Source organism: Argopecten irradians, chromosome 9, assembly GCF_041381155.1.
Source record: "Argopecten irradians isolate NY chromosome 9, Ai_NY, whole genome shotgun sequence".
Lineage (NCBI taxonomy): Eukaryota > Metazoa > Mollusca > Bivalvia > Pectinida > Pectinidae > Argopecten > Argopecten irradians.
The window spans coordinates 14,418,311-14,490,399 of NC_091142.1; the positions used below are offsets into that span (position 1 = coordinate 14,418,311).

Here is a 72,089-nt window from a genome sequence, read left to right on the forward strand (position 1 = left end):
TGGTGAGGGTTAAGAAAGACAAAAGTGACAAGCCTCAAGCGAGCCCCCTTTTCTCTGTCCCGAACCAAAATACAGCTTGTTTTTTAAGACACCCATCATGTATTCTTTTTATCCTATCATTACAAACAATGAATATTTTTTTTTAATTAGAAGTGTTACATTTATTAACATATTTGTAATATGATTTTCAACAGACAGGTCCGACTTTTAAACAATGGATCAGCTAATAGGAGGTCGAAGGAATAGACACACGTGCTAAAATACAGCTATTTTCCGTTACTGGCGAATACAGCAAAATATATGTCAGTAGGTGTATTCCGACAATGCTAATGCTGGTTACAGGACAATAAATCTTATTCATTTGCATGCTTTTAATAAAACTCCGTGGAGTCAGCACCGAAATATGCTAAAATTTTACAATGGTTTTTCACTTGCGGTAAATTTAATTATGTTCGCGGTGACCTACCCATGCCTAATTATTGTTTGCGTCGATTTACTTATTTCACAATTCAGAGTAATAAAGTTTGATTTTATCTGAACTCAAAGCATGTTCGCAGGGATGTAGTTTCTAAGTTAGCCATCGCTCGCAAAGCTTGCAAACTTCTATTGCATCCCCAAAAAATTGGTATATACACTATATATAGTAAACTCTTAAATTTCGTTTAATAATGCGAATAGCAACGTATGTTTAAAATTCCTCGAAATGCATTTAATGTTTGTTAATGTTAACAAGTGAATTGTTGATTTACGTTTCATAAAAATGTTATGTTTACTTAATATCTTGCTTTTACACTTGAAAAATGTTCCATCCTTTAGAATAGACATGCTATTCCGTGATGAGATATACAATGTATTGGATATTAATTGATATGCAAATTATTTGCGTTTTTTCTATTTCAAACAGAAGTTATCCATAGGGTTAATACTTGTCACTGTTTTCAATCTTATTTTCATTCTGAGAAGCTGGCAACAGACATTTTTTTTTTTTTTCTGTTTTTTTTTTCATTTGTAACTATCTTTTTGTCGACTTGTGTGTTACTTTTGTATGTCTTGTAATATATTTTGAAAATGAATAAAAAATAAAATAAATAGAAAAGAACTTCTTGTCGTCTTTTTCAAATTTATTCTCGAGTCCTTATCTTTTCGGAAACCAAATTGAGCGCGATTATTGAAAGTAAGTATACCATTACATTATTTATCTACATTGTTTGTATCTGATAGCATGTCTGGTTTATCATTAGATCACTACTTGTTTCTATTATATTATTGAATGCAGAAGAGAAATTGCGGTTTTATCTCTGACAAACGACGATAGAACATACACAAGAAGCGCCACACCGCAAAGTCTACATCTGTCAAGATTGATATCGTTGCTGATAGGAGACGGTAAAAAAAATGAAAAAAAATCAAACGAACAAAATGACGTTGATTTCATCTGCGTTTATCATTCTTCGAATAAATATCATTTAAATGAGAAGTATATTTGCAATTGGCTATAAGTCAATCATTTTGATCCAATCGTTCCTTAGCGCTGACGAAACAGTATATGACCTTCTGAGGAAGCCAAGAGTGAAACCTGTTCAATTAATTGATTTCGCTTCACTATTGTAGTTTTATGTTTTATAGCTAATAAAAAAACTACCTTTTGTATTATTATGTATTTGACATACCTATAAACCTAGATTGATACGCACAAAACTCCTATACGGTTAAGTTAATGAAAAAAACCGGTATTAATGCATGATGAAACAAAGTAACAAAATATTGTACTTTCAGTATTTTTTTCATTATCGCTTTTGACATTGTTGAGTTCGCGTCAGTGCATAGTGTTCGCCTGATCTGCTAGAATAATGAAACGCTGAAAATGAGAAATAAATAGAGAATCGCAAATTATTATCAATTTCATACACGATTTTATAATATTAATTTTTGTTTTGAAGGTTTAAGTTATGAGGCGTGTTTAATAAAATCATATGAAATTAACACAAATTTAAGATTTAAGATTTATCCGTCAATACGATTACGTGCATTTGTTCCATATCTGACGGATATTTTTCTAGCTTGACCCAGAACTGTATCCTTCCAGATGAAGGAAAAACTTCATTCAATCCCGCTAAAAAGTGACGTCACATTCCTCAGAATGGCTTCATTTTTACGATATCGAAAATCTCATATGGCGACGTTGTCTTTTTCTTAGCTCACTGCAAAGGTTTATTGTATAGTAAAGCTTGGTGTTATTTTTTATTTTGTTTCAGAGATATTATACACTGAATAGAACTACTGTTACATTGCAAAGGTATGCGTGAATGGGCTTATGTTTTTGAACATTTTTTTTGTTTCTGACTGGACTACTGGTACTGTATGCGAAAGGGAGTATTTTTCCGACACCCTCATTCGGTTTATTCGGTTTAGTGAATGATTTTGTTCCTCCGCATCAAAAAAGCGTCTCTGTTCGAAAATAAACTGGTAATTTGCTTTCGTTTTGAATATCATAGTAGTTGCAGGTTAAACATGATAATACACGTCGCATCGGCTTTCCTTATTGTTGCACCAATATAAATTTTGTATTGTAAGAAACTAACCATGTATCCACTATTTGATTATATTATATGATAATTGATTTCATCCACTATTTAAAAACCTCACAACCGTTTCTATGGCTTTGTATAATGGAACTTAGTTATAATGTAATATAAATATATAAGTCTTATCTTATTTGAGGTTTTGGAATAAAAACACTTAACCTAAGAACTAAATTTATATCATATGGTTATATATTAAAGATGCCCCACGCCGATAGAGCTTAAACGATACTCATCATTTGAACGATTGGTGTTTACGGATGGCGATGATGCTTCATTTCACTTATGTACAAATGGTTACCTTTCCTATTGACACTTCTTTATGTGCTTAGTACGGCAAATGTCCATCTTGATCTTAATGTTACATAGTCCTGATCGCTTTACCTCTACAACTATTCCATAATACGTGTGTAAGTAAATAATCAAGCAGAGTCTTGCATGGCATTCACCACCAAATGTTACGACATTTCGAGAATTGCAATACTTACTGTATTTGTTTATCTAAAATCATAACCTTTGCATCATAGGTTATAATTGTAGACAGACAAATACAACTCAATATCAATTATGATAGTAATCTTAAAATACATGTACTAAGTGTAAAGTGATTTCTGCAGATATTTCTTCATTTAAACATATAAAAAGCCTATAATTCAAACGTTTGGAGTACGTAACTAATATGCATGAAGCATTATACATTTTTGTCCGTGCTTTTAAATGATTTTCACAGCAAAAGTTATCAAACCTTAAGTTTTTAAATAGATTTCCGAGGACCAAATATCATGTCAAAATGTTCGCCAAATTATTGCAAATATAACTTTAAAGTAAAATGTGCCAAAATTGATCGGAAAAAATATTTAATGTGTTTTCGTCAAGATTTAATTGAAAACACAAAATTTGGTGATTTAAGTCATTAAGTTATGGAAACAGTTGAAAATACTTTAGAATTACATGTTATGCTGTCAATATTTGATATCTTAGCCATCCGCTGGGCTTCTTCGTCTTGGTTATAAGATTTGTGTTTCCTTTTCTACACCATAGACATCAACGGGATTATTTTTGCCAATATTTTCAAAATTCATCCTTGTTTGTCTCTATTTTAAATATTATAACCAGTGCATTTTTATTTCTATTCCTTCCCCTCAAAAAGTCGGTGTGGGCTGTTACTGATCTTAGGTAGCATAGTAATGTATGTTTATGTTTTCAGCATGATATTCCTGAACCTTTTGATAATGCCATACGATAGGCTTTTATCAGGATGACAGGCTATTGATACCATGTGGAGTTACAATCGGTTTTCCTCAGGATGGACATTAAACAAATATCTTCGTAAAAATTTCGGCCATTTATGGCAAAACCTTGTGATGCTCATCACCATCAGTTCCTCGTATAATTAAAAAAAATCTTTTGTGTTATTAATTCATCATACATGTAACTCGCGATTTTAGTTTGATAGATATAGAGATAACTGAATTCGCACACAAATCGACGAAAGAAAACGATTATGATTTTCCAAAACAAAATACAGGGTTTTAGACTAGACAACCGTATGTATATATAACGCACTTTGGTGGTTGAAATGTAACAAATCGCACACGCATACACATAAGCACAGCCCCTGAAAAGTTCACGCTGCCAGATATGCTATCTTAGGTAAATTCGGTCAAAATGTATTGCCATGAATACAGCTAGCACACGCGTACATAGAATGCACGGCAACATACTGTAGCAACACACAACACGTGTGGCTAGTCTGCACCGCGTCTGGTGCACTAGATAACTGGTGTTTTGTAGAATCGATCGCAGCTAGACGATCCGAGATACTCTTATTGCGTTTTATGTTAATTTACAGACAGCAAAGATGGCGACCAAACAAACAACTATAGCGTTTATCATTGCACTCTTCATCGTTGTGATGACAGTTGTGATACTTTCTGTGCCTAATTTAATTAGTTACACTGTTTCCCTGTCAAGGGCCGATATCATGAAGATGGCTAAGGCGATGGATAGTGGTGGTAACGTCCGTAATTATGGTGGAAGTGAAGGTGGTGGTGGCGATTTAAGTAATAGTGGCTACGGAATGGCTGGTATGACTGGTTCCGATAGTTACCAAACAGGATTCAAGACTCAACCGACAACCTTAGTGCCGACGGATATCGGGGATTACCATTTCAGCATGTCCTTCGGGATATATCGTTGTGAATTTGAAGCTCGTCTACCAACTTTCTCCGTACCGATATCATGGGATGGTTCATATGTATCGCTTGGAGATAAATTAGAGACAACCGCTCTTCGGATGATGCCAGCAGTGAGTAGAATGCGAATGGCGAGAGTATTCCTTAAGGACGACGCTGTCGCTACGTTTGCAGGTAAACATTACGGAACATGACATTGATGTTTACTCGAGGTTTCGTATACGCAAATTAAAAAAAAACCCATGTTTACAAGATGCCGGCTCAAGTGACCATTAAGTCGCTTAAGTATATGGTAATAGTTGTGCTAAAGCTTCATAAAAATGTGTCAATTACGCATAACACTTTCAGCTAATGCGATTTGGAATACCGTTTACTCAGAATACATGTATGTGATCCTGCTAAGTATAGCTAGTTGATAAGTGCTACAGAATATATACCGTTCGCGAAATATTTAATCGATACAAATCAAATTCATCGTGCGAATGCTTCCCGTTAAAAATACCGGCTATGCGGTGACTTAAATAGATTGGAAAATACAATTAAACTAAACATAATTAGTTTAGGTTAAAGTTATGGATTGTTATGACAGTTAATTGAACCATCAGGAAGTGGAGATGCAAAAATCATATGCGGAATTTTTAAACGCTCTATTCATTTAGGTTAAATTCCCAAACCTAACTCAGCTCTGCATACTAAAGCATACATAGAAAACATAACGTTTACCTGCAGTTGATAATAATCGGTAAGCCAATCGAATGCGGTTCGGAGGTAGTTGCCGAGGCGTCGTCTTCGTTGACGGATACAAGCGACGTCTGCTACCAAAGTATTTATCTAATAGCCTGAAAATGTAGGTGGAGTACATAAGCCGAAACCCGTAACGTCAAGAGACACAAAAATATACAAAACAAAAAACAAAAATAAATATCCGAAACGTAGATGCAACAAATTGCAGTTTGTTCTATTAGGTTCAATGTCCTTTTTATATCCATGTAGAGTCATTTATGGTCCGCCCAATGCAACGTGTTCCGTTGTGAATGTCTGTATGTCTTGGGATAATGTAGTATATTCGTGTGGTGTCTCCTTGTGAAAGTGGAACTCTTGTGATTTCATAGTGCTATCTCACTGAAGTGTGTCGACCTAGACATGGAGTAAACACACCCCACCCAGTCACATTATACAGACAGCGGGCATACCAGTTGCTTTGACTTACCCTCTTTATGCTGAGCAGAAGATCGATTAATATCTAAATAGACATTTTCTTTCTGAAGTTAGATATTTTCATAAATATTTGAACAACAACTTGTGTCTGGTTTCATACAAATCGTGTGGCGCAACAAATGACAGGTCTTTTTCATTAAGTTTAATATAAAATATAAACTTTATTTATTTTACATCGATTGAGAAACAAGTTATACAACTTATATAAATCACTCTCGATGGCCCGGATGTAAGCGCGCGAGGGGTTTTAGTGTGGGAGGAAACCGGAGTACCCGGAGAAAACCCACGTGATCGGGCAGGTGACCCCTGCCCTTTTCAAGTCCGTGTCGGGGATCGAACGCCGGCCGGCTAGGTGAAAGGCGAGCGGCTTCACCACTACACCACCCGATCACCCGTTTAAGTTTGATAAGAGCTTGGAAAATGGCAGAACTACATAACATTTGCGTGTACAAAATTCTTTATATGTTGCTAACAACTTTACATGGTTGTTTTAACAGTGCAATTCGATGATTTAAAAAAGAAAGCTCAACAGATAAGAGTAGGTTTATATATACAGTCAATCTGCCTTAGCGATCATCTGCTGAATCCACTCTCTCTCTCTCTCTCTCTCTCTCTCTCTCTCTCTCTCTCTCTCTCTCTCGGGGTCCCAAATGTTTCAACACAGTTTGACCCGTGCATGAAAATCACCTGGATATAGAGACCATTTCTCCTGGTTCCTTGGGTGGTCTTTACAGACAGGTGTGACTGGCGTCAGAATAAGTGCTAAAATAACTAAATGAATTTACTAAGTAAACAAAGCACATCAGAATCAAATTTGAACAATGAAACACAGTTTGAATTGAAGAACAAAATGTACAGTAGATCAACCCTTTAAATATGACATATCAAAACTGAAGGTTCTGTATTTGACAGCAGATGAGACAGCTGGTTTGATCTTTTGATGTACATCGATAAAAACGAATGGTGGTACAGTCTGGTTGGCTGTGTGACTTTGAAGTTGCGAGTCACTTTCTACAAAATGTTCAGACTTTTATTGGTCAGGGTTTTTCTCCTGATATGCATTCAGTTTTGTTATGACATATTTCAGGGGTGGATATAACGATAGTTATTGTAACCCTTGGAATGTCGAGCGCAATTTAGACTGTATTATCAAACAAATAAATGTATTAATTAAGAATAACATTATATTATATTAATTATCAAAGTTAATATTTTCTTTTTATCTTTCTAGGACTCATAAGAACATACTTTGTTCGAGCAGAGATTGAAGTGACCTTGGCCTTTCTGTTTTCATTGATTGCTCTGGCCTTGACCTTTCTGAACACGCGTGTGACGGATGGACAGACGAATCCGCTGATCGTCATAAGTGCCTCGATCTGTTTCATCGTTCACTGTATGTTTAATGCTTATCATAAGTATACCGATACACAATGCGTTAAGCAAACGAGAAATCATCTTTTGAAATTCTTTTTATTAAGGGTAACCTTAAATATGTTTTTCATGTTATAGATGTATAACTCGGAAATCAGAGTGTATTAAAAAACATCGATGACTTTGGACTCTGATTTTGTTTCTCATAGCTCCATAACATAACAACCTATCCGTGTTAATCCTAATATTTCCATCTCAATGCGTGAAATTCCATATTTTGTCAACTTTTCCTTGTGATGATATGATATGCTTAAGTCATTGACACGTTACAAGAAAGATTGAATTATCACTCAATGTTATGAAAATTGAAACTAAACAAGTGGAAAGTACTAATGCAACAACTAATATACCAGTACTGTATTGATGGTAGCATAATCTGTTTGTATTATTAGAGTATGTATACTAGTAAAGGAAAACCAGTTGCATTGTTTTTTCACCAATTCGAATGAATTGTGTTGCTATGGAAATAGTAAGGATACATTATGAATCCTTTTAATTTGAAATGTTGAAAATATTACTACATATGTAAACTTATAGAAAAATAATACAGATGCAAATCAAAGCTCTTAAAGAACTTTCCCTAACTTTTGTAATGCTTTCCTGCATAGAAATTTAATTTAAATGACTCCTGTGCAGGTGTCTTTGTTAATCCTAATATATTGAACATTGTGTGAATTTTGGTTTAGTACATCAGTATACTTCCACACTTAACATCGAAATAATGTTCTTAACTTGCTCGTATTCCTGTATCTAATCTTATTCAATAACAGTTATGTATGCAAGAAAAAAATAATGATACATTTTTATTTCAGCGATTCTTCTCGGGGTGACGTTAGGGGAGTTTTCACACCAACTTCACCAAATATCAAGTATGGTCGATATGTATACCATCGTGAAGATGTCGGAGATCGGTTATGGCTTTTTAGCTGTTGGATTTATTACAGTCCTTGCATCCGTCATACTTGCATTAATGCACCTACGGCTATTGGTTTATCCGAATGAGTCATACAAAAGATTCGGTCAAACTGAGGAACAAAGTGCTATTTCTGCCAACGAGAACTTTAAGCTCAGCGGAGAGTACCATGTTTAATTGCAGTTGTTTGAAGATGGCTCTTCATTTTGTCTGTGTATAAGGTAGTATGAATGCAGTTGGCTACGGGCAGATTCAATGGAGTGTGTTTGCATTCCGTTAATTAACATGTTTCTTGGAAACTGATTTCATGCTACCGAATAAACAGTAAAAATAAGAATCAATGCTAAAACGTATGTTAACATCTCTGTTATGGTTTTAGACATAATAAAACAAACTGGTAACTGCGGTCGCCCTGATTGCTTGGCTTATGAGATTGTTTGCATACTAATGTATATACGTACATGTACTCTTACAAAGCTAAAGCCGAAGAAAAGAAAGATGCAAATATATACAGCACAGTGTTGATTAAGAGATTCAGAGATGTGAAGCCGTTTTTCGGAATGTCGTTCAGATCAAATTGACCGTTAAGTGGTGCTTATTTTTTTAATTATTGGATGCGCAGGAGAGACATGTGGTATCCGAAATAGTAATGTGATGTATATGTAGATTTCATGAACAAATTTAACTAATATTGGATAGACATTTCAGTGGCTCAATCTACCTTGTTTGTGTATTACCGCAGATCCGTGGTAATCCGGACGTCAATAGTCTGGAAAGCCCACAATTAAGACCCCAGAAAACGGATTTAATTATTGGGTATATCATCATACTCCTGCAGTCCCGAAAATTTGCGATCCGCATGGTTTAAGTTTGTGACGCAATTTTTTGGATCAACAAGGGTCGGCTATGCTTCATTGACAAATATTTTTTTTTGTATTATTATGTAATATAAGTTTTCATTGATGTGTTTTGACTTATAATGCAATTATGTTAACTACTATTTTGACGATGAAGAGGCGGATTTCTTATTGTATATTCATGTATTTGTTAATAAAGAAATTAATATTATCACATCATTCTTTGATAGGTCGTATGACTAAAGCATGATTGAACATTTTTTGCTCCCAAAGTTCTCGATTTCTAATTTAATTATAATATTTGATTTTTTTTTAAATAATGAATTCAATTGTTATTGATGTTTTGTAATTTGGTTGTTTATTAGCAATGGCAACCATCTAGATAGGAATAAGTTAAGCGAATTTGAAAATTTTGTCATATTTGCCTTTTAACATAGTTTTCCAAGGAAACAATAGCACACAATCTTGAACAACCGTTAGACCTGTATTAATTGAGAACATTAAGATATATCTTTAGGAAAAATATTATATTTTTATAATTCATATATGTTAGGATGGTTACCATAGCAATTGCAAATACAATTATACAAAACCACCATACCTATTGTAGTATCAAAGGAAGTAATTGAAATGGAGCAGTATATAGATGGCCAGCTATTTATAATTAGTTATTCATACTTTTTACTTTTGGTCAGGTAAAGTTAAGTTAGACAGTAATTATGAATAACGAAAACAGGATAACTGTCTAACTTTACTTTTTGCCGGGTAAAGTAAAGTTAGACAGTTTTTTAATAACTAATAGCTAATAACTTTCTAACTTTACCTTGCTTAAAAGAAATTCAACAATTTAATCACTAAATGATAGGTTGACGGTTTTCCTTTACCAACGACTAATGCCATGTGTCTTGACCTTTGAACTATGAATCCCTAATATGTTTATGTATTGTAAACCAAGTTATTTTCGCGGTAGCTCAATTTCCCACTTTCATGCCTTATGACATTTTCAAGGCTATTTATTGTTATTGATCATACCGTTCGGCCGGTAATTTTCGCGGACCAAAATGTTCGCGATTTGATCTAAATACGATAAAATCATTTGATAGTGATTTTAAATTTTCGCGATATGGATTTTAAAGGTAGATATCATTCAACTATTTCTCATGATTTCGCAGATCAAATTCTCCTAGCAATGTGCCGCGAAATCGCAAAAATATAATCTCCGCGAAAATAATCGGTTAAACGGTAGATGTTCAAGACGAATTTTACAAAGAATGGTTTTGTTTGGATGTACCTAAGGATTGCCCAAAGTCGAAAAATTTGTTAAAGATGTGAATTTGTACTGTTTAAATACAATATTGTTTTTTTCTGTACTTATCGTTATTATATATTTCAATGTTATTAATTATCGCGTATTATTCCGTCTTTGCATATTTCAGAGTAAGCTCCCGTGGGGGAAGGTATTAATTGTTACGTCATAATTTGTTGAGCGCAGTTCGTGTCGTTTTCACCGAAAAAGTATGAAGTCACGCTCGCAAACACATGATGTTTTAAACAATACCTACCCACAGGGGCAGATAACTGTGTAATATCCAAATACAAAATAATCGTTTGCGACATCCACGAAAATGAATCGATCGTGTTTACTGTATGTTAAAGTATCACTGTCAAATCGCCTAATGTTTAAATCATGTCTTAAACGCTATTGTTTATCAAACAAAGTGACCCTTAACATCATTTGTTTTATTCTCTTTGTTTTTTCAGACGATGGTGATATTTTTTTCCAGATCAAAATAATTAGCATCTTCAGACATTGTGTATCATCATGCCATGTGACAATGAAATACTATCGTTATTGTGATGAATTGAATACTCCGGGGAGAAATCTTACATTTCAAACGGATAGTAAATTAATTTGTGGTTAATATCAGCATGAAAATTAAACGGTGATGCTTCTTTATTGCCCTTATAAACATCATCACATATGGCATGGCAATAAATTGGCATCATTACTTTGATAAAATTATATACTCAATGCATTTATGTTACATTTCAAACGGATGATGAATTTATCTAACATTACCATTGCATGACAAATACCAAAAATGATGATGTTTCTACCAAAAACAGAAAAACTCAAACATCGTGATCTGTTTATTTTTTTAAAATAATCTATTAGTTTCTGTGATTGACGCGATGAAATTAATTCCACATATAATATGGACATATAAATATTTTCTTAGATCAGACTAAATTAAATAGCATATTTGTTTAAATGGTTATGCACATTAAGTCAGCAATGACTTGTATATATCCCGACATCTTACCCCCCCCCCCCCTACAACCACCACCTCTTTTTCGTGAGTTTGAATCCCATGTAGGCAATTACCTGGTGCTTACCTAGGGTCAGTAGTTTTTCTTCGGATACTCTGGTTTACCTCCACAATCATGACCTTGGCTCTTCCCAGGATGTAAAACTAAAGAAACCAAATCAAATGTTAATTAACAATTTGTTTATAACACACCTGATATAACATAAACACTATGCTTTATGATTGGCTAACAAATTTTCTATCAGAGGAGGTGTCATATCTTGTCAAACAAGGGTTGTATTAATCCATTAAGCTTTTCTGTGGGGAAATTTAAGTTAAGGAAGTCCTTAAATTTAAGGAATGTTCATGAAACTTGGCCCAGAAGACATATTTAAACTCTTCTAAATTGAAGACTAGACCAGTCCATTATGAAATAGCAGGGGTGAATAAGTTTACGGGCCTTGGCCTTAATAGAACGGAATGTTTTGATGATTGATGAGATTAATAACTAAACTATATACAATTATTATAATTTCAAAATCAATTTCAAAAATATATTTACTACGTATTATATTTCTATGGGTATTCCGTATTAAAATTATTTTCATGTAACTGTTGCTATCAAAGTATTCCTTTGTTTCCAAAGTATTTCAAAGAATTACATTTTTTGCCGATGGATATAACACTTTATCTTATTTGTCATGTAGAATCAGATACAGGCAGGTCGCATTGCAGTTGTTGAATATGATGTATATAAAGTTGATGCTAAATCTTTTCTGCGACCGAAGATATCCGAACCTGACTCAATTTTATTAGTATGTAATTACGCTTTATTGATATTTAAATGATAAAAAATGAATATTAGCAGCAGGTTATTTTACTTTTCAATGCCGCATATAGCCGGTTATTTCGTAGGAATAAATGCAAAACTAGGACAAAATATTATATTTAAGTGTTCTGAAAGTTTGACTATAAGTATATATGTATATAATTAATTCATTTCTCATTTTTTTGCTAATCACATTTTCGCGACCAACTTATTATCCCGCGAAACCGCAAAAATAGATGTCTTCGCGGTGTATCCTTATCATTAATCGAGATTTCAGAACTGATCGTTTTTAATTATATTTTGAATGGTTATTTATGACGTCAACGATGTGATGACCGAATCGATATTATCACGCGGCACTGTAAATAACAACACCTTTACAGCAAAACATATTTGATAATTTAAAATCTCTGTCATAGAGTGGGCATACATTGTATAATGGTCAAATACATATTTGCTCATTTATTCGCTAATGCCGCCAAGGGGATATTTAGTTGATGGTTTTCTGTTAAGATCTTTCAAACAATTAAAAAGAAGATTACGAAGGTTACACCCTTACTGTGCGCAACAAACACGGAAGTTTGATACTTCATGGAAGATAGTTAGAGATGTCTTGCTTGATAAAGCTCAACAGTTGTCGACTCTATTGTACTCTTACATTATCATGGAGAGGATACAGAAGGCAATCAAGGCCTTAGAAAATTTAAACAGCTTTCTTATCTATAGGCTGTTTTTATTAGTGCCAAATCATGCATGGACAAGGAACCCATTTACGCCAAATCAGAAATATTGGCTTTCTATTATCTGACACAATAAAATTGAACGTGTTTCAATTGAAAAAGTACTATGATTGCATATAATCATACTCTTTTCGCTGTCGTACTAGGGTTTTTGCGAAAATGCATAATTGAAATGTGCGTTCACCTTTTATGAAGCAGCCATTACATTTACATGTTGTACTAGGTTGATTAGCAATCATACCATTGAGGTCAATAGAACATTTTTTGTATTCTTATATATACTGAATAGCTAAATATTTGTGAGAGTTAAAGACAGCAAATACATTAAAACATTAGTGTTCTTTTCATATGAGATTTTTTGAAACGACAGACTTAAAATTCATAAAAAATTACTTTTAATCATTCCTTTTATATTTACTGAGCCAAGCGGTCTAGTACATGGTTCATGACGTAGTCAAGACGGTGTCTGGTAGTCCCCGGATCCATCAGGCTGTAATTAGCATGACAAAAATCTGGATATGACGTGTACAGTTGAAGTTGTCATGGTACATTTTCCGGTTGCAGATTTGAAGAATAGAGAACTTGAAAACCACGTGAATATTTTATTTTGGTCGATTGTTATCTTTTCTAAAGTCACAAATCTAGATATACAGAGATACGGGATAGCCATCTCCGGAACTACATCTCTTAATGCAGCAAGTCCATGCGTGGAATATACAAGCGTTATGAAACGATTTGGTAGGTCTAGTTGCTAGCTCCTTATATTCTCCCTGAGATTGTATTTATGTTACATGTTCTAAAAGTTTATAATTATTGTGAAATGAAAGAAAATCCATATCTAACGAACAAATCGTAAGTAAGGATAGCTCCTGAGCTGTCGTAAGTTACGACATGATTTTATTCGTAATTTAAGACAAGAAGTTTAGTAAGACGGAAATTTCACGTATCTTAACTTAAGATAAGGTTAGAATAAAATCGTAAATTACGACGCTTAGTAAAACAAGCAACTGTTTATATAATGCAATCTCAAAACGAAAATTGTCAACAGCTTTAAATGATATCGCTTCCCAAGCATATATTATGTTTGCTTTGGTTTTCGTTTTATTAGTTTAACGTCCTATTAATAGACAAGGTCATTTAAGGACGTGCCAGGTATGTTGGTGGAGGGAAATCGGATTACCCGGAAAAAAACCATCGACCAGTGGGCAGTACCTGGCAAACAATATACTTCAAAGATACACTCAAAACATTACTGTCTAACATTAGTTTTTCTCATCAATATTTATGGACTCCCGTCGGTAAAATCAACTGACAATATAAGTGGAATGTTTTATGACTAAACTAAAGTCTGTCTTAAGACAACCCAAGAGTCAGAAGAAAATGATCTTTCTAACCAGATGGTATGTATACACAGGTTGACTTGTGCTGATATTGATCATCTTGGACTCTGGGAAAGTTGTTGTATTAATTTAAGCAGGTGATCAGTATACTGTCATCCTTGATACTCCAGGGGTTCCATTCACTTACGATCTCTACACCCCTGGACTATATCATAATGAAAATGGAGACAGCTCAGCGGAAAACATCTGAACCAACCACAGGCCTACAAAGATTTCCTTTGAAGACTACAGAGAGCGACGCAACCACAGTGCACCGTTCTACAGCTTTATTGATGTACATCAAATGATTAAATTAGCTGTTCTGTTATGTTGCCTCCAGATTTACTATGAGATAGGCCAGGGTTGTAGAGATTGTAAGTGATCGGAACCCCTGGAGTATCGAGGATGGTTTACTGTATATCGGGATAATTCAATTTGCTGGAATCTTCAATAATGTGCCAAAAGAAAGGTAAGAATTACATTTCTATACCAAATCATTTTAAAATATTTAAAATATTTAAAATCCACACGAATTCCAACGTAAGACGCATAGCAATTGACATATTCTTTGTTGGCACATATTTTAAATATATCGATTTTATAATTAATACATTTAAAAAGCATATCACGAAATGATGTATATTAAGGTTAATTTATTATATGATGCGGAAGTTTGAAATAATATTTGTGTGATTTAAGAAATTCTCGTTTACTCTTGTCGATTGAAATATGAAAAATAGATTTAGTACCTATAATATTTTTAAGTCTCATTTCATCAAGAATAAATGGGCATTTCATAACAGATATCATGAAGGCAAAAATTAACTAACAAGGGACGATAGCAGCGGTCGTCTGAGGTCATTCGGTCATTCGTTCAATATAAACTATACAAAAAACAAATGTCAGTTGCACCTCAGTATAACTTGCTACAAACGTCATCAGGAAACTACGTTAATTACATGTACAAAAAAAAATTATAGATATGCATATACATGATGATTGACGCAAATGAAATCACACCTGTCAACCAAAGTCAAAACAGGATTTTTCTCAAAATAGAGGCATGTTGTAATGTATCAACCATTTTTGCAGAAGATTTAAATAATATTGAATATATTTCATTTTTGAAAAGCATATATTACATCAGTATCCACTAATGCTCTGGTAATGTGGATTATTGAATTTCTGAAAAAGGAAACCAGTGTCATTGATAATGAAAGGCTATTTGATTGAGCAATAAAGGTAATGAAATTTGGATTTTTTTTTCATTTTTTCTTTTTCTTCGTTTGTTTGTTATGTTTTTTTTCTGTTTTGTTGTTGTTTAACGTAAAGGTCTTAAGTTTAAAATTATATAGGCGATAATTGTCACATTCACCAATCAAGAAGAGCTTTTAACACATTTTGATCATTTCAATACTAAGAATTACATCTACAGTACAGTGACATGAGTACACAGGGTCAGATCACCAACCAAGTGTGGTCTACAATTTTTACGACATAGAAACATCCGCGTTGCATTTTCGTCTTTTTCTTGGTGCATGACAATTTGTTGTATTGTAATTCTTTGTTTGATACTGATTGCTCTCAATGTATTCCCATGTCTATTTCCGTTACATTTCACTCGGAATGTTCAATACCGGATTACTTTAACTATGCAAAAAAGGCCCTTACATGTTTTCCATGGCAGCAAAATTGAGTGAACACACATCCTGTGAATTTAGTGAATGGTTTTTCCTGCACAACCTTCTTTTTCTCGTTTCGTGCCAAACCAGGTTAAATACATCTTGAATTTACTTTCGTTTTGAATATTCTTTTTAAGCGAATGGTTAGATAAATAAACAGAATATATACATATATTTCTTTATGTGTTACAATTTTTATTTTATTGCTTAACACTGAATAAAGTCTCACCATCTCGACTTCACTAAGCCTCGTACCAAACTAAATATTGTATTAAAAAATACTAACATTGCATTCTCTATTTATTAAAACTATGTTAGGAAAGCGAGCGTAGAGCGAGACAAAATGGCTTATGAATAAGTTGGAGCGTGTCAGCTTCAATGTGACATAAAATGTGTCAGGTTAGCTGAGAAGATCATTTTGAATCAAAGAGTAGCACGAATAGATTTTTGTAACGCAACGGGAGGATAAAAAACTAGTCTAGACTCAGTGTTCGTCATTACCATCAATATCCGCCATACTAGTTTGGTAAGAACACATTGGTTAATGAGGATTTGAAGGATTATGTAGAGTCGTTTGTGTTTGACAATGTGAATAAAATGACACAGAGAGCGTGCATATATGCAAGTATGTTAGTCATGAATAAAATGTATATGTTGTTCTTTATGTACTTGTTTCATAAAATCATAAATAAGTATCCTTTTGTAATATTTCCCCATTCTCCATAGCATTACGATGTATTAGAGTTACCATGAACAATCGGTAACAATAGCATTATCTGAAAGCTCATGATCATCAGTTCAAACTTACCTGATACCGAATCGTTATTATATCATATTAATATTTTAAAATAGGTCTCGTATCATAATGAAAATCCCAAATTAAGATATTGTTTAGTAAATTTCTGGTATGAATGAACTGTGTTGAATGAGAAGGTACAGTTCAGTATGTGATGTTTGTTTTTGAAAAATTGGATTATTTTAAACCTAAAGAACAAATAAACATATCGGGGTGGTGAGGTATGCAAATCATCCCAAGTTTACCATTGGGAAAAATATGGGGGTCATTTGGTTTCCCCCTGTTGTTTACTGTATAACATCAAACAATCTTACAGACCTAACACTGCAATCTCATTTTCACCCTACCGGCTAACAATACAATGGCTATGTTTATATTATGATAAAGTCAGATTTTTCGTGGGTCATGATTTTCATGATTTGGATTGAAAAAAAGGGAAACATTTTCGCGAATTGAAAATTTCTCGATTTCTTTGAAATGGTATATAATATAATATATTTCATCAATTTTCGTAAAATTTTGTGATATTATCGCAAGGGTAGCAATATCAAGCAAATAAGACATTGTACCTGTCTATAAACACGCAACATGATATTGGGTTATATTTTTTATGATCCAGTTTATTTTAAATTTAATTTTCTAAATCTTAAATTACATTTTATGAGGATATGTAATTGATCTAACTTGTGATTTAAAGATGCTCCATCGCTGACAAATGGTATATTTGTCTTTATCAAAATCAGGAGCAGACTAATATAAGTATTTTTCTCCAATTACAAACGTTACTTAATTTACTCCATAACCACCGTTGAAAAGTTTGATTTTTTAAATTTTATTTTAAGAAAAAGATATTAAAAATAATTACTTGCATCCCGAAAAAATCCTTGGCACTATGTCCTATTTTGGATGAAATGTTGATCGCGCATGCACCAAAAGTAAAATAAATTATTTCATATTAATTTTATTTTCATTAGACATATAGATATATACGATTAAACACCAATTATTGTTCAAATGATGAGTATTGTTTATTCTCTGTTGGCGGTGGATTATCTGTAAGTTAACTGGAATAACAAGATATTTGAATTGATTAATGGGGCGTGCGTACTATAGATATTTGTATATTGTAAATCGGTTAAGCTAACAATGTATGAGATGTTGTCGTCACCGTTTTCTTTATCATAGTAGAAGTAAGCTATCAATACTTGCTCATCTATCTATGTGTTAGGGTATTCTGATGTTTATATTGGTCATTTAAGGAATAGGTTTCCAATCATAAAGTACTTAGTTGTTTATATAAAGTTCACTTTGTATTACCTGATCAACGTTTTGCACATTATACACTGACGATGAACAATTAAACAAGTCATTGCCCACGTGATGCGGGCACGTACGTGCCAAAATATTCATCAGATATCCGTTGCCTGAAATATAATATATACAACGTAACTAATTGAAGCGTGGGTTGCGTTCATGTTTACTACTACAAATTAGTTGTATTTTTTTTCTACAAATATCGAAACAGTTCCGGCGACTTCCATTCTTCTACTATCAGGTTCCAATTTTAGACAATTCTGGTAAGGCTGTTGCCAGTAAAGTGAAATTGGATTTGAATTTTGAAGTTATTAGTAACGTCGTATGTTTGAAAAATGCATCAAACATGACTAACAGAATCAAACCTGTGTAAATGTATTATATTATTTTATGAGTAGTATTTTTTAATATGTTATTAACATAAACGAAAAACAGCTAAACGTAAGTCGTCTCTTAGTGGCCTATGCTATAAATCCGTGATTAACATATCGAAGGGAAAAACGAATATCAAAGCACAAAATTGCATCTCTTGTCGTTCCTGATTCCAAGACACAGTTTTTTTTGTGTCTTGGGAAGTTGTATACGCATATATTTATATGTGTCCTTATATAGTTATCCTCGATACTCCAGGGGTTCCGATCACCTACGATCTCTACACTCCTGGACTGTCGTATAGTAAAATTTGAGACAGCTCAGCGGGAAACCTCTGAACCAATCACAGACCTGCAAATATTTCCTTTGAAGACTACAGAGAGAGCAGCTCCCAACATCAAAGCCACACAGCCAACCACAGTGTACAGTTATACGGCTCCTGTGATGTACATCAAACGACTAAATTACCTGTTATGTTCTGCTAGTTCCAATTTTATTATGATTTAGTACATCACATGATAATTACTAGGAATGCGATTGGATATCAGCCATTGTCTATTTTGGGATAGTTCCCTGTCCTGTTTGACTACGGGAGACTGAACCTGACTACAGGAACGATACCAAAGTATATTACCCGGGAATGAGCACGCGACCAAATATATGACGTCATGATGAATGTCATGTGACGTACTAAATCTATTATGACCCTTTCCCTCGGAAACAGTTCTCCTACAGTGTTGTCTGACGAGGTAAAGCTTTCGACTTCGGGACAATACCTCGCCAGACAACACTATAGGAGAACAGTTCCCTTTGGAAAAGACCATAATAGAATAATAGTCTAGTGGTGTAGAGATCGTAAGTGATCGGAAACCCTGGAGTATCAATGATGCTATAAAGTCAATGGGAAGAGTTGCGTTTACATTAGCGTAAATGCAATGACGTATAATTATCACCAGGCAATCATGGCAATTAGAAGAACTATCCCGAATACGAACAAATGTCCAATCGGACTACTTCCAGTTCATCATAGCATTAGACGACAATCATCCTAACAGCTTGTATATAAAGTTTGTTATTAAACCATGGCAATCATCAGCATAAGAGAATTACCTACATGTCTGTATAAATTTTTATTTACACACCATGCAATCATTAGCATGACAGAGAACTATCCCACAGCCTGAATAAATGTTTATTATAACACCAGGCAATCATAGCACTAGGAAAAGAAATTATCCCACAGCCTGTAATACTATGATGTAACTTTACACCAGGCACATCACAGCATTAGAGAATTATCTCCACAGCTGTATAAATACTTTAATTACACCAGGTGAGCATAGCATTAGAGAAACTATCCTACACTGTAAATATGTTTACTTGCTACCATGCAATCATAGCAATAAGAGAACTAACCCAGCCGGCTGTATATATTTTATTTACACATAGCCCAATCATAGTCATTATAGAACTATCCCACAGCTGTCCTATATGTTTTATTACTCACCAGGCAATCATAGCAATAGAGAACATGGCTAGCAGCTGAAATAAATGTTTTATTACACCAGGCAATCATAGCATTAGAGACTATCAACCAGCTGTATATCTGTTTTTATATACTACCAGTGCTAATCCATGGCATTAGAGAACTATCCCACGGCTGGGTTTTAATATATGTTTATTACAGACCAGGCAATTCATGGCATTAGAAGAACTATCCAACAGCTGTAATTATGAGTTTATTATTTCTAACACCAGTCCACTCAACAGCATTAGAGAAAATTAATCCCCCCAGCTGTATAAAAGTTTAATATAACACCAGTCAATCACATACATTAGATAATTATCCCACAGCTGTATACTAAGTTTTATATATACCAGGTGATCATAGCATTAGAGAATTATCCAACAGCTGTATCATACGTTTTATGTTACAACACAGCATCATAGCATTAGAGAACTATCCGACAGCTGTATATATGTATTATTTACACCAGGCAATCATGGCATTAGAGAACTATCCTACAGGCTTGTTATATATCTTTTAAGGTGTTACACCCGGGCAATCACCAGGCATTAGAGAACCTAAAATCCCCACAGCTGTATATTGTTTATTAACACCAGCAATCCAGCATTATTGACTTATTCCTACATCAGTATATAAGTTTATATAAATCCAGGTTGATCACAGCAATTAAGAGCATTATCCTACAGCTGTAAATATGTTTTATTTACTAACTATAGGGGAAACTACAACCAGTCAATCAAAAGAATAAGAGAACTAACCCACAGCTGTATATATGTTTATTAAACAACCAGGGGCAATCATAGCATTAGAAGAATTATCCAGACAGCCTGTATATATGTTGTATTACACAGGCAATCACAGCATCTAGAGAATTATCCCACAGCTGTAGTATATGTTTATTTACACCATGCAATCACAGCATTAGAGAACTAATCCCACAGCTGTAAATATTTTTATTTTACACCAGGCGAATCATAGCATTATAGAACTATCCCCACAGCTGTAATATATGTTTATATACACCAGCAATCATGTCATTAGAGAACTATCCTACAGCTGTAGAAATGTTTATATACACCAGGCAAACATGTCATTAAGAGGACTATCCACATCTAGTATATATGTTTTATTTACACGCAGCAAATCATGGCATTAGAGAACAATCCCTACAGCTGTAATAAAAAGTTTAATTTACAACCAGTCAATCACAGTGATTAGAGAATTAGACCCACAGCTAGTATATATGTTTATTTTACACCCGTCAATCATAGCATTAAGAACTATCCACAGCTGTCAATATGTTTATTTACACCAGGTGATCATAGCATTATAGAACTATCCCACAGCTGTATAAACGTTTATTTACACAGGCAATCACAGCATTAAGAACAATCCAACAGCATGGTATAAGAAGTTTTATTTACACCAGTCGAACATAGCAATTAGAGAACTATCCCACATCTGTATATACGTTTATATGTACCCCAGGTGATCATTAGCACTAGACACGTATCCCATTTGTTGGTAAATAACTTTTCATTTACGACCAATCATGGCTGTAACATTAGTATTTATTCATTCCCAGTCAGCTTATCCGTGTTGTATGTTTACACCAGGAGATCATAGCACGTTAAGAACTATCCCACAGCTTGATTATATGTTATTTTACACCAGGCATCAAAGCATTAGAGGAACTATCCCCCATCTGTATATATGTTTGATTAACACCATGCAATCGAAATCATCAAGAGAACTATCCCACATGCTGCCACATAGGAAGGCTTTAACCGACACACTAGAGAATGACATTGTTTTTATCTGTAACGGATGGAGGCTGCCGTCCTGTGTTTTATATCCTAAGTTTTATGGTTTATTTTATACATTAAAACACTTCATAACGAAACAAGGATGTAACAAATTCTTATTCATGTAGGGGTCCCAGTCAAAGACGTTAGTAAAGTTTTGTATAACAAACTGTGCTTAATATTTTATTAGGTCCCCCAGAGGGTTTGTATTAAAACATTTATTTTCCACAGGATTATCACATGAATAACGCCTTCATGTCACGTAACCGCTTATACATCCATAATTTATGGTTGATCATTCTAGTTTAGACATGTGTTCTTGTATGTTCATTTGAGGCCAGTTTCTTGATATTCATTTTTGTCCTCACCTGCATAAATAAGTAGACACATACATTGAAGTCATTGTATCATGGCATTGATCATGGTCAATTTAACCTTCATACAGATCTCACTCGTACCCCAAATTTCCTTTTCTTTGGTGTCCTTAATTAGTTCTTTCAAGGTTTAAAAGTGTGTCCCAGGACACTTCTAAATAACAAACCAGTGTGATAATCTTAAGAAGCGGCAGGTGACAAAACGCACTTCATGCAATCTCCTTATTTCTCCTATAAACTTAACACACATTATATAAAACAACTATAATAAATAAGCCATCAAGTCAACGTAAAAATGCGATGATATTGATTTCATCATAATAATTTGACCCTTTTAAAAATTTGAAATTAATATATCCCTTAATTATAAAGAGCATATGTATTTTATTTTCTCATGTCGCTAACGTCGATGGTAAATAGGGCTCTGGTTGGACCTCCGTTCCTATGAACACTAATCTCTTCGTAAACAGTGTTTGGGTCACATTCTTGTCCAAAACATTGTCCCCGCGTACTAAATACCTAACTTTACAAATCTACAGCATTACTATCTTTTCTAAACGGTTATAAATAGTAATACTTACTTTACTCAATATTAAATTATTTCTGTCCTGACAATACAAACATAATATCTTCTAAATAACAAAATATTAACATTGTTTACATCTTTAACTTCCATTTATAAAAATATTTCATGTCCACAAAACAACTACCAAGCAAATTACAAGTACATTCAGTTAATATAATATTACTAATCATTCCAAAAATCAACACCCATAAAACAATTTACTTCCAAGTATGTAATTAAAATCATTGATGCTTTATAAATCAGAAACCATCTAGTAGATTTTTTTTCTAGTTTATCTATTGTGTTAAGGGAGGAACGATAAGAGTAGGTACAGCCAGTCACCACTAATGATATCATAACAGTACTGGATCCCTTTCATAATACAATGCTTATCGTTATAGTACCAGATCCATTTTGCCCAAGGCCCATCATCAGGTGATTATTTCAGGCCATCTGTCCCCCAGGAGGTATCTTAAAAAAAACACTTCAACCTCGACTACAACAATTCAAGTACCAAGTGATAACTAGGGCCAGAAACAAAGTAAGATCCTTTATTAATCCATGATCATGAAATTGGGGAGGGGTGGGGGAAGTTACCCTTAATCCCACCCATCAGTTCTGTCGTCTCGTTCAGTATCCTGCTTGGATATATGGAAGTGGGGAGGGAGCCGGGGGAAGTTAGCCTTAATCCCATCAGTTCTGTCTCGTTCAGTCCTGGTTGGATATATGGAAGTGGGGAGGGGTGATGGAAGTTAGCCTTAATCCCATCAGTTCTGTCTCGTTCAGTCCTGGTTGGATATACGGAAGTGAGGGAGGGGCAATGGAAGTTAGCCTTAATCCCATCAGTTCTGTCTCGTTCAGTCCTGGTTGGATATATGGAAGTGGGGAGGGGCGGGGGAAGTTAGCCTTAATCCCATCAGTTCTGTCTCGTTCAGTCCTGCTTGGATATAATGGAAGTAGTGGGGAGGGGCGGGGAAGTTAGCCTTAATCCCATCAGTTCTGTCTCGTTCAGTCCTGGTTGGATATATGAAGTGGGGGAGGGACAGGGGAAGTTAGCCTTAATCCCATCAGTTCTGTCTCGTTCAGTCCTGGCTTGGATATATGGAAGTGGGGGAGGGGCGATGGAAGTTAGCCTTAATCCCCATCAGTTCTGTCTCGTTCAGTCCTGGTTGGATATATGGAAGTGGGGAGAGGGCGATGGAAGTTAGCCTTAATCCCATCAGTTCTGTCTCGTTCGGTCCTGTTTGGATACATGGAAGTGGGGAGGGGTGATGGAAGTTAGCCTTAATCCAATCAGTTCTGTCTCGTTCAGTCCTGCAGTTTGGATATATGGAAGTGGGGAGGGGCAGGATGGAAAAGTTAGCCTTAATCCCATCAGTTCTGTCTCATTCAGTCCTGGCTTGGATATATGGAAGTGGGGAGGGGGCAATGGAAGTTAGCCTTAATCCATCAGTTTCTGTCTCATTCAGTCCTGCATTGGATATATGGAAGTGGGGAGGGGGCGGGAAGTTAGCCTTAATCCCATCAGTTCTGTCTCGTTCAGTCCTGCTTGGATATATGGAAGTTGGGAGGGGGCGATGGAAGTTAGCCTTAATCCCATCAGTTTTCTGTCTCATTCAGTCCTGCTTGGATATATGGAAGTGTGGGAGGTACAGGCGGGGAAGTTAGCCTTAATCCAATCAGTTCTGTCTCGTTCAGTCCTGCTTGGATATATGGAAGTGGGGAGCTCGCGGGGCGATGGAAGTTAGCCTTAATCCCATCAGTTCTGTCTCATTCAGTCCTGGTTAGATATATGGAAGTGGGGAGGATGGGGCGAGGGAAGTTAGCCTTAATCCCATTCAGTTCTGTCTCTGTTCAGTCCTGGTTGGATATATGGAAGTGGGGAGGGGCGGGGGAAGTTAGCCTTAATCCCAATCAGTTCTGTCTCGTTCAGTCCTGCTTGGATATTATGGAAGTGGGGATATCGAGGGGGCGATGGAAGTTAGCCTTAATCCCATCAGTTCTGTCTCGTTCAGTCCTGCTTGGATATATGGAAGTTGGTGAGGAGGGGCGATGGAAGTTAGCCTTAATCCCCATCAGTTCTGTCTCATTCAGTCCTGCTTGGATATATGGAAGTGGGAGGGAGGGGCGATGGGGAAGTTAGCCTTAATCCCATCAGTTCTGTCTCGTTCAGTCCTGCTTGGATACATGGAAGTGGGGAGGGGCGATGGAAGTTAGCCTTAATCCAATCAGTTCTGTCTCGTTCAGTCCTGCTTGGATATATGGAAGTGGGGAGGGGCGGATGGAAGTTAGCCTTAATCCCATCAGTTCTGTCTCGTTCAGTCCTGCTTGGATATATAGAAGTGGGGAGGGCGGGGGAAGTTAGCCTTAATCCCATCAGTTCTGTCTCATTCAGTCCTGCTTGGATATATGGAAGTGGGGAGGGGCGATGGGGAAGTTAGCTTAATCCCATCAGTTCTGTCTTGTTCAGTCCTGGTTGGATATATGGAAGTGGGGAGGGACGGATGGAAGTTAGCCTTAATCCAATCAGTTCTGTCTCATTCAGTCCTGTTGGATATATATGGAAGTGGGGAGGGACGATGGAAGTTAGCCTTAATCCCATCAGTTCTGTCTCGTTCAGTCCTGTTTGGATATATGGAAGTGGGGGGAGGGGCGGGGAAGTTAGCCTTAATCCCATCAGTTCTGTCTCTCGTTCGTTCAGTCCTGGTTGGATATATGGAAGTGGGGAGGGACTGGGCGGGGGAAGTTAGAAGTTAAACTTAATCCCATCAGTTCAGTTCTCGTTCAGTCCTACTTGGATATATGGAAGTGGGGAGGGGCGGGGGAAGTTAGCCTTAATCCCATCAGTTCTGTCTCGTTCAGTCCTGGTTGGATATATGGAAGTGGGGAGCTTGAGGGGCGGGGGAAGTTAGCCTTAATCCCATCAGTTCTGTCTCGTTCAGTCCTGGTTGGATATATGGAAGTGGGGAGCTCGAGGGGCGGGGGAAGTTAGCCTTAATCCCATCAGTTCTGTCTCGTTCAGTCCTGCTTGGATATATGGAAGTGGGGAGGGGCGGGGGAAGTTAGCCTTAATCCCATCAGTTCTGTCTCGTTCAGTCCTGCTTGGATATATGGAAGTGGGGAGGGGCGGGGGAAGTTAGCCTTAATCCATCAGTTCTGTCTCGTTCAGTCCTGCTTGGATATATGGAAGTGGGGAGCTTGAGGGGCTGATGGAAGTTAGCCTTAATCCCATCAGTTCTGTCTCGTTCAGTCCTGCTTGGATATATGGAAGTGGGGGAGGGGCGATGGAAGTTAGCCTTAATCCCATCAGTTTCTGTCTCATTCAGTCCTGCTTGGATATATGGAAGTGGGGAGGGGCGATGGAAGTTAGCCTTAATCCCATCAGTTCTGTCTCATTCAGTCCTGCTTGGATATATGGAAGTGGGGAGGGGCGATGGAAGTTAGCCTTAATCCCATCAGTTCTGTCTCATTCAGTCCTGCTTGGATATATGGAAGTGGGGAGGGACGGGGGAAGTTAGCCTTAATCCAATCAGTTCTGTCTCGTTCAGTCCTGCTTGGATATATGGAAGTGGGGAGGGGCGATGGAAGTTAGCCTTAATCCCATCAGTTCTGTCTCATTCAGTCCTGTTTGGATACATGGAAGTGGGGAGGGGCGATGGAAGTTAGCCTTAATCCCATCAGTTCTGTCTCATTCAGTCCTGCTTGGATATATGGAAGTGGGGAGGGGCGATGGAAGTTAGCCTTAATCCCATCAGTTCTGTCTCATTCAGTCCTGCTTGGATATATGGAAGTGGGGAGGGACGATGGAAGTTAGCCTTAATCCCATCAGTTCTGTCTCATTCAGTCCTGCTTGGATATATGGAAGTGGGGAGGGGCGGGGGAAGTTAGCCTTAATCCCATCAGTTCTGTCTCGTTCAGTCCTGCTTGGATATATGGAAGTGGGGAGGGGCGGGGGAAGTTAGCCTTAATCCCATCAGTTCTGTCTCGTTCAGTCCTGCTTGGATATATGGAAGTGGGGAGGGGCGGGGGAAGTTAGACCTTAATCCCATCAGTTTCTGTCTGTTCAGTCCTGCTTGGATATATGGAAGTGGGGGGAGGCGGGGGAAGTTAGCCTTAATCCCATCAGTTCTGTCTCGTTCAGTCCTGCTTGGATATATGGAAGTGGGGAGGGGCGGGGGAAGTTAGCCTTAATCCCATCAGTTCTGTCTCGTTCAGTCCTGCTTGGATATATGGAAGTGGGGAGGGGCGGGGGAAGTTAGCCTTAATCCCATCAGTTCTGTCTCGTTCAGTCCTGCTTGGATATATGGAAGTGGGGGGGAGGGGCGGGGGAAGTTAGCCTTAATCCCATCAGTTCTGTCTCGTTCAGTCCTGGTTGGATATATAGAAGTGGGGAGGGGCGGGGGGAAGTTAGCCTTAATCCCATCAGTTCTGTCTTGTTCAGTCCTGGTTGGATATATAGAAGTGGGGAGGGGCGGGGGAAGTTAGCCTTAATCCAATCAGTTCTGTCTCGTTCAGTCCTGCTTGGATATATGGAAGTGGGGAGGGACGGGGAAGTTAGCCTTAATCCCATCAGTTCTGTCTCGTTCAGTCCTGGTTGGATATATGGAAGTGGGGAGGGGCGATGGAAGTTAGCCTTAATCCCATCAGTTCTGTCTCATTCAGTCCTGGTTGGATATATGGAAGTGGGGAGGGGCGATGGAAGTTAGCCTTAATCCCATCAGTTCTGTCTCATTCAGTCCTGCTTGGATATATGGAAGTGGGGAGGGACGGGGGAAGTTAGCCTTAATCCCATCAGTTCAGTCTCGTTCAGTCCTACTTGGATATATGGAAGTGGGGAGGGACAGGGGGAGTTAGCCTTAATCCCATCAGTTCTGTCTCGTTCAGTCCTGCTTGGATATATGGAAGTGGGGAGGGGCGGGGGAAGTTAGCCTTAATCCCATCAGTTCTGTCTCGTTCAGTCCTGCTTGGATATATGGAAGTGGGGAGGGGCGGGGGAAGTTAGCCTTAATCCCATCAGTTCTGTCTCGTTCAGTCCTGCTTGGATATATGGAAGTGGGGAGTGGCGGGGGAAGTTAGCCTTAATCCCATCAGTTCTGTCTCGTTCAGTCCTGGTTAGATATATGGAAGTGGGGAGCTTGAGGGGCGGGGGAAGTTGGCCTTAATCCCATCAGTTCTGTCTCGTTCAGTCCTGCTTGGATATATGGAAGTTGGGAGGGGCGGGGGAAGTTAGCCTTAATCCCATCAGTTCTGTCTCGTTCAGTCCTGCTTGGATATATGGAAGTGGGGAGGGGCGATGGAAGTTAGCCTTAATCCCATCAGTTCTGTCTCATTCAGTCCTGCTTGGATATATGGAAGTGGGGAGGGACGGGGGAAGTTAGCCTTAATCCCATCAGTTCTGTCTCGTTCAGTCCTGCTTGGATATATGGAAGTGGGGAAGGGCGATGGAAGTTAGCCTTAATCCCATCAGTTCTGTCTCATTCAGTCCTGCTTGGATATATGGAAGTGGGGAGCTCGAGGGGCGGGGGAAGTTAGCCTTAATCCCATCAGTTCTGTCTCGTTCAGTCCTGCTTGGATATATGGAAGTGGGGAGGGGCGATGGAAGTTAGCCTTAATCCCATCAGTTCTGTCTCATTCAGTCCTGCTTGGATATATGGAAGTGGGGAGGGGCGATGGAAGTTAGCCTTAATCCCATCAGTTCTGTCTCATTCAGTCCTGCTTGGATATATGGAAGTGGGGAGGGGCGATGGAAGTTAGCCTTAATCCCATCAGTTCTGTCTCATTCAGTCCTGCTTGGATATATGGAAGTGGGGAGGGGCGATGGAAGTTAGCCTTAATCCCATCAGTTCTGTCTCATTCAGTCCTGCTTGGATATATGGAAGTGGGGAGGGGCGGGGGAAGTTAGCCTTAATCCCATCAGTTCTGTCTCGTTCAGTCCTGCTTGGATATATGGAAGTGGGGAGGGGCGGGGGAAGTTAGCCTTAATCCCATCAGTTCTGTCTCATTCAGTCCTGCTTGGATATATGGAAGTGGGGAGGGGCGGGGGAAGTTAGCCTTAATCCCATCAGTTCTGTCTCGTTCAGTCCTGCTTGGATATATGGAAGTGGGGAGGGGCGGGGGAAGTTAGCCTTAATCCCATCAGTTCTGTCTCGTTTGGTCCTAGCCTTTGGATAGTTATGGAAGTGGGGGATAAAGCTGGACAAGTGGGCGAGCGGGGGAAGTTAGCCTTAATACCATCAGTTCTGTCTCGTTCAGTCCTGCTTGGATATATGGAAGTGGGGAGGGGCGGGGGAAGTTAGCCTTAATCCCATCAGTTCTGTCTCGTTCAGTCCTGCTTGGATATATGGAAGTGGGGAGGGGCGGGGGAAGTTAGCCTTAATCCCATCAGTTCTGTCTCGTTCAGTCCTTCTTGGATATATGGAAGTGGGGAGGGGGGGGGAAGTTAGCCTTAATCCCATCAGTTCTGTCTCGTTCAGTCCTGCTTGGATATATGGAAGTGGGGAGGGGCGGGGGAAGTTAGCCTTAATCCCATCAGTTCTGTCTCGTTCAGTCCTGCTTGGATATATGGAAGTGGGGAGGGGCGATGGAAGTTAGCCTTAATCCCATCAGTTCTGTCTCGTTCAGTCCTGGTTGGATATATGGAAGTGGGGAGTGGCGGGGGAAGTTAGCCTTAATCCTGTCAGTTCTGTCTCGTTCGGTCCTTCTTGGATATATAGAAGTGGGGGCATTTACGTCGTATAAATGTTTCTAATCTAAGAATGCATTGTTAATAGAATATTGGTCTTTTTGTAAGACTTACATGTTCCTCTTTCAATATTTTCCACAAGTTTTCCTGGAAATACGAAGATGATTTCATGTTATTAAGTATTTAATATGTAAAATTTTGCCGTAAGTGATTAACACGTTTGGATACCGATTACATTTTAATGTCATTTCTGAACTGTGTCATCAAAATTGAATGTTTGCCTTTTTACACCAATTTTGTGTTTGTGTACTATTACTGTAAGTGTTTTGTGTTACAGTACTCAGACAACTATTACCGAGCTGCCCTTATTGACTCGCTAGCCGCCACCCTCACTCCTGCTGTTACTATCATGACTGGGCTCGGGTAGGTGATCAATCATCAGTATAGTACAACTTGTCAACCCTGTTTCTTGTCTAATCTGAATCCTGCCTATTCCAGCACAATTGTTTGGTATTTTCCTTCTTGATCATTAGTAATTAAAACCTCTATAATATGGAAACCTGTCTATACCGACTAATCATGCTGGTCTTGGTGACATTTGGTTAAGACAAGTTTCACTGTATTATTTGCCGCTTTAAGAAAGAAGTTTCAACTGATCTTGGTTGTAGCATTATAATTGATTTTGGAGAAGTCAGACTTTTTAGAAAAAAATGTAGAAACCCACTCCGGCATTGGTTTATGTAATGGATTATCTTTTAATCTAATTCACTTGTAATGATACCAATTAATTTTACCAGTAATGCATTGCCTCATATTTAATTAGAAACATGAATATGTTGATAAGTCATAAGATTTCATTTAACTTGAATTGTGTGATTTTGTCCCATTTATTTAGTAAGCCAATAGATATGAAAATACAAGTAAAAGTATATTATATGAAAAGAAATGTATTCTGTGAAACAGTCTACAATGACCACTTGTCTTTCAGAGATGGTCCCACGATGGATAGCCTAACATCGGAAACCAAACAGATACTAGAGGAGATCACCCGATGTCTTAACTTAGACAAGTTACTACCCTGTTACCACCATACCGTCACTGTCAGGTGAGACTGTCACTGTAAGGGGAGACTGTCACTGTCAGGTGAGACCGTCACTGTCGGGTGAGACCGTCACTGTCGGGTGACACTGTCAGGTGAGACCATCACTGTCAGGTGAGACTGTCACTGTCAGGTGAGACCGTCAGTGTCAGGCGAGACCGTAACTGTCGGGTGACACTGTCAGGTGAGACCATCACTGTCAGGTGAGACTGTCACTGTCAGGTGAGACTGTCGCTTTCAGGTGAGAGGGTCACTGTCAGGTAAGACCGTCACTGTCAGGTGAGACTGTCACTGTCAAATGAGACCATCACTGTCAGGTAAGACCGTCACTGTCATGTAAGACCATCACTGTCAGGTGAGACTGTCACTGTCAGGTAAGACCATCACTGTCTGACTGTCACTGTCAGATGAGACCATCACTGTCAACTAAGACCGTCACTGTCAGGTAAGACCATCACTGTCAGGTGAGACTGTCACTGTCAGGTAAGACAGTCACTGTCAGGTGAGACCATCACTGTCAGGTAAGACCATCACTGTCAGGTGAGACCATCACTGTCTGACTGTCACTGTCAGGTGAGACCATTACTGTCAGGTGAGACCGTCACTGTCAGGTAAGACCATCACTGTCAGGTAAGACCATCACTGTCAGGTAAGACCATCACTGTCAGGTGAGACTATCACTGTCAGGTGAAACTGTCACTGTCAGGTGAGACTATCACTGTCAGGTGAGACTGTCGCTTTCAGGTGAGAGGGTCACTGTCAGGTAAGACCGTCACTGTCAGGTGAGACTGTCACTGTCAAATGAGACCATCACTGTCAGGTAAGACCGTCACTGTCATGTAAGACCATCACTGTCAGGTGAGACTGTCACTGTCAGGTAAGACCATCACTGTCTGACTGTCACTGTCAGATGAGACCATCACTGTCAACTAAGACCGTCACTGTCAGGTAAGACCATCACTGTCAGGTGAGACTGTCACTGTCAGGTAAGACAGTCACTGTCAGGTAAGACCATCACTGTCAGGTGAGACCATCACTGTCTGACTGTCACTGTCAGGTGAGACCATTACTGTCAGGTGAGACCGTCACTGTCAGGTAAGACCATCACTGTCAGGTAAGACCATCACTGTCAGGTAAGACCATCACTGTCAGGTGAGACTATCACTGTCAGGTGAAACTGTCACTGTCAGGTGAGACTAATCACTGTCAGGTGAGACTGTCACTTTTCATAGAAGTATTTGTCAACTTCTCATGGAAGAATTGGTCACATATTCCCCTAAGTGAGACTGTGTCCAATACAAAATAGGTCACTGCAGCCTTCAGTTCGACCTTTTAACTTTATTTAAAAAAAAAAGAATGTTTTATCTCAGATATATCATCTGATTGGCAACTTATCCCTCATAGATAACAATGATAACTTTTGTCTGTCGATTGGTTATATGTTCTTGACAAGCTACTTCTTTGTCATTTTATGGTTATTCCTGACTTCTTAGTTCTTTTAATTCTATTATCTATTCAATATTTACAATGTTACAAGTTTGCTTGACTTCTAATGAAATAAACCCTACTTTACAGAGTAACAAAGAATGATCATCATATCTCTCCTCACAAAGTCAGCAAAGTCAATTTAGGAATGTCAGATGTTGTGTTATTATAGTTGGATATTTTTATTTTCTAGCTGTCTAAAAGCTGTAAGAATCCTACAGAAGTTTGGGTCATTTGCCGAGAGTGATGTGTCCCTGTTTAGGAGTTACATGCAATACGGTGTGTTTAGGGACGTCAGGATTGCTGCTGTGGAAGCCGTAGTAGACTACATTAAAAGTGGGGTAGAATTTTTAGATGAATTATTCAAAGAAAGACATTGTAATTTGTGACATAATTTCACGTTTTCATGCAAAATGCCTTTGTTTTGGCAATCTAATTTTGTGAGTTATGTTTAAGATCTTTTGTACTTAACGGTATAGTTAAGGTTTTTTGCAACTATTAATTTTGGAGAATTCTGACCATCCCACAAAATACACTAAATTTAATCATGAACAAAATTAAATTGGTTAACAGAAAATTAGAAATCATTTGTTTGTTGTGTGTAACATTATTTAAGAATTCATCAATATTTCACATTAAAGTGTTTACCATCAAACCTTGACTTCCAGGTAAATCTGCTTTAGCGACCAGACCGCTTGCTTAATAATTAGACCACTTTCTTAGTGTCCTAAATGGTCAACAACATTTACCCTGTTTATATTGACCAGTTGGCTATACAGACCATTTTCTCTTTTGTCTTTCAAAGTTTTAGCAGCTGTGTACAAAATTGATTCCAGCTTTCATGTACACATATATTTTTTCAGCCGATTGTAAAACCAGAAGAACTGACCAACCTGATAGAAGTGATAGAGAAAGATCCAGATGTTTACTTTAGGTAAAACCAGGGATTGGGATGCTTTTTACTATGACACTGACTTTTATGTAGAGTTATCTGCTCATATGCGAGCTTTGCCTGAGAAAATCCTATTGACGAGAACAATTTTCACACTATCTTATTATACAAGGCTCATTATTTAGTCAAATAAAAAGACATATTCAGATAACCTCATTGATTACATTATATGTTATGCTACCATTTTGATATGAAATCGTAATTCAAACTAAATGTATTAATGAAGACTGATCAGATGCATTATTTTCATACTTTTATTTAATATTTAATTTTCAGGCACATTGTTATCAGAAAGTTGGTACAGAACCCTCCCTTCAAACGAGGGGAGCACAGCCATCTACACACACAGGCCTTGGTGGAGCGGTTATGGAAACTCATGAAGTAAGTGTTACTGAAATGTCTAAAAAAACATATTGTAGGAAGCTATTTAAGGTTTATGAATAAGGTTACTGTTTATTATTTTGATGTGTTCATGCCTCTAATAATTACATTTGTATAGGTATTCCTTATAAGCCCCCTGCTCTTGAAACTGGAGGGGGACTATAGATAGTGTGTTTGTTCCTGTCCGGAACTGGTTTCCATATGATAACTTGAGAACGAATTGATGGATTTTGATCAAACTTCACACAATGGTAGCATATGGGAAAATACAGCTTGAGATTGAATCTGGGGTCAAAAGATCAACTACAAAGGTCACTGTCACAAAAATAGATTGTTCAAAAAAAATTAGATTCCAGACAATAACTTGAGAACACATTTACAGATTTTGATCAAACTTCACGCCATTGTAGGATATGAAAGAATACAGCTGGGATTGAATTTGGGGTCAAAAGGTCAACTATGAAGGTCACTGTTACTAAGAATAGATTGTTACACAAAATATTAGTTTCCAGATGACAATTTTAGAACACATTAATGGATTTTGAACAAACTTCATACAATGGTATCGTATGCAGGAATACAGCTCGGGATTGAATTTGGGGTCAAAAGGTCAACTACTACAAAGGTAGAAAATAGATTGTTACACAAATTTTCATTCCCAGGCAATAACTTGAGAACACATCAATAGAATCAAACTTCATACAATGATAGCATGACTAAGCAATGATAACTTGCCATAGATTAGAAACTGTAATTAGCAGCAGGGGAAGTGAGTTGCTTGCAACAATTACTGTAAGCTTGTTAAAAAAAATGTTTGTTGTTAGCCTATACAAAACATTTAACAAGTCTTTTAATTTAGTATATTCCTAATTTGATACTTGTAGTTATCTTCATTCTTCTTGAGCAATAAAAAGGCTAAAGCACAGCCTGTGTTCCATATAAGATAGTGTTACCCTGTCTTTGTTGCACTGTCTCATTTTCCTGTTATTTTGAATGAAGAGTCAATTTTTATGCCTTTTTGATTAATTTCTGGACAACTTTTTTATTGTCTATGCTACCATAGTCACTGCTAGATAAACATTTACAAAAATTAGCTTCATACAAAATACAAAATGTATGGCTTATGATAATTTTGTAATTGTGAATCTCATGTAAAAACATTTTTTTGACATATGTCCGGTGATTATATGCTTCTTGAATTGATTTAAAATTAAATACACTTTAGGTAAGATATCAAATTGAAGAGAAAACTTATATCTTTTGTTGTATTATCCAGCATTACCCTTTCCCACGATAGTCGACTGAGGTGTGACATCGCTGACCTCTACTTCACCTTGTACGGCCGAACACGTCCTACATGCCTTGGTATACCAGAGGTATTGCAACTGAAATGTACCATATTCCCAGCTTTAAGACAAATGTTTTTGATTCATTTATATATGCAGGTGTCCATACATTTAAATTATACACAAAAATTATTCAGTTGTCTATTAAACTTAAGAATCATACATATATGGAGGTGTAAGTACACGGCCCCCTTATATTCAAGCATATACACAGAAGTTGTCTGTAAAATTTCAAAAATCTTACACAAAGTTAGGGAGGTGTCTGTATATATTCATTTTGCAGTATATTGTACAAAAAAAGGTCTGATGTGCATGCTTGTGTAATAATATAAAAACATATTTCATTTTGATCTCCAAGCACAGATAACTCATTAGTCAATATCAATTTCCACAGAGTTTGGTCGTATTCAATCTGAAGGAAAAGAAAGCCAAGTTTAATCCTTCTGTGGTGCCTCTGGAAATGGAGGTAAGTAGATTAAAACTATGATGCATTTCTTGTAATCAAGACAGTTCCAGTAACAAATTGTATTTATTATACAATAGAACCGGCCATTCTCTGCAGCCTATACCTGAATTTTGTTATGTTACTCATTTGAATGCTTATATTATATATATATAAACAAACCATCAGAATCAAAGTCTTAATAGAAAAATCCATTTGTTCTTTCAGTAATTGTACTTATCAGGAATTATATGAATGTGAAAACTAGTGTAATAACATTAATGACAAAAACTCATTTTAAATATTTCTCTGGATCAAACAAATTATGAAGTCTTCTTTTATATAGAAATAATAATCAAGTCGTATTTTCTGATTTTCAAAGAGCATTGCATCTAATGTGGCATCACATGATCAGATATCTATCTGTCAAAATGCCTGACTCTTATAGCAATAATGATACATAGCAATTTTATTTTTTTATTTTTTTATTAAAACAATGGCATATTCTCACCAAGGCAATGTTTGAAGAAGACGAAGAAGAAGTTGATGACGTGGAGACAGAAAATGTTGCTATGGAAGTTGAAGATGGTGAAATAGTGGATATGACAGAACCATCAGTTTCAGTAGAGACAGACATACCCCATGGAACAAAAAGACGGGCCGATTCACCTCTGGATCTAGGCCCTCACACCTCTCTCGACAGAAATCCCACACTGGAGTCGTCTATCATAGAGGCCAGTACAGAGGGAGGCCAAAGCGAGGATAGTAACACATCATTCAAACTCAAAATCAAGGTCAGATACCTAGTCTGTGATGTTTTAACATGCTATACGTGTAAATAAGTACTGAATGCAATTATCCAAGGTGGTGTTTATATATATACCTGTTGGTGAATGTAGTAGATTTATCCCTTTCAGTAATTTTCACCATGCACATGCTGATTATTATTCTGATTGCCTCATGTTATACATTTATCTGCTCCTGTGAATGTATATATATAAACCAATTTCTCATCCGTTTGAGAGATCAAACTCAAAGCTTTGTGAGAAAAATCGTCCCATGAAAACTACTGTTGTTCAACTGTACAAATTATCATGTGTTCACAATGGCAGATAAAGTTTCCATTATTGAAATACTCCAGAAGTCATATACAGATCTATGATTATCTAAAACCGACTGTGCTTGATGCATGTTCATGAATGTAAAATATGTATAAAAGCCTATAGAATGCTTTGAGGATGCCATTAATTAACATTTCACCATTATTTTCAGAGATGTTTTAACAGATATAATTCCTTTGCACTGAATGATATGCCTGGCATGCCACTGGTATTGTTGTTGTTGATGTTTGTTTTGTGTTTGTGGTTTTGCTAACAGATTGGTGGTGCGTCGTTGGATACTGCCCCATCCTCCCTACCCTCTGTTAAGGAGGAGTTACATCCACCTCCAACACCATCCTCCGCTCAAGTCTCCACATTTAATTCTGAATTCTTCAAATTTGTTGGGGTATAACACGATTTTAATTATTAGCTTAGTGAATACTTGCTTAACTCATAGCTTCTAACTTAATACATGTACAATGAAACGTTTTCTAACAATTTTTATTCGTATAAATGACTCAAGTCTGCGTAGATTATATGGTGAAATTCCATCATTTAATCCTAAACTATATGACTAGTTTTATTCTTTCATTCCGCAACACCATCAATAAATTAAAATGTAGCCTCTTTTCTTGTTAGTTAGCTGGGTCCTGTATCAGAGGTACAGGTGTCCTAGTAAGTATGCTGGGTCCTGTATCAGAGGTACAGGTGCCCTAGTTAGTATGCTGGGTCCTGTATCAGAGGTACAGTTGCCCTAGTTAGTTAGCTGGGTCCTGTATCAGAGGTACAGGTGCCCTAGTTAGTTAGCTGAGTCCTGTATCAGAGGTACAGGTTTCCTAGTAAGTATGCTGGGTCCTGTATCAGAGGTACAGGTGCCCTAGTTAGTTAGCTGGGTCCTGTATCAGAGGTACAGGTGCCCTAGTTAGTATGCTGGGTCCTGTATCAGAGGAACAGTTGCCCTAGTTAGTTAGCTGGGTCCTGTATCAGAGGTACAGGTGCCCTAGTTAGTATGCTGGGTCCTGTATCAGAGGTACAGGTGCCCTAGTTAGTTAGCTGGGTCCTGTCATGTATCAGAGGTACAGGTGCCCAATAATAATCAGTGTCTGTCTGTCCGTCCATCTACCAGTCCACATTTAGTTTCCAATGATTTCCTCACAAACCTTTTGGGCCTCTATCGTTATGAAATTGCACTTGGTAATAGCTGATATTATAATGTATGCAATAGGGGTTTAAACCAATTAGTGGGGGGCGTGGCCCTTTCTGACAGACATCAGTTGCCTAGTTGATACCTTAACTATAGGAAACATAATAATGGAGAAAATGGAATAAATAATAATGGAAGAAATAATTTTGGGGGTAGCATAAAAATACCTGACGTTAAAACTCCTATCCTATTAACAATTTTGTATCTCCAGTGGGTGTATCATATTGATACAGAAATGAGATCAGATTGAGAAGAAATATATCATCAGAATTTTTTAGTTCCATTTCAAAGGAGGGGTATCACTTTGGGCCGTTTTTACGGCCACTCAGTGTTAAGCAAAATATTTTGTATGAAGACACATTAGGGTCAGCTGCATATTTATGCTATCTCAGAATATCCGATTTTTTCTGCGCGCTCATTGTAATTTCAGAGGGTCAAAGGGTGAAAATTCACATTTTCATTATTTAAGTCCTAATTAAAGATTAGAATACAGATAACATTTTTTGAAGGTTTTGCTTATAAATATTGGGTTAGTGAAGTTCAGTTCAGAAAACTGATGAAAAATTCAAAAAATGAAACTGATGTATATTACTGCATAAGGACATGACATGATCTGCTGAAGATGATTACATCCTAGGGTCTAATTGGCTAGGTCACGTGCATAAATTAGGTCATATTCAATGAATGGTATCATCTGTCCACAAAGCATATGCTGTTTTCCCATGTTTAAAGCAGGATTTTTAATCATTTAGACTTGTTTTAAAGAGCTTTATTTAAACAACGCCTTCACTAGGGTAGGATGCTAGAATTATGCCTGCTGCTCCACTGCATGATTGTGAAAAGCAATTAAATTTGGAATCTTAATTTCGCGGTTATTGAGATTAAAATAGTTTACATTTTCAACCATTTCAAAGCTTTAGAGTAATGTTTAGCACTTGATTTGTATTTTGTCACGATCTGCTTTAGATAATTACATCCTAGGGTCACATTTGCTGGGTCACATGTATAAATTAGGTCACATTTTCAATGAATGTTATTGTCTGTCAATTAAGTATCTTTTGGATTTTTCATGTTTAAAGAAAGTGTTTAAGCTGTTTAAATTTGTTGTTGGAGAAAATATTAAGCAACACTTACATTGCAAGTATGATGTTAGAATTGTGCCTGCTGCCTCATTGCATGATCGGAAAAGGCGACTAAATCTGGGATTTCAATTCTAGTGGCTACCTAGATCAAAACATATTGGATTTCTGTCTCGAATATCAAAGAGAAGGTTTCTTTCTCAGGAAAAACTTTCCTATCACTACAAACCAGTTAATAATAATAAGATAATACTCTCTTATGCTGACCACTAGATGTTAATTACATGATATTGTTTGCTGAAGCCACGAGATAAAGGTTCCATATTTAGTCGCCTTTTACGATCATGCAATGGAGCAGCAGGCACAATTCTAATAAAATGCTTGTGATGCAGGTGTTGCTTGTGATTTTGAGATCTCATACAGACAAACTTAAATAGCTTAAAACTTGCTTTAAATAGACAAATCTTACAAATTGACAGCTGATTAATCCCCGTCCACCCAGCTCAATGACCCTTGCTTCAAAATATATGAAAATATGAAATTGGTATAATTTATATATTTCATCAATTTTCGTAAAATTTTAAGTGATGATATTATCGCAAGGGTAGCAATATCAAGCAAATAACGAAGACATTGTACCTGTCTATAAAACACGCAACAATGAATATTGGGTTATATTTTTTATGACTCCAGTTTATTTTAAATATAATTTTCTAAATCTTAAATTACATTTTATGAGGATATGTAATTGATCTAACTTGTGATTTAAAGATGCTCCATCGCTGACAAATGGTATATTTTGTCTTTATCAAAAATCAGGAGCAGACTAATATAAGTATTTTTCTCCAATTAACAAAGTTTACTTATTTTACTCTACCAATAACCACCGTTGAACAAGTTTGATTTTTTAAATTTTATTTTAAGAAAAAGATATTAAAAAATAATTACTTGCATCCCGAAAAAAATCCTTGGCACTAATGTCCTATTTTGGATGAAATGTTGATCGCGCATGCACCAAAAGTAAAATAAATTATTTCATATTATATTTATTTTCATTAGACAAAATAGATATATACGATTAAACACCAATTATTGTTCAAATGATGAGTATTGTTTATTCTCTGTTGGCGGTGGATTATCTGTAAGTTAACTGGAATAACAAGATATTTGAATTGATTAATGGGGCGTGCGTACTATAGATATTTGTATATTGTAAATCGGTGAAGCTAACAAATGTATGAGATGTTGTCGTCACCGTATTTCTTTATCATAGTAAGAAGTAAGCTATCAATACTTGCTCATCTATCTATGTGTTAGGGTATTCTGATGTTTATATTGGTCCATTTAAGGAATTAGGTTTCCAATCATAAAGTACTTAGTTGTTTATATAAAGTTTCACTTTGTATTACCTGATCAACGTTTTGCACATTATACACTGACGATGAACAATTAAACAAGTCATTGCCCACGTGATGCGGGCACGTACGTGCCAAAATATTCATCAGATATCCGTTTGCCTGAAATATAATATATACAACGTACTAACTATTGAAGCGTGGGTTGCGTTCATGTTTACTACTACAAATATAGTTGTATTGTACATTTTTTTCTACAAATATCGAAAACAGTTCCGGCGACTTCCATTCTTCTTACTATCATGTTCCAATTTTAGACAATCTGGTAAGGCTGTTGCCAGTAAAGTGAAATGTGGATTTGAATTTTGAAGTTGATTAGTAACGTTTCGTATGTTTGAAAAATGCATCAAACATGACTAACAGAATCAAACCTGTGTAAATGTATTATATTATTTTATGAGTAGTATTTTTTAATATGTTATTAACATAAACGAAATAACAGCTAAACGTAAGTCGTCTCTTAGTGGCCTATGCTATAAATCCGTGATTAACATATCGAAGGGAAAAACGAATATCAAAGCACAAAATTGCATCTCTTGTCGTTTCCTGATTCCAAGACACAGTTTTTTTGTGTCTTGGGAAGTTGTATACGCATATATTTATATGTGTCCTTATATAGTTATCCTCGATACTCCAGGGGTTTCCGATCACCTACGATCTCTACACTCCTGGACTGTCGTATAGTAAAATTGGAGACAGCTCAGCGGGAAAACCTCTGAACCAATCACAGCAGACCTGCAAATATTTTCCTTTGAGACTACAGAGAGAGCAGCTCCCAACATCAAAGCCACACAGCCAACCACAGTGTACAGTTATACGGCTCCTGTGATGTACATCAAACGACTAAATTAACTGTTATAAGTTCTGCTAGCTCCAATTTTATTATGATTTAGTACATCACATGATAATTACTAGGAATGCGATTGGATATCAGCCATTGTCTATTTTGGGATAGTTCCCTGTCCTGTTTGACTACGGGAGACTGTACCTGACTACAGGAATTGATACCAAATTATATTATATGAGCACGCGACCAAAATATATGACGTCATGATGAATGTCATGTGACGTACTAAATCTATTATGACCCTTTCCTTAGGAAACAGTTCTCCTACAGTGTTGTCTGACGAGGTAAAGCTTTCGACTTCGGGACAATACCTCGCCAGACAACATATAGGAGAACAGTTCCCTTTGGAAAAGACCATAATAGAATAATAGTCCAGTGGTGTAGAGATCGTAAGTGATCGGAAAACCCTGGAGTATCAATGATGCTATTAAGTCAATGGGAAGAGTTGCGTTTACATTAGCGTTAAATGCAATGACGTATGAATACGAACAAATGTCCAATCGGACTACTTCCAGTTCATGATAAATGGTCTATTTTGCGATAGATCCCTGTCCTTTTTGACTACGGGAGACTGTACCTGGACTACAGAACAAGACCAAAGTTTATTCCCCCGGGAATGAGCACGCGACCAAATATATGACGTCATGGTGAATGTCATGTGACGTATTAAATCTATATATGACTTCTTATTCCTCGGAAAACAGTTCTCCTATAGTGTTGTCTGAGGAGGTAAAGCTTTCGACTCGCTCCGATCTACGGGACATCTGATTGGAGAACCAATTTGGGAAATGTTTGAAGCAACGCGTTGAAAGCGTAGTAGACTCGTTGTGTGTAAATATTAAACCAAATCATGATTAGATTCCCAGAGAAAGCATTACCTAATTATATAAACTGTACCATCAGTTCGATCCTCCGTGTTTGTTTTCAAACTAACTATCATGCAAACACTTGTCTATCCTCCGCCAAGGGAATGAAAGTTGTGGCTATGAAATTTTTCGGATCTATATCGCGTTTGTAGGTTGGATTTTATATTTCAACGTTGTACACTGAGTATAAAACAAAATTTCTTTCCCACGAAATGACATTTTATTTTAATGCAATAATGTTTCGTTTGTAAACTCAATAATATTTCTTGAAACGCAATCATATTTAGTTCGAACTTAACTTTAACCATGACCGTTCCCAGCCACCGTACATTATATATGCATTATTTAAAAACCAGGAATTTTTTCTCTCAAGATATTTACGAAAAAATGTGTAATTTGCGAAAAGACAACAGTTGTTTTTTTTACTTTTTACACAGTGGTGGTTGCTGAGGCAGGTGTAACTGTAATCCCGTGACACGTACTCTATTTTTAGCACGATGGAGCGTAGCTAGCTCCATCGTAGCTTATAGCATACCCCCTAGTTTTGAAAATCACCTTGTGAACAGGATATCTCAAGTTATACACCATTAACAGCAATGAAATTTGGCACAGACATGTAGTTATAGATAAGGACGGAACTGATAAAACTTGGCGACAAACAGATATAAACTGTATTTTTGAGGAATTAAAATATATTTCATTCCTTCTTTGTCTATAGTAATATTTAAATGAGAAACACAATGCATTATGGGAAATTATATGGCCGACGGAACCACTTCATACAAAAGAAATATAGTTTAAGAAAAGATTAAGGCAATTAAGAAAATATTCATTATTTTTCTATTCTTTAACATGTTACTCAAAGTGTCATGACATCATAATTACCTGTGTTGGATAATCTATATTCCCTGGACAGTGTCACAAGTCAGGTGCCCTAGTTTCATCTAGATGCTGTTTATAGGCCTATATGTGTGTGTAAATGTGTTACATATACCATTTACTGTTAAGGGGGAAACAATGGTTGAGAGTTAATTAATGTATTTTGTTATCAAGGCCCTGGGAAAGGCTCGACTGTAGCTGCCAATGTCAATTTGTTGACCCGTAGTACTCATTCCATTGTGCCGAGACCCAGCCAATACAACTTGTGCATTTTTATCTTAATTGTGAAATTTATATTGTGTTGAAGAAAATGAGATAAAAGATAAGTAATAAATTTCAACGTATTGAAGCAAATTCAGTTTACCTCTTATAACCAGGACAGCGAAAACATCTTTGATTTTTTTTGGTCACCTATAATGAATTAAGCCCTCCTCCAGCAGGTATCTTTTAAAAGTCTAGTCAACTTAACACTTTGATTATACATAGTTGTACATGTGTGATATCGATAAGCAATCATACAGGAAAAATATTTCCCCAATTATTTTTTATCATATAACAATATTCTGATAAATTTGAATACAAAGCTTTGTTAAATTTTGAATTTTATTAAATTTTCTAATATTGAAGTTAAGTTGATGCTATTTGAATTGGTCCCAACAATATTCTTACTAAGAAGATGCTGCTTCTGCATACGCTCACACTAAAATCCTGCTCAGAAAAAAAACTTTTCTGCACAAATCAATATTTTTATAAAAACTGTTGATCTATATTTAACTTAACATTTGATGAATGACATCTGTCTTGAAAGAATTTTATGATTGTTTTAATACCAACATTGATAACAATTCAGTGCATATGAGTGATAATCGAGAATATTATTAAAAACCAATTTCAAAAAGCGAAACATACCACCTACATAACTAATTGCCTTCATATAAAGATTGCCGAACGTGAATATCCATTCATCAGCTTTCGACATCATACGATTCTCTTATTACATAACCGCTATTCAAAGGCAGATATCGAATATGACAATGTTGCGAACACAAAAACAAAGCAAAAATAGCTTCCAAAGTGATAATGGAAAGTATGAATATTTTACCGCTTTGTTCGAAAACACAATTGACAAGTTCATTAAGCACTTTCACACCTTTCTTTTCAAAAATCATTTCGAAGAGTAAATAGCGAATAATTAGAACTCAAATATAACAGGAAAAGAAAACACTAATATGACTTAAGAACTCTTTAAACGAAGAATAGCAACAAAAATGAAATAATCAACAGTTTCTGTATCGTTTTAACTAATAACCTCACTTTCTATGGCGAGGTTGTTCACCCCGATGCGAAAGATACAATTAACGGCCCCGTCTTTTCCATTTGTAGTCGCTACCTTGATTGCATGCTTTTAGTCAAAATGACATGTTTGTGCTAGAATTAAAGTCGATCGATAAAACTCGTTGTAACCCAGTTTCTGTAAAATGTGTTACATGATAATTTTGTAACTAAAAACACCAATAACAAACTGAATCCCTGAAAAACAAATACTAAGTAACAGCAAAATAGGCTAAAGGTAGGATTTAGATATAAAGGTAGTATACAAATCTGAATATGTTCACTTCTGATAGATTAAGAGTTAAAAAGTACTTATCAATTTTATCTAAATTATTCATCTATTTATTTATTATTTCTTTCTTTCACTCATAATTTATTTATCTATTTTTGAGTTGGTTTTTTAAAGAAAATATTTTTTTATTTTCTGTATGATTTCAATTAAACTCAGGCTACACAATGAGTGGTTGTTGAATATTGAATTCTTTCCACACGAGTGAGTTAAGTTACAAAGCACACGAGCTTTACGAAAAGAATAACATTCCACGCACAACCACATGACATTAGCATAAATACCAAACCATAAATCTCTTATGTATAAATTCTCTTTGTAATTAAAAATATTTACACATTCACATCGCTCCGCCTCAATGAAACTAGTAAACTATCCGTTCTACTTAGTCACGCGCTGACCGCTGACCGACGTGAGAATTCATTTTGACATCGTTACATCGTGACAAATTTTTACGCCGTTTACATTGTGAGAAAGTTTTACGCTACTTCAATTTTGAATGCACTTTCAGCGATGAGGCCTAGTTACGGTGGTAGCATCGATGCTGAAAAAATTATTGCGTGAACGCAATATATTAATTTTGCGTGCGAACGTTTACTATTGCGTGCGAACGCAATTATTAAATTGCGTGCGAACGCAATAATTATTGCGTGCGAACGAAATACTATTGCGTGCGAACGAATAATTATTGCGTGTGAACGATAGTATTGCGTGCGAACGCAATAATTATTGCGTGTGAACGCAATAATATTGCATGCGAACGAAAATTATTGCGTGTAACGTAATATTGCGTGCTAATACTATTGCGTTCGCACGCAATAATTATTGCGTTCACCGAATATATTGCGTTCACACGCAATAATTATTGCGTTCGCACGCAATATTATTTCGTTCGCACGCAATAATTATTGCGTTCGCACGCAATAGTATGCTTCGCACGCATAATTATTGCGTTCACACGCAATATATTACGTTCACACGCAATAATATTATTTCGTAATACTTTTGCGTTTGTACGCAATAAATTTTATTTATTCATGTCCGCTCCAGCCACCGTACAATATATAGCGTTCACACGCAATATATTGCGTTCGCACGCATACATTACGTTCACACGCAATAATTATTTCGTTCGCACGCAATAATTATTTCGTTCGCACGCAATACTATTGCGTTCTTACGCAATTCTTTTGCGTTCACACGCAATACTTTTGCGTTCGCACGCAATACTATTGCGTTCACACACAATATTTTTTTTCATGTCCGCTCCCAGCCACCGTACCTAGCAGTATTATCGTTGTAATTTAGAAAAACAGACAAAAACACTTGATAAATTTATATTGGATATTATCAGTAATATTCACGTTTACTTCGATGAAACGGTGTCTTAGGCTTGAAGCGCCCTTAAAAAATGCTGAACAACATAAGGCCTCAGTACTGAACGCATTCAGGTTCGCCACGTAAAGCATCTAGAGCCTAGCATAATGGCTATGTGCTGTGAGACGAAATCATACAAACCCGACTAGTTAAGAATAACCACTCTTACGTTCTAAGCAAAACCCTCTATAACAAACAAAAATATGCGTTGGTGTCTCAAATTCCTCCTTTATCTCTTTAGCTATTGTAACTTTTGTTTTGTTTTGATATATAAAGTAAAAATAAAGAGACATATTTAAGCTATCACGTGGCAAAATGTCATTGTAATTATATATTTATTTGTTCGGAGAGGACGCCAGTAAGTTGTAACAACTTTTGTCCAATCCATTTGTCTTTTGTTACAATAAAATTGATTTAAACTAAACAAGGCATAATCGAACACCAATCGTTACGATAATTTAACGGTAACATACATGTATAAACGATAGATTCCATGAATATACGCTCAAATCATAAACATTGACATAATGCCTAGCGTCCAATATCAACGAAACGATGTCGTGACTCGTGACTGTCAACCCACGACAATGGATCTTTAAAATCGATGTTTGTCTACTTTCTACATTAAGAATGTTAATCCTAAAACTCCAGTTGACCAGATGTTATCACACTTCAAGAATAACACAGAATTCTTCCAGTGATCTGCGATGAAATCCACATTTAATATATTTTAATGAACCCCGAAAAGAACCATGCTATTGGACTCCATCGCATACCATAGACACTGGGGTTGAGTTTCACACTAGGTTTAGTTAATATATATTTAAATGTCAGCTGCAAATGATTATCAGACGGAAAAATATCATTCAGTTACATTCCACAATCACTGAAATCTGTTCGGCGTTTTCACCAATCATCATTTTCTTTGAAACCGGACCCCTGCTAAATCGAGCAACCGGATCACACATTCCTTGCACTGCTAAAACTGCGCAGAAAGTTTTCTATATTTAGCGACATTAGAATGTTTTTTTTGTGTTTTTGTGATAAAATTGAAGCCAGTGATTTTTATGCATGAAAACAATATTCAAAATTACCGCTTTTAATCGTAAAAAAATAATCGGAACTATATTTTGTGTTGCCTTGGTGACGAGAAGAACTGACTTGCGGCTGTTCCGTGGGTGTACATATATGTACGATAACTGATAAAATGTTGCAAATTTGTATCATAATGTTATACCGAATACATAGAATTCGACTTTTTTCACCAGCGGAAATTTTGAATTAGTTAATGTAAATATAAGGATTGATTATCAATTTTGTTGCTTGCATTGACTGATGAAAAAAGTTAATCTCGTGCAAATGGTACATAAACTCGCAGTTCATTTCATTTGCACGAAATTAACTTTCTTCATCAGTCAATGCAAGCAACAAAATTGACAATCAATCCATAATAAAAGTTGCGTTCAAGGACTTTATTGTACCCCTCGACCAGTCTATAGTTCACAATTAAAAAAAACCCACATTGAAACCTATAACCGACAGCAAAACAAATATACAGCTGTGCCTGTAAACACAAAATGTCCAATATCGTTACAGTTTATACCAATAAGGACATGGCTGTCTATATGCAAACCCTAATATACAATCTCTCCTTACAGGCCTCGGATGTCTACACGCAACAGGGAATAAGTAACCAGACATCGAAATTCGCAATTTACTAATGTGTTCGAAACCGCACTCATTACATACTGATTTGCTGTCACCAATATCTTTATCGATCAGACTTTTACAGACACTGTGACCGCGGGACCACAGTCAAGGACCGCCATCCACAGGAAATCCTTTACAGATTTGGCACTGCTTCAATGAAGATTACATATTCATTGGGTATTTTAATATGATTACTTACCGTAAATAGATAACAGACATCATTATCAAGTGTTCCTTGGATGTGGTAGCCGTTTCTCATGCTAACTCTCCGGAACCGAACACTAATTTTCCGTTTTGTTACATATCATTGTTTCCGTGGTTATAATGGAACTACGAATATAGTGTCCAAGAATGTTTGTTTGTTTGTTTTGTTTTGTATTAGTTATTTTTGTGACTGTAAACATTGTTTAAATATTAACCATGGATATTACTTTATTAGTGAATGCAAAGGCTCCATACCCCGAAAATAAAATACCCACCAATATTTCATGTAATACTGTATTTTGAATTTTTTCATATATTGTGGCTTATTTGCATTTTGGCACAAGCCGAACACGCCTCGTTTTAACACGCAAACTTCAGCAACGCTGAAATCAAATTATAGACTGAGAGTGTCTCAGAACTAGGTTAATTTTGAATACATCAGTTGTTAAATTAATACTGACAATATGACATTTGACAAACAAAAATATAATTAAAGATACTCCATCGCCTACAGTGCATAAATGATAAATGATCATCATTTGAACAATAACTAATCTTTAATCATGTATATTTGTGTCTAAGTAACACAAAACTATGTTGAAATAATTTAATTTGCGTTTGGTGCATGCGCAAACAGTACTTCATTCTCTATTGCCATGACGCAATTAATTGTTTTTGACATTTTCATCTTGAATTAAAAAGAAGCTCAAACTTTTCATCGGTGCTAATGGTATAAAGAAAGTAATATTTGTAGCTGAAAAAAACCCAGTTCGTCTGCTCCTTTTTGATAGAGAAAAATACCATTCGTCAGCGGTGTAGTATCTTTAAACTGTTTATTTGAATATGTTACTAGTGTATGACAACTTTGATGATGAATACAAGGAACGCCAAATACGTCAAAATGAAACCACTATATTTTGATAGTAACCCGCCGAATTGTTTTCTATTCCAAAATATCCCAATTACCAGTATACTGAACGTCAGGTCTAATAATATCCTTGATAAGATAGCATGCATTATTACAATGCTATCGCGATCGTATTACTGTAAACCTACTTACCGTATAGCCAGCCATTTCCTCGGGGATGATATTTTCGCGATTTCGCGGCACATTGCTATTATTGCGAAAATTTCATCTTTTAAAATGTCTACCTTTAAAACCAGTATCGCAAAAATTAAAAATAAAATAAAAAAAAAACTAACAATTGATTTTTTTCGTATTTAAATCAAATTGCGAAAATATAGTCCTCGAAAATAACCGGCTATACGGTATTTTCGGTTGATATTTATCTTCGTGCATTTCGGGGATGATTAGAATTCGCGAAAACCAATCAACACGAAAAAATTCAACTGCAAGTATAACCGAACGTTTAAGCTGTAAATCGAAAAAAAAAATCTGAAATATGTGAAAAATGTGAAAAAAATGTCGTTAGGCATGAAAACGCCAAATTAAGCGGCCGCGAAAATATCTTAGTTTCCAGTACTCAATACTCAATAACCTGTTACAATTTTTGCATTAATATCTGTACCTCTTTTGTCATAAGGGCTGCATATAGGAATGGAAATAGTAATGTGTCCACCATAATGTATATTAATTGAATAATTAGCATGCATTCGTACTTTGTGGCTAAGGTTGTGTATCGCCGTAAGCAACAATTGCATATGATTTTACATTATGAACTGCATTTTGGTCTTTAATTTGTACAAGGTATTTCCGTTTTGTATCCTCGATACTCAAGGGGTTACTTTCACTGTCTCCGGTTGTACTATGAGATAATACATGGGTGGATTTAAAGTCAGTGATAGTAAACCCTTGATTATCGAAGATGTCCGTTTTGAAGAAGAATGACATTTGAAGCGAAAAACCCGTATAAAATATAATAGTGTCATTTGAATAAACGTATCGCCCGTACCCTTGACAGTGAATCTAAAAATGTAATGTTGTCTGGTGCATTTTTAGCGATTATGTCGTTATCGCCATCATGCCGAGAAGTGCACCATTGTCTCAAAGGGCTTTCTTACGTACATAACCCAATCACTGTTCCACGACAGGAAGCCCGCTATCTATACGGTTCTAAATCAAGTTGTGACTGTCGCATTCGATAGGCTATGATTAATATAAAACAGTCGGCACGTGCACTAACGTAATTTTCGATCTTCCGTTCATAGTTTGCTTTGCGGTGTTTGAGATGAACGTTCTGATACTGTTAACTTTTTTCCGTGTACGATTTACTTTCGCAAATTTCGCGATTATAGAAAATACGCAGAAGTTTGCGAAAATCAATATCTGCGAATTTATCTATGTTTTACGTATAGTGATTGATGATTCTATTATTTTTAAGTCCGTAAAAGATAATTCGCCTTAATGTGGTTTTACATAGGAAAGAACAATGGTTTACAGTGTGGAAAATCAATGGCCGATGTTTCAAAATATAGGCTGTTTTTTGTTGATGGTTGAGGAACAAAAGAGCAACTGGACTTAGGCGGACAATTATTTCTCAAGTAAGATAGAAAATCAAAATTACAGCTGTTTTTCGTCAGTGCCTTAGACAGCAAAAAAAATAATATGGTAGGTGTATTTCAACAACATCAATACTGATTGCAGAGTAAAAATAAATATATCTAGGGCAAAGTCTGACCATGAATAAACGAATCTATGTTACACATTAGGATGCTAAATTGTACAAAATCATTTGACCAAATGATGCAGCAAAACTCTATATCTGATACAAATTATCGTCAGACACTGAAGAAGATTTGAGAAGGACCAGAACGATCTTGATTGAGTCTAATATCAAATATGTGCCTCCCATTCGTCTGTCTAGTTTACCCAGTTACTGCCAAAATGTCGCAATTTACAATCAGCGTTGGATATTAGGGTACTTGGACCCTGTTTTGTCACTAAGTTTATGTAATTTGTTATTGTAATGTCAAGGTCTCGATAATATCACATGATCCTGGTCGTCTGCCTCTGCCCTCACAGGAGTTCTCCATTGTCACTAATCAAACACACTGCCAAGTCTAATTGAATCGATCAATGTACGGAGACATGAGTCACATGCTTTGGAGTGTGTAAAATATGTGTGTAAAACAACTTTTTTTCGAGGCTAATACATTTCGCGATTCCTATGTCAAAACAAATTTACAAAGATCAATGTTCACAGATTAAAAAACGCACGAATTTATGAAATTACCTACCATTTTAAGTACAGTATTTCTATACTTTTATTTCAATAGCAAAATTCGCGAAGGTAAATCGCCCGCTACGCAAAAAGGGCACTATGTTTACTTTACAGTATATATTTGGCTTAAAAAACTGTTATTGGATTATTATCAGTTGAACATATCATTTTTTTAGTCCATTAATTTATTTATTATGTGGAACATGTTTAAAATTACTTAACAGTTTTGGCCTTCCTCTGGGTCTCTCTTTCTCTCTTTCAACATGACAAAAAATCTAAAAATTGTCTATCGCTTGTCCGTTTGATCTACGATTAACTTACATATATAAAAAAAGTACTAGAATATGACAGGTCCGTCAGAATTTATAAAATAACAATGATTCTACTAACTTGTCCGGTACTTTGTTAGAGTAACTATTATAGTACCGGAAGTACACTGATGCTCTCTGACACAAAATATAGTCCGTAGACTCTAAATGTATGCGATACACAACGCATTGTTCTTGTAATTTGAACATATTGTTTTTTAAAAGCCAAGGACAACAAACATTACATTTAATCAATCTTCTCTATCAATAGCGAATCGTACTATCTTATTAATATTAATAGAAGTGTTTAAATATTTTAATAGTAAATTTTTTTATTTCTATTTATGTATTTTATTTATCTATATTTCCATTTGCTCGGGGCTGACACTATATAACCTTATCAACCAAAAGGACAATTTGTACAATAGGATCATACTTCCCCTATTACTACCGTTGGTGTAATGATATGTATAACATGTATTGTGACGTCATTCTGAACGACGTCATAACGTAATGACGACCCTTAGACTAAAATACTTTCTACCTTAACAGATTAACAGGAACGAATGCACTTGAGGTCTGGATATATATATATATATATAAACTAGATTTACCACATGAAGACCACTAGACTAAGATACTTTGTACACATGTACCTTAACAGGTACCGAGCACTTGATGTTTTGTATAAATATATATACTAGATTTACGACATGACTGTCACTGGACTCAAAATATTTTGTTATTGCTTTATATCCTTGTTCCTGTTTTTACTCTATCATTACGTTCACGTAAAGTGATATCAAGGGTGTGCTACTTTGATCCTGTGACTACATTATCGAATTAGGAGCCATCAATAACCTTAGTGCCTTTATAACTTCTTTTAACCGCAACCCACATGGACACGTATCTTTGATGCTTTCATTACATCCCCTTCCTGCAGTGTTGAAGCGGTTGTTATATTGCTCCGTGTTTTAGAAAAAACATCTTTGTTACCGGTGTCTTGCACAGATTGCAAAAAAAGATGCAATATAACCGTATAGGATAAAATCAAGATGTGTTTTGATTTGTAGTTGACACAAAATTGGACGAGTGACGCCATTAGTACGATAGCATGAACATGTCACAAGCGTGGTATACGAACCAATACCGTATATTTAATAACTAGTTATTTTCGCAGGGATGACATTTTGTAAGCATACGAGATAAAATTATATATGTGAAATATTCAGAAATGGTGAAATTATATTAATCTTAAACCTGTATCACGAGATTTTGCTTTCCTATATTTTATATACATTTATTTTATTTTTTTATTTATTTTATATATAAATATTTCTTTGTCATATACATTCAAATCGCCAAAGTTTTGATAATCAATAACAACTGCCAATACGATATATTGTTATATACCGATGATAGATCATCAACAATCATAACATGCGTTATTACAGCATTACTGATATCAATTTGAAATCAATAATTAAATCAATAATGCATTTTAAAAAACTAATCTGTATCTGTTGACCCCGAAGTTGATCAATAACCATGTATTACTTAATGTTACATTTCATGCTAATTTCACTGTAACGATATATCGTTTTGAGTATTTGAAACATCTAATTCAAACATTGGCGTATTTCAATATAATGTGTATCAAATATTGTAATGTGCGAGCATTATGTTCTTTGGAGATCCAGTCTGCTGAGGTAGACGAAATGCTTTGATTACTAAAAATTGTTGACATTTTCTCTTGGATTCACAATTCTCGTGATACTTCGAAATTGTCGCGACGATGTTCGGAAGAGTTCGGAATGATTCGGCATCTTTCGAGCCTATTTGTCACGTGTACACGTTAAACAGTTTTTACTTTTATAATTAGAAGTACTTCCAGTGCTGCAACTTTATAAAAAGTGGTAAACTTAGAAAGTTTAAAACTCGGACAGACGGAGAAAAATGTGTATAACACTTAAACAGTTTTCACTATGATAAAAAGAGCGAAAGTGATGAACCATACAACTTAAACCGTGACCTTCGTGCTCGCACACGTACTTGCACCTATTTATTGCCGATCAAATGCAGAAGCAAATGCAAATCACAATAAGACGTCATGTGCGGTATCTACTAGATACATAGATACATAGATATATTCTAACAACATACATGAAACATGTACAGGATTTATGATAAAACATAGATATATTAGATTGACAGCTGGCGAATCGTAAATTTCATTTAGAGAAACAGAAAAGTTGGATTGTTTTAAGAATTGACCAACAATATTGTGATCATCACGACACAAGATTCCTAAGGCTGAACTACAACTCTATGTATTACTTTTATTGCGTGTTTTTCATCGTAGGTTTTCGGATCTATAGAGAAACCATTCATATTACAACACATGTAGTCTGTGACGAAATTGCAAAACAAAAACTTACTATTACAACCCAAATAAATATTCTACTTGGAGCATATATGAATATGGCATGCGTCTCTCTTTGGAAAAGGTTTCTATTGTATATATTTGTGTATAAAAAGTTTTTGTTAGATTTTTTTAAAATATTGTTATGCATGGAAATTCCATAAAAAACCTGCCGACTGAAAGTAAGCTCTGTTCTGCTTCATTGTCACTTTCGGCGCATAAAAATACATACCACATGAAACTTCCATAGGGAACGTCTAGACTACTACGATAGTGAATAAAACCAGCTATGCCTAGATAACGACCATTAGCATGAACCACATGATTTTGTTTCATAGCCAATACGCTGAAACAGTATATCAACCCTGAATCTGAAATAGAATCTGACCCCTTTAACTGTTAAAGTTCCAGTTTGAACATCTAAAAGGTATGGACGCTTAAATTGCCTGTCCTATTCCACAGCACAGAAAAAGGTTACCTCTTAACAGACTCTCTCTTGCGTACAATGCATTACTTTCGCAACTTCTGCAATTTAAGTAAAATAGCAAATATTTATCTCCAAAATTGTCTCAATCTGAACTAAATACAAGTTAAATAAATTGTTAGCGATTTTATATTTCCGAGATAAGGATTTTAAGGTAGATATCATTATAATTTCTCAATATTTCGCGGATCACACTTTCGCTTTTATAGCAATGTGCCGTAAAATAAAAAAAAAAAAAAAAAAATAAAAAAAAAACACCACAAATAAACGTCTAAACGATATCACTCCTTTATAGCTATGACCAGGACCCGTCGTTCGTATTTTGAACCGAAGGCTGTTTTTTTCTGGGCGAGGATACGTTTGACAATTTGTGATATGGTCCTGATGGTTATTTTACGGCTAAGTCAGACATAATACAGGATAATGAAAAGTCCATATACATCACCATTACCCATCAAAACCCATCTTCGCTTAACGAGAGTTACGACCTGCATCTTCCTCATCACAAAGAGTAGAGTATCGTATTGAAACCCTTGGCAACAAATAAGATTAAAACCTGATGGCTGTGTGATGCCATAAGGTCCTTCTTTCCGACAAGTGAGTAAAAATATTGTACATGGCAATGTGTTGTAACCTTAGGGGAAACCGGGCATATCAATCATGAAATTCAAATAGCCATTGACGTATCATTGACATATGTGAGTACTGTAGATTTCTCTTCAAAATGAATCGACAACTCTAAATTAACCGCTGTACTGTTTTTATTGTTCGTTATTCTAAAAGAGTCAAGTACATGGATTCGGGTAGATGTCACGATGGTGTTGCTTTACTGACAATGTGTGTAAATATAGAATCTAAAATAAGTGTTTACCTCATATGAGATTACATGAAACAGGTTTTATATTTACGAGCCTTGTTGAAGTGACTCGTTCAAAAAAAATAACATATGAAATTAACATTTACAGTACCTCTTATCACATCACAACAACCTACACTGCAAAGTATTTGATTGACATGTCCTGCAGAAACCAAGCGGAGCCCGCCATTTTGTTACCACGTTTGCGAAACTTACAGTCAGGTCAGAGTTTACTGACGTCACGCTTTTACGTCACAATGTATTTCTACGCAATTGAAATTGTTCTCGTGTGTATTACCTTCAATGAGAAACCACCGGATACCGGGCGATTATGGGAAAATAGTAATATTGCGTTATGTTGTCAAGTTGATTATCATTGTTTACTTATATAAGTAAGACAAAATAAGCGAAATAGAATAGAATAGAAAAAAAAAGAAAAAAAACAAGCATGGAAGCTTTTTGGAAATTTTTTTACGAAATTTTTGTTTCTAAGCGTAATACCCATTTTGAATTTTTCTGTTTTTATTTCGCCAATTTTTAGAAACATACCTTAGGTAGGCTGTTGTTCTAATTGAAACTCTTGATGAGTTCAAAGATTATTTAATCACGAATCGGCTTGTTGAAATTCTTTCGGCAATTTATTTTTGATTATATTGCCTACGAGTGCTGTCTGTTGATGATACCTGGCCAATCGTCCTCGAAATATGCACTTGGAGGTAAGATAAAAATGAACACAATGGCGTTTTGTAAAATTAACAATTATGAAGGCAAAAAAGGTCACGTTTAAGCTTTCATCTGCAAACTAGAGACAGTTTTTCATTTATTACTTAAAACAATTATTTTTAATGTGTTTTGAAGTTTAGTTCATTTCGTAATTTAGCTTAGTACAAAATAGCTCTTCCCATCCACATTTTACTGTATCTCCGCGGGGATGGATGTTTCGTGACTCCGCAATAATCTGGAAAATGTGAACATACTTTGAACATACACATTCTAGTAGTACAAAGATTTTAGCGTTTTTCCGCCACATAAATGCAACACAAATTGTTTTTGCTTTGTATCGTTTACAATAAACTTAATTCCGGGTGCAATTTAATTTCGCGAATTTCGTAATAGATTCGAAATCGCAAACATAAACAGCCGCTATTTTGAAACTTACACACTTCGAAACAAATAAACTTCCGATAATGTAAAGCGAAATTATTTGCATATCATTTTCAGTCACACCCAGAAAATACACTATTGAAACAATACAAATGCCTCTTCATTAACATGGTTTGCAACTTGGAACTTGTTTGTCCTCTTTAAAGTTTCAACTTAAGAAGTCAAAAATTGATTTTAAAGTTTTTTGTTACTACGTGCCTTAGAAAGACCAAGCAAAATTGGAGATACATTGTAAATATAATCTGCATTGTTTTGTTTGTCAATTTTAATAATCTGTTATTTTCTTCTCCGGATATTTTGCTGACAGATGATACTGTTATCTGCTTTTTAAAGACCGCACAATTCCATATGGTGTGATCTTAGTATGTATATCTTATTTGAAGACACAAGTAATCTCCTAGACCATTAAAGATAAGTACACGGTAGGCTTACCCGAAGGCGTGCCTCTCTGTACACGTCATTTGTTAATACAGATGTCCGATAATATCGTTATCTGTAAGACGCACATGTAAGCCACGCACTTTTATATAAGATGACGGTTTATTAAAACTAAACCATGTTATATATGTAAAAATCACATGAAAGTTATCAATTAACACATACAAAATAATGGAATGGTCATAACATCATAATGATTAGTACTCCATATCCAATTAACACATACATTGTAACTGGAGACTCTAAAAATGACCATTCCAATAAACATAGCTGTTCTCTTACAAATAGAGAACAATAAAGATAAAAAATTAAAATTTACAAATTATTACAAAATATTTTCACTATTGTGGGGATTCGTCAGAATTACGCCGAATTACGCCTCAGAATTACGCAAAAGAGTCAGATTCGACAGAAATACGCCAAAATGACGTCACCCAAGATGATGCAAAAGAAAAGCTTGTATTAAAGGGAGGGAAGTAGGGTGGGTTTAAAACTTTCCGAAATTGTAAAAATTAATCGTAAAATGAGGTGAAAATGATGGCGCCTGTGAAATTTTTTTTGCAGAGATGAAGCTTAATATAGCAACCAATCAGCAATCAGTATTAATATAACAGCCAATGAGAGAGCGCCTTATATTGGGGCTCTACACAGGGTAACTATAAGAGGCCACATAAAGGGTGCACATATGTATATATGGCTTAAAACAGAAAAATACTAACTTTAATTATCAATAATAATGGCATGTGTCGCTGCATAAAATAAGCTATATGCATAGCTCGCATTTATGCATGCTCCACATAAAACTCGACACAAATGTGTGAATTGAAAATGGCCATCTTATAAAGATGATAACATCTTATATAAGATGACGGTTTATTAAAACTAAACCATGTTATATGTGTAAAAATCACATGAAAGTTATCAATTAATAATTCATTTTTGCTTGTTACGAGCATTTTCATTGGCTTAAAAATTTACTTTATCAGCCCATAAAGGAAAAAATGGCGTCGCCGTTTGTAACGTCGCTTCTGATTGGCTGAGGTGACGGCGTAATAATTTCATAGACAAAAGAGTCCCAAAATGAATTTTAAATGTTGAAGAGATTATCTTTAGTAAATTGAATTATAAGGATTAATTGAATATATTTTTTATGTTATGGAGATATAACACAAAAGTCTGAGTGTACTCTCATCATAAACCGCTTCGCGGTTTATTTAGAGTACACTCAGATTTTTGTGTTATATCTCCATAACATAAAAAATATATTCAAGTTAATCCTTAAACACAATACAAAATAATGGAATGGTCATAACATCATAATAATTAGTACTCCATATCCAATTAACACATACATTGTAACTGGAGACTCTAAAAATGACCATTCCAATAAACATAGCTGTTCTCTTACAAATAGAGAAACAATAAAGATAAAAAATTAAAATTTACAAATTATTACAAAATATTTTCCCTATTGTGGGGATTCGTCAGAATTACGCCCACAAAGTGAAAATGCTGTCAATCTTGCACTTGCAAAAGAGTCAGCATATTCACTGCCCCACAAAAAAGGAGCGCCTTATATTGGGCTCTACACAGGGTAACTATAAGAGGCCACATAAAAGGGTGCACATATGTATATATGGCTTAAAACAGAAAAATACTAACTTTAATTATCAAAAATAATGGCATGTGTCGCTGTATAAAATAAGCTATATGCATAGCTCGCATAAATATGATGTGTCAAACGTTTGATTGAATAGCTATAAATGTAAACTTATTACTTAAGATGTTTGTATTTTCAACAACACGTGGTCCATTACGATACAGTTACAAGGACTTACGAAATACTACATCAAGAATACATTATGGATTTCTCACAGATGTCGTCTCTGTGTGATACAACAGCGAACGCCTTCACTGTTTGGTAGATGTCGCTATTTAATTGTCCTTTTAGGGGTTAAACGTACGAAGTTGTCGTTCAATATCTTTACAATTATTAGTGTTAGTCCGTTGTCATTTTTCTATTAAATTACTTGAACAAAAGAAAAATACCAACAAAATTTGTTCAAGCTTAAAAGATAATTTATTCAAACCCCAACATGGTCGAAATTTTCAAGTAGTCTAGGGCAAATCCTAATTTGCCATCTTGAGTATGGGTGGAATTACTATCATGATGAATTGCTAGTTAATAGCAAAGGTATGGAACCCAAACTGTAAACGTAGTAGTTGTTTAATTCATTTGGTTTCTCACCTTATCGGACAGGTCAGCTATGTTTACCAATGTCCATAACAAAGTGTATGATTTTTGTGAAAATGGTATACTGGAACACAGTGCAGGATTGGTAGTAAACTTTCGCTGTTTGAGTTATTTTGAAAGAATGTTTTATTTGATTATATTGTTAAGGATCGATATGTGATTATTTCAGGCAATGACTTGTAAATGTTAAGATGGTGCAACCGGTCACATTTAATCGATGAAGAAAGAAATTGCATTGTGATAGGATTAAACTCTCGTACTTGTCTTGGAAAACGTTTGAATCCCCCCCATTTATAATTCCCAACGTTTTTTCGTAGCTGAAATCCTTTAAATTATGATTGTCTTCCGACAACTATGATTATTTATTGCAGGGTAACACCACAATGAAATCATAGACTCATGAAATCTCATAACTTAAAGAAAATCGATTGAATAATTGGTTGTATAGGATTATTAGATCATATCGTCCACCAACGCATAATGGGTATAATTCTGAATGTAAACGATTCGGAAACAGTTGTTAAATGACCTCACAAGCAGCTTTAACAATAAATTTTTCAACACATTTATTAGCTTCAATAAGAAGCCATATTAAATGCAATTGGGAAATTTAAATCATCTCAACGTTTGCTTAGCAAATAAGAATGTTCTAATGTATCATCTAAACAAATGCTTGTCAATTACGAACACATTAAAGCAAGGTACATTATAGTGCATCTCTTGACTCGAGCTTTGGAAGGGACACTGTGCAACTGGTACACGTGAATTCAGTAATTAAATAAAAAAGTATTCATATATACATAATCACTTTCACAATGCATAATGTAAAGTGTACTAATATGTCAAAATTGATGTAGTGTACTTACCCGAAACAAAATATTCGTAGATGTTATAGGAGAAACGCTTCCCTACCACTTGGCAAATGCTTATGGCAATATACGCCTTCTTTGTCAATATGACTGCAAAATCTACACAAGTTTTGATTCCTTTGTCGTTTTCCCTTGTATAACATCCCTATATTGTTATTCGCGAGCGAAATTTAAATTTTGTGATTTAAAGGGCAGCTTTGTTCTATTTCATCACAAAATCCGCTTTGATATCACAGTTATTTCGCCGTAGTAATATTTTTGCATGTGTCACGCGAGGGTAATATGATCTTTCAATTTTCAATGATTGGTAAACTCATTCATGAATACAGAAAAATCAACAGTATGGGAACCCTATCAGTGAAAGGTAGCTTGTAACGTTTTCCATAAAGCGTATCCACCTATCGACATGACCATATTATTACCAATGTCCAAACAAAGTGTACGTGAATTTTGAAATATGAGAAAATGTATCAGGACATTCAGATATTTCCTAAACATTCGTTTTGGAAGATTATTTGGAAAGAATGGTTTATTGCAGATTGATAAATGTTTAAGGACTATAGTATTAATACGATGACTATAAATGTATCGATGTGCAACCTGTCACAATGAAATTCAGATGAAGAAATTGCATGAGCATAGGTATTCACAAATTCGTGACAAGTCATGGTGGATACACGTGAATACAACTAGTGGTGTCCATAATTTCCCAACGTTTATATCGTAGCTGAAACTCCATTTATGTATATGATTGTCTTCCGACAACTATGATTATTTATTGCGGAACACCACAATGATATCAATAGACTTCATGAAAATCGTAATAACTTAAAGAGTATCGATTGAATAATTGGTTGTATAGGATTATTAGATCATATCGTTTCCACCAACGCATAATGGGTATTTAATTCTGAATGTAAACGATTCGGAAACAGTTAAATGACCTCACAAGCAGCTTTAATAAAATTTCAACACATTTATTAGCTTCAATAAGAAGCCATATTAATGCAATTGGGAAATTTAAATCATCTCAAAAACGTTTGCTTAGCAAATAAGAATGTTCTAATGTATCATCTAAACAAATGCTTTGTCAATTACGAACACATTATAAGCAAGGTTCACATATAGTGCATCTCTTGACGAGCTTTGGTAGGACATGTGCAACTGGTACACGTGAATCAGAATTTAAATAAAAAAAAATATTCATAATATACATAATCACTATCACACAATCCATAATGAAAGTGTACAAATATTGTCAAAATTGATGTAGTGAATTACCCGAAACCAAATATTCGTAAATGTTATAGGAAACGATTCACTACCACTTGGCAAATGCTTTTATGGCATATACGCCTTCTTGTCATATGATGCAAAATCTACACAGTTTTTATTCTTTGTGTTTCCCTTGTATACATCCCTATATTGTTATTCGCGGCGAATTAAATTTGTGATTTAAAGGCAGCTATGTTCTCTATTTCATCACAAAATCCGCTTGATATACAGTTTATTTCGCCCGTGTAATATTTTTGCATGTGTCACGAGTGTAATAAGAACTTTCAATTTTCAATGATTGGAAACTCATTGTGATGTAAAGACAGGAAACAACAACATTACGTCAGGAAAAAATGACGTAGATATTTAACGTTTCCGTTGCGTCACTGGCAATATATACGATGAATACTTACGTATATGGAATGGTTAAGTAATTTAAAAGCTGTTTTAAAGTATTGCGGTCTCTTTAAATTTCAATAGTATTATCGTGTTGAAAAATACCATATATTGCACAATATCATCGCATAGTTTTCTTTCGTTTGCTTGTTTTAAACCGTTTTTGGTTAGAACTATATTCAGAAGCTGATGCTGTGGCTGTTCCGTAAACTTGGTGACGTGAACATTAGCGCAAATAGAAAATTTTAAAAATATGCAAGCATTGTTATGAATTTTAATGATCATATTGTAAATATAAGTAATAAACTGTTACCAGATTAGACATACAGTTATATTGTAATTATGAAATTTAAATAATCATGGCGCCATAACGAGCGCCATTCTATTTATCTTTCTACCGGATGGGTTTCATATCAACCGTATGTCCAATATGGTTACACTGTTATTGATTAAATATACCGTATAGCCAGTTATCTTCGCGGGTTCGGGGATGATATTTTCGCGATTTTGCGGCACATTGCTTAGATCGCAAAAACTTGATCCGCGAAATAATGAGAAATAGTTAAATGCTATCTACCTTTAAATCCATTTCGCGAAAATTTAAGATAGCTAAGTTATTATTTTCTCTTTTTAGATCATATCACGAAAATTTTTGTCCGCGAAAACAACTGGTTATTCTGTATGCTATGATTTAAGAAACAACATCTTTCTGGTTTTGTTTGGAGAGAGGCAGTAGCAAACATGAAATTAAATAATATGATGCCATAAATCTGACATAAATCTAAATTTTAGGTCGCGTTATAGTAACTCGACTTTGCCGACTTTGAAGGCAAGATGAGTTTTTAAAACATGACTTCTTGAAATATCTATATCCGTAAGTCGATTTATAACATGGTCTGCATAGATATATATGAAGACAGGCATGATGACAGAAATATGCCAAATGAAAACATGATTATAGTAGCACCGTTTTACTCTTCCATTTCACACAATCTGATGCTAACGGATATCCATAGTATACCTTGCCCAATATTTGGCACATGCAAATGTACTTTATTTCGAGTGCTAATTATTTTTGACAAATCCAAACAAACATTAATTTTTGATCAATGAAATAAGAATGTACATATTGTAATTAGCATTTTGTCATTACGTTTTATAATATTTATATATTTAAGTATACTATTTAACTTTCTCTCGCGCGCGAATTAATCTCATAGTATCCAATTTCATTATTTCATCTCCAAGTTGCAGATTAAAACATGTACTTTGTGTTGGACAGTCTACAGGTATTGACTGTAAGTCGGTAGTTTTTCCCTGGTTATCCAAACTAAATATGAGCAAATAATAGTACTTGGTGTTGGCCTTATACATGTATGACGTATATACAATTGTACAGCGTTATCAAAAATGATGCGGTTAACTTATTCGCGAATTGATGTAAGAACGAGGAAATGCATTTAAGCATTCGTAATTTGGTTTTCGGGATACGGTGTACCGTGCCGTTTCTTAAAAAGTCGATCAAATAATAGAAATAAATCCTGCACAATGACATTTTTATGACAGTCTTTCCCTGTCATTAACGCCTATGATGTGACTACATATTAAAAAAACCATGGGCCAATAGCGTCCAGCGTCAGTGTATGAAATGGTACCACTCAATTTTACGGTAGGGTATTGTCAGATTGTAAGAAGAACACATTTTAGTGATTTTAGAGGCCAATTAAACCCTATCACTTATATTTTCTTCTTTTACTCTGAGGGGAGATCAATTCCTTAGCAGGTAGTTATTCGGTGTTTGACCCGTGTGGTGTTTTATAAGTGGTAAAGAAACGCATAACGTGATGTAAATGGACAATTCACTGGTTTTTATCGTACACATAAGACCTCCATCAGGAATGTTATTACCTGCCATTCCAACTGCACATTTCTAGTAATTTAATGTAAAGTGTCTAAAGAGTATTAAAACCAGCATAAAACAGGAAAAACCGCAACGAGTTGTCAGATAAAGTTTTTCTCAATAGATTTGTGTTTCCGAAATCAACGGGATTAAAGTCGTGAAGTCATTGAAGTGAAGTAGATTTCTACTTTTTCTCACTTAAAAACGAATTGAAAAAGCATGTTACGCGGTATATGCTTTAGAAGATAAGTATGTTTTTTTTTGTCCTTATGTTGCTCTTAACGAGAACTTCATATTGCTCGACATTTCATCATTTTACAGAATATCATTAGCAATATGCAAACAATGGAAAGGTCAAGGTCAAGGTATTTTACCATTAGGATTTAATCGTTCACTCCATCCCTGATATTGAAAGCTTACTTTTAAGATATATCACGTCAAAATCATATATATAGGAACTGCAATGAGTGTTCATTTCATACGAGCAAAAATTCAAACTTCGAGACGAGTTTCATGGAATCTCATAAGAAATGAAAACTTTAGAAAACGTTTTGCTTCATAACTACAACATAATTCAAAGAACTTACGTCGAAATGAAGCAGCCATTTTGTTCTGCCATCCTTGGAATTCTGATTTTTATTGTTTCGTGTTATTGTTTCTCTCATGACATCGAATGTCGCATACAAAAGTATTACAAGGGTGAAATCACTGGATATAGGGCGTACTGTGTGAGATTTTTATGATCCAAAATTTTTAATTTGTTTGTGTTTTTATTCATTCAAAGTTAATCCCAATCTGTGTTATTTATATAAACAACTTTATTTGTCACTTCGGACCTACCACAGATGAAGAATTACGACGTGAAAGCATAATTCCAGCACACAAGACGTATTACAAAACTGGTTCCTGAGTCTTTTGGGAACAGATGAACGACTTCTAGGAGGATTTTTAACAATATAAATAGTATATAGTTTGACATTTAGTCGTTTTAATGTTTTGTTATCTGTAGTCTTTTCTCGAAAAAATGTAACAACAGTATTGTGGATTGTGAGCTTTTCTCATTTTATATTTTTGTTATAAAATCCAAAAATGACAGGGTCTATTATCTATTGTTCCATCTTGGCATACTACGGAGTTATCTTTCTTTTGTTTAGATTATTTATTTATTCAGACAGGGTCTATTATCTATTGTTCCATCTTGGCATACTACGGAGTTATCTTTCTTTTGTTTAGATTATTTATTTATTCATTTATTTTATTTTTTTTCTGTTTATATATATTTGATTTGAACTCAACACAGACTCAGGAGTCCACTTAGAAAACTGATAGCATATCAATAATGTTTAGATTAACAAACATTCAACATATAAATGCCGAAGTAATTAAAACCATATCAAATATAAGATATGGCATTTACACAAACGTATAAGAATGTGACAATGTCACAAATGGAACACACGTACCTTAAATATATAATTACTTACATAATGAATTCGGAGTAAAGGTGATCTACATATAACTGAGATTATTCTTTTAATATCGGATTTTAAAAGTTCAAGTGATGCGAGGAGTGCAATCAATATGGTTTACGCTATATTTTCGTAAATTAATACAACAATTTGATTTGCAGCATAAAACATTTTAGAGAACAAAATTTGAAAATAGAAATAAAGAATGAATACATACAGTCAATTTCTCCGGTTTCACATCGTACTAGTCATCAGCGAAACGACGCACATACACTCCCTGCGTGGTGTGTAATAATATCTAGCCATGCTTTCCTACCTGTTTGGGAAACAAGTTCCATGATTTTGTATTCAAGATAAAACAGTTTCGATCGTTTATTCAGCATTGAATTGACTTCTTGAGGGATTTAAGGTCTTATAATTCTTCTAGAATTGCAGACAAATTGAATAACGCGGTTAGCGCAATATGATTAATTTGTCTGCAATCCTGAGAGTATTACAGAACCATTAATTCCCAAGGAAGGCAATTAATGCTTATATTCCGTTATCTGTTATTTTTTAGTCAAACTGCAATATACACTGTAATCATTATTACCAAAGCAAATTTCCCACTGCCCCCGTTTTTGGAGCCTCTTCTTGTGACGTCATAAGTACCTCCGGCGTCATAAAAAACCCCGACGTTACTCGCGGTAAAAAATAAGTCCATGGAAATAAGCATAAAAACCTCAGTTCACTTCCAACATTTTATCAAATACATGTATGTTTCATTTTTAGGGTAGTCAACATTTTAAAATCAAAACTACAAATATTGTTGCGAATAACATAGAGGTAGCACGCGAGTATGCACAAATAATGCGCATTTGCGTCATGACGTCATTCAGAATCGTTCTGAACGACGTTACAATACAAATGTACATATAATACATATCACGACACTAACGGTAATTATAGGAGAATTATGATCTCATGAATTTCCTTTTTGGTTGTTAAGGTTATATTGTTTCAGTCCCAAGCAAACGGAAATATTTATACATATACGACAGACTTGAAGAAATTACTTTTCAAGCCAATATCAAAACAAATTCTTGCAATGTTGAATATTTGATGTCTCATAGTTACACCCCACCTCTCTCTCTCTGCCTGTTTACATGTCTGACTATCTGTCTGTCTACATGTCTGTCTGTCTGTCTGTCTTCATGTCTGTGTGTTTGTCTGTCTCTGTCTGCTTGTCTCTGTCTGTCTCTCTCTCTCCTTAGTTTTTGGCATGTTTGTCCTGTTTGTTTGTACACAAATCAATTAAGATATTTAAAAAAAATAAACTCATTCAGATCAATTTGATTGCTTACATGTTAAATGTACAGTGATGACCTCATACAACTATCTTTTTTATGGATAATATCATATATAATGTTATGTTATAAGGATAAGAGGATATTTGATAACATTGATTATGATAGCAAAATATAAGATCATGAAATTAAAATACACACAGCGGTAAGAATTTTTTGACAATGATGATGATCATGGTAATGATGATGCGAATTGAGTGATGTTAGTATGCAAAGCTGTAACTTATAGTGATGCTGTTTTTTAAGTGTGATAATGGTAATCAAATATAATTTGCTACTATGGGATACAGTGATTACTGAATGACGTTGTATATTGATTGAGTATATGTATGATGATGATGAATGAGTGAATGATGACTATGAATGATTTGTGTGCTGATGTCTAATGTAACTTTTACATTTTGAAAACTTTTGAAAAAAATGACATCACAAGCCATAATCTTGTTCTAGGTGGGAATGTAACGCCCAGATACTTTACAGACACGTTCATATAATACATTACATTGCATACAGTACATAAAAATTGAAAAGTACAGAATTGTATTAACAAAATTGAAAGGAGGAGGGGATGAAGGCGGCTTTCAATTCAACTTGTTAAAACGTATTATGTAAAAGCAACCTGACGGACCTTGGAAAAACGTCCTACGTTTCTTTGTCTCACTGTAGCACGTCTGATGCCCAAGCTTTACATTTGTATGGCAACAATAAACCCAACTGTCCCTTCTGTATCGCCGATAAACACGCGAAATTTAAAAGGACTCTCAGATAACACTTACAATACGATTACGTTTAACAGCAACTTTTAGCATATATAAATTCTGTAACATTAAAATGCTATTTTAATTATCATTTATACATGACTCTGCAGGTAGGGCGTTAGAATTGTACCTGCTGCCCCTATTGCATGATTGTAAAAGGCGACTAAACTTAGGATATTATCTTTTCTCTTCTTCCTAACTGACTTTGTTTCCTAATGCCTCCCTTGGCATCGCCTAACGTTTGGCCTTAAGTTGAGCGTGCGCCCCTGTGAGGAAGGCTCTGGGTTCTGTCCCCTGGCCGAGACATGCCAAAGTCTATAATAGTTATAGTTTCTGCTCCTGCTTAGCGCACAGAGAACAGGGAACGGGACGACTGGTTCGCCCGTTGTAAGTATAAAGTGACCGGGTGGTATGTTTTGCTTGGAGTCTTCGGCGGCATGCTTAAGTGATATAGCACTATAAAAAGCCCAACAGTTCCACTATGCAAGAAGACACAACACGAACATACCGCAGTCTCCCAAAACATACACCTCGCACTTCACACAAACTACTCACTGCATACATAAGAGGCCGTCCTTACAAGACCCTGGCTGTTAATAGGACGTTAAAATAATCAAACAAAACAAACAAATATACATGACTGTCATTAGGGTGAGCTTGTTGAACCAAATACACGTATATGCAAAAACAAATGAGAGACTTGTTATAATTAAATCTGTTAGATCTCCGGAGGCCACAGCTCATAGGCAGAAGCATTAATCATGTTATTAGAGACCATATTATCATGTAAACTAAATATTGTACGAATTTCAATAAAAAGTGAAATAGCTCAATATTAATTATCTGGATTGTTTTGATGGTAAAGTTTAAGCCGCATTTACTGCTTGAAATTGTGCAATGTTAAGTGTCAAAAAGCGTTTTAGTTAAGCATTGATGTTAGTTTTTTTTAACTTCATAGGGGTATGAAAGGAATTTTCATTGTAAACTTTGTAAATCCGCTCAGCGGATTCTGTCAAAAGTTTGCAAACATAATTCATTTCATAACCCGATGAAGTTAAAAAATAGTGACATAAATGCTTATAAAATTCTTCCAGACTACTAAATAACGTCTAATACGTTTAAACATACGATTCCATTGATTTTCCAATTGATTTTTTTTCTAAATCAATACGCAACGTCGACGTCTCTATTGTGACGTCATGATTAATTCAAATTTTTGCGCCATTCTCGAATTTTTCGTCATTGCATATGAAGACAAACTATCTGCCAATCAGAGAGTTAGATATATTATGAAAAATTAAAAGATCATGAAAATAATAAACTGATACTCTTCCTCTAAGTACAGGTACCACTTAGGCAAGTGGTGCTGTCGACGGCACTGATTACTGAAAACCATAATAGGTAATCAATGAATATATATTGTTGCTAACTGTGATAACGTTATATGAATGCATGAGAGTCCATTTAAATATGTAATAATTTGTGATATGAATCAATGGTTTTAGATCATCAACTATATTTAGTTTTTTAACTAATTATTTCTATCTGCGGAAAATTAGCTTTTCTAAAAAGGTTTTGTACCTTCAGGAAATAAGAAAAGATAAAAAAAATGAAATGTGTACATGATGCCTGTTTTAACCAGTCCATTATTTCAGACTGTGCAATCCATAGCAAGAACACGGTTTAGGTTTAATTAGTTTAATGTCCTATTAACAGCCAGGGTCATTTAAGGACGTGCCAGGTTTGTTGGTGGAGGAAAGCCGGAGTACCCGGAGAAAAAACCACCGCCAGCGGTCAGCACCTGGCAACTGCCCCACATGGGATTCGAACCCGCATCCCAGAGGTGGAGGGCATGTTCTAATATGTCGGTACATCTTAACCACTCGGCCATCGCGGCCCAAAGCAAGAACACAAAAGTGATTTCAATTTGTATGTATTTCCAATGTCGGTCGTCGTCTAAAACAAATGCAATAAATAGTCACTGATAAGTTGGTAAATAATAAATGTTATTTTCCAGATAAGCTCATGTATCTACAAAGTTTAACAAGCCACTTTAAAAGTGATTTGAGTAGTTGCTTTACTTTATCTGCTTAGGTTTGGGTTCGGCATACAAGACATCGCATCACCATCTTGTATTGGCGGAGAGAGAAATGATTTTTGCATTGCATATATTGTGACCGTCAATATTCTGGACACGACTGGTATGTTAAAGTAATATCAACTACTCCAACGTTCATTGGGACTGGTTTGTCTCCGATATATATGCTATTTCAATACACTCCCAGACTAAATTGTCCCTTAAAACTATACTCCATATGAAATCATCACAGTACTGAACAAACACTTGACAGCTAGAACTTAATAAGTCATGTTATCAATTAGATGAAATTTAACTCCAATCCAGTAACCCAGGTTATGAAATAATCTGCTAAAAGCTAAAGTTATTTGGCTTATTATATCACAGAATATCATCTGTTGTTTATCGCCCATTGGTTCTGTTTTCAATTTGGTAACTAGTTATCAGTTACTAATTCATATTCGTCTTTGTTTGCAACGCCTTCTCTGATTGGCTGAAACAAGACCTCGATCAGGGTTTTATTAGTTTAACGGCCTATTAACAGCTAGGGTCATATAAGGTCGTTATATACAGGTTTTTTGATGGAAAAAAATTCGGTCAGTACCTTGGAACTTGTTAATATGTCGAGACATGTTAACCAATCGACCATCACGGCCCCATACACACCTCGATCATTTTATACAAAAATCAAAGTGTATTGTCACCATGGTTTATTTAGAGTACACACCGATGTTTTGTGTTATATCTCCATAATATAAAGCTCTATCATATTAATCCAGAACTAGCCGGTTTTTTTTCTGAAGCTGGGCTTGCATATACCAAACCTAAAAATATAGTTTTTAACTATCCCATATGGTATTCCACTCTAAACAATTTACGCCTTGTTACCATTTTGCAGCATGAGAATCATTTGTGTTATATATCAACTAGCCTACTTCTCAGATGTTCTATAAGACAACATATATACTATCTCCTATATAATGACAGATGGACTTTGATATCCAACTTCACTGTGGTTGATTTAATTGATACCAAAATGGCGACATGCCTCGCGTTAGCAGACAGAAAAAATAACAAGCCATGAAAACCGCTGTTGTAGAGAGCAACCAACTATTTTTTTTACATAGACCACAGTTTTAAGTTTGTTACAGTTTTTGTGATATAATATGAAAACAGCAGAATATCAGTTAAATATTGTGTTCTGTGATTAATGTCTAGGTTCTCATAAAATACAAGATTGAAAAATTTGGGTCCTTCAGCTCAAACTCCAACCAGGGCAGTCTTTTTGAAAACAGACGCATTTTACACTAAAAAATCTTGAAATTCTAATGGTGTTACCTATTCGTTATCAAAATTGAGTTTTGGACCTAAATCTCAATCTGAATTTCCAAATTCATATCATGGTTATTTAGGAATAATTACCTGGGCTCTATCTTGTATACAAAGGGGCATTTTTGAAAGTCTTTTTTTTTTCTTTTACTTGGTTTTTCCCTATTAACTGATAGGAACACGGTACTTAAGCTTTGCATCGGCCTTGTAACACGTCGTTAGATTAGTAACTATGACTAGTACTGATGTCTTGCTTTAGAGCCCATACACTACATGAACCATTTAGAATATTATAATTCATCAAATACAATGTATATATAACCCAAAACAGAAAGTAGAAAGAATATGGTATTGTCTACTAACGTTTTATGTCCCATCTCTCCTCGTTATGTCAAAGAACACTTGATATCAATAAAATCGCAGCAAAGCAACCCTAGCTTTTAGACGGGAACAGTATATATATTTATATACAATTAGTTCGCGCTTTTAAAGCGTCCAGGACATCAAATCAATCAGACATAACTAAATTGCACATATAAGCGATTACCTATCAAGGCTGCGAAATGATAAAAGTAGCCTAGAATTGGCGTCAGGAGATTGACTGACCGACTGAACTTTATGTTTCTTCGCGCCTTACTTGCCTCTGTTGGACACTTATATTGACAAATTGAGTCGGGTCAAAAGTTTCCTATGTTTTATTGTTTCATATTTAGGGCATGGCCAAGAGCCTTTGTTCCATCTTTCTTTATCGTCTATTGTTTACTAGATTTTATATAATGCTGGATTAATTTGAGATTTTGTTTTAAGTCAACTATTTTGTTTTATTAGTGGATCCTAATATTATGTACGCTTACATGCTTTGTAGAGTTTTAAGGTTTACTATAGCTGCTCAGTAATTTCATGTCATTTTTTTCAAATCGGAACAATTATATATATTGCAACTTATTATGAGTTTTTTTAATTACATGTGAAATTGACCTATTTAATAAGTTTATTTTACAAAATTTATGTTATCTATTGATATTATTCGGGGTTTTTTTTCAAGTAAGATGAGATAGGCTCATATTACGTCTTGCGTAAACTTTAAGAGATACATGAAAAGGATTTTTTTCGCGAGATTCAGATTTTTGATAATGTTAAAGCTTTTTGAAAGCGAAATAGATGTTTTGGTTTATTATATTTATGTCCTATAAACAGTCAAGGTCAATCCAAGTAGGTGCATGATTTCAGAGGCTGTGGGATATTCATGTAGCGTCTCCTTATAGTGAATCTCATGCCCATTTGATAGTGCTATATCACTGATGCATACCGTAAAAGACAGCAAGCAATACATCTCACCAAGTCATATATATACCGACTTTTGATGTTGAGCTTTAAGCGGGGAGTGAGAAACTGTCTCTTCAGTCTATGCATTAATGTATTTCTCGTCCAAGGGACAGAACTCAGAAGCCTACTTTATAGGACGAGCGCTCAACCGAAGGCTAAAAACTGAGGCGGCGAAGAAAAGAACGGACAATATCCTGAATTTAGTCGCCTTTTAGGTCAGCAGATATTGTTCTAACGCCCTACCTGCAGGACTAATGTACGATTGTCAGTAAGAACCCTTCATCACGAGTATTCACGAAGATATTGAAATAACGACGAGTCAACCAAATTTCTTCCGCGACTTATGAATCTTGCCATTTTCGTATCAAAACAAATTTTCGGTGATTAGTTTTTTTTTTGAATGGAAATTTTAGCTATGACATAGTATTCTTTCATTCGAGACAATTTTTCGTGTATTTACATTGATCGCGAAATTTGCAAAATAAGTCGCACCCGAAAGAAAGTAGGGAAATAGTATAGCATATGTGTACATAACCGCATGTATATTATCACTAAACCAAAGCCATCGTGATCTGAACGTGTATACATTGTAGCAAGAACTTTATTCCCTGTTAAACCATTAAATAACATCTGGCTCTTGAAAAAAATGATGAAGATA

General features: G+C 35.6%; 2 protein-coding genes and 1 long non-coding RNA gene across 3 annotated transcripts; all 3 read left to right on the top strand.

The window, feature by feature from the left end:
• Positions 1 to 4,140: 4,140 nt before the first annotated feature.
• LOC138331576 (uncharacterized) lies at positions 4,141 to 10,566 on the top strand. Its single transcript, XM_069279275.1, has 3 exons — positions 4,141 to 4,951; positions 7,227 to 7,388; positions 8,239 to 10,566. Exons 1-3 carry the CDS (start codon positions 4,444 to 4,446, stop codon positions 8,514 to 8,516), a joined length of 948 nt encoding a protein of 315 aa, XP_069135376.1. The 5' UTR covers positions 4,141 to 4,443; the 3' UTR covers positions 8,517 to 10,566.
• Positions 10,567 to 23,420: 12,854 nt separating this feature from the next.
• LOC138330838 (uncharacterized) lies at positions 23,421 to 32,384 on the top strand. Its single transcript, XR_011209603.1, has 4 exons — positions 23,421 to 23,430; positions 29,909 to 29,994; positions 30,560 to 30,676; positions 32,349 to 32,384. It is a non-coding gene; the product is annotated as an uncharacterized lncRNA (long non-coding RNA).
• A 40-nt stretch (positions 32,385 to 32,424) lies between these two features.
• Positions 32,425 to 36,807, top strand: LOC138330547 (transcription initiation factor TFIID subunit 2-like). Its single transcript, XM_069278110.1, has 7 exons — positions 32,425 to 32,496; positions 33,019 to 33,089; positions 33,384 to 33,488; positions 34,765 to 34,864; positions 35,229 to 35,300; positions 35,792 to 36,070; positions 36,654 to 36,807. The coding sequence occupies exons 1-7, from the start codon at positions 32,425 to 32,427 to the stop codon at positions 36,786 to 36,788; spliced, it is 834 nt and encodes a 277-aa protein (XP_069134211.1). The 3' UTR covers positions 36,789 to 36,807.
• Positions 36,808 to 72,089: the final 35,282 nt, after the last annotated feature.

Coding starts and splice junctions, on each gene's coding strand:
- LOC138331576 (XM_069279275.1), top strand. CDS start 4,444: ATGGCGACCAAACAAACAACTATAGCGTTTATCATTGCACTCTTCATC. Junction 4,952..7,226: donor CGCTGTCGCTACGTTTGCAG/GTAAACATTACG, acceptor TTATCTTTCTAG/GACTCATAAGAACATACTTT. Junction 7,389..8,238: donor GATCTGTTTCATCGTTCACT/GTATGTTTAATG, acceptor TTTTTATTTCAG/CGATTCTTCTCGGGGTGACG.
- LOC138330547 (XM_069278110.1), top strand. CDS start 32,425: ATGCAATACGGTGTGTTTAGGGACGTCAGGATTGCTGCTGTGGAAGCC. Junction 34,865..35,228: donor CATGCCTTGGTATACCAGAG/GTATTGCAACTG, acceptor CAATTTCCACAG/AGTTTGGTCGTATTCAATCT. Junction 35,301..35,791: donor TGGTGCCTCTGGAAATGGAG/GTAAGTAGATTA, acceptor ATTCTCACCAAG/GCAATGTTTGAAGAAGACGA.